We start from the raw sequence: 72,089 nt of genomic DNA on the forward strand, positions 1-72,089 counted from the left end.
ACACCTGAGCCGGGGGTGTTCGGGTCCCTGGGGCGTGGGTTCTGGTCCTTGCCCCTGAGCGCTGGGCCCCGCCAAATCTCCAACCGTGGCCGAGCCTGGTCGGGCCATATTTACAACACCCCTTGTGGGCCCCCTTTTTTTCCCCGGGGTTCCCCCCTCCTGGGTGGGGACGGCGGGCCCCTGCCTTGTTCCTCCCTGGACCAACCGTGGGCCGGGTGGGTGGCTGCCTGGAGTGCGGAGCGGGTCTCCCTTGGGGGGTCCTGGGTCGTACCTGGGGTTGGGGCGGGGGAGGCCCGGAACTCCTGGGTGGTGATGGGGTGCTCGTCTGGGGCTTTGGGCGTCCTTATCCGGTGGGGCCCTGCGTTGGGCTCTCCCGGCGCGGCGGGGGGGGGCTGCTCTCCTGGTTGGGCTGGGGCGGCGCTCCCTTTCCCTCCGTGCTTCCCTGCTCTCTGGCTCTGGGGGCGGCCTCGCGGCGGTCCTGCTGGCCCTGGCCTGGGTGGCGGTCTTGGTCGCCCGGGGGGCGGTTGTTCCCTGCCTGTTCCCGTGTGGTGTTGGGGGGATTCCGGCTGCCGCTGCTGCTGCGGCGGGGGTCTTGGGGTGGGGATGGCTGGGCACTCTCCCTCCTTCTTTTCACGTTCCACCATCCATTTTAGAAGAACATAAACACTCACCTGAGCACAGGTGTTAGCTCACCTTTGCACTAACAGTTTGTATGATTAAATGACTGAAATAGTTCACACTAGTTGGTTTTAAGGCATAAGTATGCGTGTGAACACTAACTGTTTTGTGCACATGTCGACATGTGGACATTTTTGCGGCTAACAGGTGTGTTGATAACATTTGAGTGTGTGTGTGGACAGGCCCCGCCCTTTTTGTACTACATTTGAACCTTACCGTAATGATAAACAACCATTAAACTTGTTGCTTTATGCTGCTTCATGGTCTTATCCCCCCTCCCCTCCTATTATCACCCTCCTACCCCCCTCTCTCTCTAACTTCCCTCCCTCTTCTTCCCTTCTTTCCTTTTCCGTCCGGTCCAACACCCAAGATTTTCAAACATGGTTGAAATGAATAAAGTTTGGCCTCAATTACAAAAGGGGTTTATCCAGACATACTTCTGGTTTGTATGAAGATTAATAACCCCTATTGTTAAAGTAAAATATGTCCAACACAAGAGGCCCTCAGCTCTCATCTGCCTGCTCAGCTGTTGGACAGGACAAGTTTAAAAATAAATAAATAAATAAATAAATAAATTGGCAGTTGACGATGTTTACAGTAAAGAATCGGGATGGGGGGTTATTTATAATTTTTCATCATTATATAATTATTGTTCGCTATTTTACTTTATTTATTTTATTTCCCAACTAATGCCTCATCCGCGATGAAAAAATAATGTCCAGTATAAACTGAGGGAAGTGAATTTAACAAAAAAAATAACAAACAAAATAGAAAAAAAGTAGTCCTCTCCTGCACCTGATTAGTCAAGTGAACCGGTGGATCGAGCGACCGTGTCTCTGAACAGAGCAGCCGGACTTATAGCTTTGTGTTTGAGGGTATGGGAGGATGCTTTGTTATGCGTGCGCTATGTGTGGGAGACTTTGGACTGTGATCCGTCCCGCAGCTCTAGGTGAACGAGCTACCGAACTCAGGAGAACCGGGCTTCCCTGTAAGAGTGTGTGTCCGAGCAGAGCTCGGACCGCCAGAGCACACACAGCGGCTTTTGGGGCGGTGTGTCAGCTTTTCTAAGCAGAAATGTCGCTTAGTCCTTAAAAATCGTTCAAACAATCACGTGGATTTGTGTTTCCAGTCATGTCCCGACAAAATAAAGGCTGATGTTATTCCCAGATTTTTACGTACAGCCAAGATGCACGTTGTGGCATTTCCCGCATGGATTTTATGTTCATCCTAAGCTAATGTTGTTAGCCTGTGTTAGCCTTCTCCTAACTCTGGCTTCTTCTGGCTCCGTTCTTCCACAAAAAAACACTGACCACACAGATTAAAATTAAAATGATGAGCGAACAGGCGCTTCATAATAACCATAACAATAATGAAAGCACGACTAGAAGATCATCTCGTATATTACCGAGCTGCCAGATATCTATGTAAGTGGCACCTCGACTTGTTTACAGCGGAACTCATCTCCTCTTCTGGTACTTCAAACACTACTGCGCAAATGATTTATTCCGACCGAAAGTATGACCCATGTGAACATTTGTTATAATTGGAAAAGGTTTTTCTGGGCCTATGTACACGGTTGAATTCTAATCCGACCATTGATCTGATCAAGATATTTTGCACATGTAACCGCGGCTTATGGTATCGACCTACAGCGTATCTCTCCATCACAATGGATGATGATATTGTTCATCGGCACAACCCTAATTTGACAAGTGTTAAATGTAAAGCAAATTCCATTGCCATTGGAATTGAACCAGGACCTTCTAAGGTGCTCTGGCACCAAAGACTCTGCAGATCTATCTCCCTGACTTAACACTAAAAAATTACAGCTTCAGCAACACATTGTGTGCTTGGTCACACAAAGGCACAGTGCCATAGATAAAAAAAAAAGGTGGAAATCACATCTGTAGTTTTTATCATTCTCTATTTACCAATAAACAAATGTATTCAATTAGAAAAAAATGGAGGACAATTTAGAGAAACTGTCCGCTTGGATAAAAAAAAATGAATCAAATCGCCCTGTTTTTTTTAATCAAAAAGTGTCTCAAAGACTCTGTTAGACCTCTAAAGGACACATCAGGCAGACGAAAGAAAAAGTCATTTTTTTCAGGGTTTTCTTTCCGAACAGTGCCTTTTACACGACTGGTAACTCTTTTGCTCCTTCCTGCTCTAGAGCCCCAAACATAGTTGGATTGTACAGGGGAAGCTTCTGTTTCAGGGCTGAAGCTAACATTAGCTCAGAGGATCTGACTATCTCACAGGGGCATCTTTATTATCAACACAAAAATACACTAACAATATTTCAACAGCTCCTGTTTAACCAACTTGTACTTCAACATAACAGTGCTCCTGTATTTTGCGTTTGCTTGGCCCATACAAATATGGATGGATGGATGGATGGATGGATGGATGGATGGATGGATGGATGGATCGATCGATCGATCGATGGATCGATGGATGGATGTGATTGTGATCAATTCACCTTTCATTTTAACGGTTCTAGTGAGAGGCTTGTCAATCTTCAGGGGTACCTCCTCCACATTTATGATGTCTATGGAATACTCTGTGATCTTTTTTCTCGTGGTCGGGAGGGAGTTGCTGGCACTATATTGTCAGTCCTCTGTTAGACAGGCCTTTATATCTCATAAATCTGAGGTGCCATGATGGTTCCCCTTTAAAATCTTCAATCATCATTTAGAGGGCGATTGCTTTGATTTTAGGTCTGATGTGGATCTGTTGGATCAGCCAGCCGAGGTGGAAACCTCAGCAGAGGCTCCACCAGTGCATGAATATAAAACACTTCTGGCCTTCGAGGAAGATAGAAAAGTGCTATACAAGTATATGCCATTTACCATTTACCATCAATTCATTGGTCCCAAGCTCACGAGCAACCGCTCTACTTCCTCCTTTGATTCCCAGATCATCGCTTTTAACTTAAAAGTTGCATCATATGCTTTTCTTGGGGTTTTTTCCATTATCCGTGTGTGTACATGAAGTACAATATGACTGATCTGAAGAATTTAGGGTTAGTGTTTTGGATTTAATTCAAGCTGTTTCATTGGTCCACTATGAAGTGGGTCTGACGTGAGGAAGCCAAATCTTTTGGTGGTATGAATTTCCTTAACCCGTAAAAATCTATAAATTAGCTGCATGATTATTGAAGATGCAGGGTTCAAAGTGGTGGCTTTTAGTCAGAGATTTACAGTATTTTGTTATAGTTGTATTTCTTCTTATTGTGACAATAAAGGCGATTCATTAATTCACTTAAAAAAAATAAAATAAAAATGAGCACAATTGAACCATCAGCTATCAGTGGCAGTGCTTGCTTGTGCAGGTGCTGATCTTATCATGGCTGGTGAGCATCCTGGAGGATCATACAGGCTTCTTCTGGGTGCCCTTATTTGTTCCTAGGATCAGTGGAAGAGGTGGTCTTGACTCCTTGGCAGTGACCATCTTGTTTGGGGCTGGTGGGTGGGGCTCATTTAAATGAGTTGCTGTGTGTCATTGTCATGGTTGCTTCCTTCCTGCTCTGTTTACATCCCATACTGCCCAACTATGGTGGCTGTTTTGATTTAGTTGATCCACTCACAGCACGTGGCCTATTCAGACTGAGAAAACTCAGAGCAAACACAAGCTCAGTCCGATTGGAAACAAACCGAGACCACCTGCAAAGATGGGTTAAAGAGTGTTTCCTTCTCCGCTTGGGAGTTTTCAGACTGAACATTTGTTCTGGATAATCAGGGGAAACTAACTCTGGTTCACTTTAAACAAATCAAATGTGTCCAGTCTGAATACACTCCATATGTGTGGGTTTGCTTAGACATGAGCATGAAGGTGTGTGCAGTTATCAGCTAAATCAGTGAGTGGAAATGTGGGCTACTGCACAAAATTTTTAGCCTCATGTAAAATATTTCCATGTTTGAGTACATTCATGAACCTGTTTGCCTTTTCGGTCAGCTTTTTCTGTCCCCAACCTTTGCTTTACTTTGTCTTATGTCTCTCTATGACCATTTTATCCCATTCTTTCCATCTTACTCACACTCTCCCTACATCTCATTAAACATCCTCTTAATTCTCCTTCTCTCATTTGTCCTTTCAGTAACCTAAAAGGAAAGTACAGTTTACTAAAATGATGAATCAAAATAACATTTAGCACTATCTAAAAAAAGGGTTTAAACTATTTGAAACAGTTGAAACAGTTTTTGGTATAGACACTGATCAGAGAAAAATGAGGTGAAAAGTTGCTGTTCTTTCATGGGGCTTTCAGTCTGAGACTTTGGCAGCTCATAGCAGGTTAGATTGAAAAGAGAGATTGGAATTTGCCCTCGAGCTTTTTGTGTTTTAGTCGTTCATTCTCAGCAAATCTATGAAGGCAAACACAACAAGCTGCAAGAACAAACCAGTTCTGAGAGACATGCTTTAGATTTAATGTGATTTAAGAAAATCTTTTTTACAAATAATGAATCAGAGTCAGTCAAAAGCTGTTACTGTTACCTAAATTGTGTCAATGACCTTGACTGTATTGGGTTGTAAAACACTTTGCTACATAACAGCTCCTTCCTGTTCCGTGAAATCTCATGTTATGTATTAAAACATGTATCTTGAGCCAGCTTCTCAAATGTTTTGATAGCTAATTGAAACTTAAAGTTAATGTGTTAAAGCATTTACTGAAACAGGAGCGTGTGAACATGGGTTCAAACTGTAGGGATTCTGTTGGTTTATTTACATTAAACAGCATGTCTAGTATTGGGTTTCACAATATGTTACATTATAAGTTACAAGAGTGTTGTGACCTCTGAATGCAGTCCAATCAGTTTTTTAAAAAGGGTAAGCTCATCACAAATGTTGGCATTTGAAAATTAAACAGCTCGACCAAACAAATAGAACAATATTTTGGACTGATCAGCCTTTTTCTATTTCTTCTCTCTAGGTAAGTTTGGAGTTTTTTAAAATGATGCAACTATTTACAGATCAATGATTTGCCCCCTCCAAATGCCAACAATTTTGAGGTCCTGAGAATGTAATTATACACTACCTACTCATAATTTCCTTTTATATTGTTAAAATGGTTTGCATTAGTATTAAAGAAAAGTCACATTTCCAGTCTGCTAAACAGGTGTTACTTTGCAATTACACAACACATGTTTTGGCATGTGATGTGAAATTAAGGGGTAATGCTCCTCCCTTGCTAAAGTCGAATCTTCGAATTACTGTTCTGTATATATAGCCTCTCAATGCTGGCTTCTCACACTCTTTTACGAGCCATCCTACCTTCAGCTCCAGTTATCTGTGAGAGAATGGGAAAAGTTCATCAGGAGGATAGCAATGTCAAAGAAAAGAACAGCGAGTTTAGCTTAGTAAGGGTCAAAGGTACATGGAAAAGCAAATTGGGCATGAAGATCAAGGACACTTTTGATTGTGTCTCTGCTGCTAAAATGTAAGTGTGACCATATTTATTTTTTACAAACAGATAAGACTATTGTTTGAAAAAAACACAAGTAAGTTGCTAGTGCTGCAAGTCATTCATGGGTTTATACATTTTTTATCGATACAGATTTTTTTTCTTCATGCAAAAAGAGTTTTGTCAGAGACTAGAAAAAATAATGTGGTCTAATGGTTGCGCGTTTTATACAAGAGCTTTAAACCTCAGACTAACTATAAAAATCTGTCAGAGTTTAGTGTCTTAAATTAAAAAATATGTCTGCATTATTTTTTAACAGCAAACAAAACACTGACTAATTGTGAAATATGACAAAGCATGATTGTGACAAGAAAAAAAAACAAAATAAATAAAACTAAGGATCTTACTTGACCCACATCTCTTCAGGCGTGAATCTTAAAAAAAAAAAAATACACTGATTATTTTCCTGTTTTACCTGTTTCCCTTTTTCATAACTGTGAAATGAAATCTAGTTGCGTAAAAGAAGTCTGTCACAGAGGTTGGCATTTCAACTTTTAGATAGTAAATACCTACATTTATTTTGACTGTTCACACAATATTGCACACAAATGTTTCATAAATGTGTCCTAAATAATAATGACTCTACTGCCACAAACTGGTGGAAATTAAAATATATGGTACAAGTAAACTCATGCTTTACTAGTTAATCCTGCTGTTTTTTATGTAAAAAAAGTATAAAGTAATTAATTACTACTGCTATTACTATTACTATTGCTACTCTTCAATTTTTCTAGTGCAGGTTTTTGAATACCTTTAAGGCCTTTTCTTATTTTTTTTAATACATTTAATAAATTCAATCAAAAATGTTGCATAGCGTAGAAAATTATGTTTTATAAAATTCAAAATAGTGTAGAAGTATTTTGTCCTTATCTAATATATTATTCCCACTCTCTGTTGTCCTTTAAATTAGCTGTTCATTTCAGTAATAAGTAGAATTACTATGGTAACAATGCATTTTAGTAATACTTCCTAAAAATCAAATTTTTTGCGTTTCTTCTCAAGTTTGCTCAACTTTAGGTTGCAGCCTTTTCAGAATATATTTTAATATATATTTTAGAAGATTTTTTTTGAAAATATACATTTTAACTGTGATATTTATAACTCAAGGTTTCCAATTATTAAAAACAAGAAGATGCAGCTGACCTCAAAATAACTTAAATTACCACAAAAAAAAAAAAAACAGAAGAACAAACTGTACCTTCCACTTTGAATACACCTACATACTCGCCTGGTCTGAGGGTCAATTGCTATCAATGTTTAAGCAAACATACATGTTCAAAGTCACAAATCCATCTCCCGTGTTCAAAGCGGTGAATGGGATTGATATTGCCAAGATTACTAAAATACTTGTTTGTTGACACAGTCAAGTCACAGTCTACAGAAAATAACGCACGACAACATGTTGAACAGCAATCTTATTTACTCATTCCACATCTTTACATCATTATTTTGGTCTTTAAAATTTAGAAAAGATTTAATGTCTCATTTGTTAACACACTGAACTATTGACTGTAAAACACATTTTTCAATTTTCCCCCTTTTTGACAGATATGAAAGCATCACAGAGAAAGGCACTTCTTGGACAGTGGTCAGCCCAATCACCTTTACTTACAAGGTCACTGAGACTCATGGTTTGCTGGACTCAAGTAATGACACTCTTCTTCTTGGCCATATCACCGACCCACAGCAAATAGAGGACATTAAAAGATCAAACAAGCCAATTAGGCGATTTGTGGTCATTGATCAGGAAGTCTACAAAATCTATGGCCCCAAGCTGACTGAATACTTAGAAGCTAATGATGTGGTTTATAAAATCTTGGCTCTTTCCACCACAGAGGAGAATAAATCAATGGAAACTGCATTGAAAATCCTTGAAGAAGTTAACAACTTTGCCCTGGACCGCCGCACGGAGCCCATCATTGCTATTGGTGGAGGTGTTTGTTTAGACATAGTCGGTTTGGCTGCTTCACTGTACAGGAGGCGCACTCCTTACATCAGGGTCCCAACCACTCTTCTTTCCTACATTGATGCCAGCGTAGGGGCAAAGACTGGTGTTAATTTTGCAAACTGCAAGAACAAGTTGGGTGCTTACATTCCACCTGCTGCTGCTTTTCTTGACCTGTCATTCATGCAAAGTGTTCCAAGGAGACACATCTCCAATGGTTTGGCTGAAATGTTGAAGGTATGAAAGTGCTGATATTTGGAGATACCTGTGTTCTTCTCTGTGTTTTTAACAACATTTATATAACATTTGCAATAGGAACCATACATAAAATAGAACCTATGTGGGCTTTTTATTTATGTTTAAACAGATGTTGCTTCCTTCCAGATGGCTTTGATGAAGCACAAGGGCCTTTTTGAGCTTCTTGAGGAACATGGCTGTATGCTCTTAGACACCAAATTTCAGGCTGGCAACAATGTATATGGACACAACAGCGTAAAGGTTGCATCTCAGACAACCCAAATAGCAATTATAACTATGCTGGAAGAGCTTGCTCCAAATCTTTGGGAGGACGACCTTAACAGACTTGTTGACTTTGGTCATCTTATAAGTCCAGCATTAGAAATGGTAACAATTCCTTTACAAGAAATATTTACTACATTTGTTTATTCTTTGTTTTAACATTCTTCTTTTCTAATTTAAACACAGAAAGTACTCCCGTCCCTGCTGCATGGTGAGGCAGTCAATATCGATATGTCTTACATGGCTTATGTGTCTCATGAGAGTGGCCTATTGACTGAGGAAGAGAAGCAAAGGATCATCAACTGCATGGTGGGACTTGAGCTTCCTGTCTGGCATGAAGAGTTTACAATGGAGCTGATACAGAAGTCCCTGCAGGACAGACTGAAACATTCGGGTGGCCTTGTCAGAATGCCTCTACCTATCGGTCTTGGACAAGCAGGTATCATTCTAAACATGTCATAAAAGGGAATATAAATTATTGATATCATGAATCTGAAATGTAGACACTGCAGCTAAAGACTTTTTTCTTTCCTCTTCTTTTTTTACTGCAGAAATCTTTAACAACATATCATGTGACACCCTACAGAAAGCTTATATCAAGTGGTGTGAAGAGCTGAGTGTCTCCTCTGATAGCACCTGTGATGCTTGATCTTCACATTCCTCTGCTCCAGTAATATGTTTATATTTAGACAATTATATTTGGTGTTTGGTAGGGTAATGTTGTTCAAATTATCCTGGTGAAGCAATGTGCTGTAGTTAAAGGATGACATAAAACAAATATAAAGGCACAAAATTATAACGTTATACTTGATAATGAGTATTTGTAGGCTCGAGACTGTAAATATCATTTTCTGAAAAAATAAAACACATCAGCACACATAGCAGCTATTTCCTCTGTAAGTGTTAATGACGAATGGTTACAGCATTTCTTGACTTTATTTTACATATTTTCAAAATAAGTTTAATGGAATCATCAAATTGTGTTTTTGAGTGGTTTAACTCTAATGTAAATTACACATTTGAACTTGTTATTTCGGGGAAGCAGATTTAAATAATGCTGTAAGAAGTTGGTTTGGTATAATCTTGTTTGTGGCTAAAAATGGGAAACATACTCCATTAAAAGATTTCATTCATTCATATTGTTTATGTATTAATTCTTATTGTTTCCTTACTTCCATAGACTTTCAATCAGAAACCCACATCTCCAGTACACAGGTGGAAATACATATTGCGATTTATTGATTTGTAATTGATAAAAAATTGATTCATAGTTGTAAAGTAGATAGATAGAAACAAATAAACGTACACAAACCCCCTAGAACATCTGTTAGTGAGCAGAAAAAATAATCATTATACACAAGACAATCATAATTGGTTCCTTTTCCTGCTCCTGTCACACAGGACACTGGAATGAAAGGGGGAATAGGGATAGCGGGTCCAAAGGAGCTCAGGTGAACTTTTTTTTTTTTAACTTGTCCTGTGCAATAGCTGAGCAAACAGATCAGAGCTGAAAGCCTATTGTGTTGGACAGATTTTACCGTTACAATAGGGGATTATGGATTTTCAGACAAACTTAGTGTATACTTGTATAAACCCCTTCTATATTTGAGGCTAAGCTTTATTTATAATAATTATATTTGTATGCATTCCTTGTTGAACCGGACGGAAAAGTAAAAGAGAGGGAGAGAGTGGGATGTTAGAGATAGGTGATTGGGGAGACGGGGGAGTCTTTACAGAGTCATAACATTAGAGCGTCATAAGTTAACTGCATGACTTAGTTGTCACATACACAGCTTAGTTGTCACATACACACAGGTTACAGGCAGTATATTAATACATAAATAATGGAAGATTTATCTCACAAGACTTATGAACACAGACAACTGGACAACTTCAAGAGGGACTACAAAAATTTTATTGATACAGGGATTCCAGAATTTCAACAGAGAACTTTTTGGTGTAACCAAACCTACAAGCCAATCTCTTTTGGTCATACATCCAACCTTTACCTAACTCAGTTCAATGCAGAGTTTTGTGTCCAGTTTTGCATCCAGTGGATACATTTAAGCTTATATCCAAGTATTTTACCTCTGGACCATTGACCAATAAAGACAATCTGGCAATCCGACAGACACATAATCCCCTAAACCCATGTATAGGGCATCCTGTAAACATGGGTTTAGGGGATGCCAAAAGAGTTGTATTTTTTTCTAAATGCCTTTTGCAAAATGTACAATTTGATGTTAAGAGATTCTGGGCTTATTTTTGGAGCTAGACTTTAACATTACCATTTAACATTACTGCACAGAAGCAAGGTATAGACATGTATGAACCATATTAGTGTGCAAGAACTTAATTAGTTTGCACAAAAAAAAAACCTATCAGACCACAGCTGGGACAGATCCTTATAGTAGTAATGGTTGAGCGGAATGCATCCCTGGCATGGACTACTATACGGAGACCCCGGAAAAGACCCAGAACATGTCAACCTCCTTTGACTGGACTGCAAATGCCTCGGGATTACCTTAGAGGGGTTGGAGGAAGTGGACAAGGAGAGGGATGGATGGATGGATGGATGGATGGATGGATGGATGGATGGATGGATGGATGGATGGATGGATGGATGGATGGATGGATGGATGGATGGATGGATGGATGGATGGATGGATGGATGGATGGATGGAAGGAAAGCGCCTTTGGAATAAATTAGACATTTTTTTAAGTGAATGATTCTTGCAATGGAAGATCAGAGGTTGAAACGGTTTGAAATAAATGAATGCAACATTAATTATTTTTAAAAGTGTTGTGAAATCACTAAAACTTGAAATAAATGAATACATCTTTCACTAAATGTGTCAATATGTAGTTGAAATACCAAATTATTTTATGTACGAAATACATGCAGTTATTTCACTCTTTATTTAATTATTGAATGGTCTGATCTTGCAGCATTTCACGAATTAATTAATTTAAGTTACAATGCTGCACTTTAAATTTTAAATTGTAATAACTGTAAGGTGTATTGTTTTATTTTGTAGCTATATTTATGTAACGTGTGCTGCTGGCCAAATCACGCTGTTACGAATATTCAACAGAGGTTAACCTAGGAGCAGGAAGACTCAACCAGACTGGATGAGTTCAAGGTTTCCAATCATAACCACACAACAATCAAGTACAGAAGACACTTCGACAACAAACACAGTGAGGAGCTTCCTTAAATAATGAAACCAAGTGAGATAATTGCAGGCAGCTGTGACCAATCATGAAGGCCACAGACAACCAGCAATGAAAAACCAAAAAAATCATCAGGGGGTGACCATAACATGACCCCTTTCACAATGTCCAACTTCCAGGCAAATGATGAGGTTGATTTGGATGGTTCCAGTGGAAGTGGTTAATTAGGCACTGGGGTGTCTGGGGTGTGACGTTCGGGGACCCACTGACGATGCGCTGGACCACAACCCTCCCAGTCTACCAGGTATTGGATGCCCCGACCAACTCTCTTAGAGGCCAGAAGACGATGAACTATATAGGCTGGACCCCCATCTACGAAACGGGGTGCTGGCGGTGCTGTAGTTGGGTGAAGAGGACAGTCTGAACAATGAACAATAACTTTGTCTGAGTGGTATAAGACGGTTCTGAAGTGCTGCACGTGCCTCGAGATCTGGAGAGAACATTAAGATATCATCGAGGTACACAAACGCGAATGAATGAAACACTGAAACACAGCAGGAGAATTTTTTAGACCGAAATGTATAACTAGGTATTCAACATGACTGGTAGGTGTGATGCAACAGACAAAAACAAAGTCTTGTTTTAAGCTCAATAAGCTCCCAGCTCATGTAAGAGAGGCCAACACAGTTTCTACATTTAAAGTCAGGCTTAAGACATTCCTGTTTGGACAGGCTTATTGCCAGTCTAGCTAGCAATCAGAGAATATTTAGCTTACTATTAACATGTTTGAATTAAACACATTAAAATAATTAGTTGGTAGTGGGCTGCTCCAGATCCTGCCTGCATCTTAATCCATCTTCGACCTGACCCGACCTGACCCGACCTGACTCTCGCACTACACACACTGGTCCTGGTCCATGGTTTGTAATTATGTTTTTCCCCTGTGTAGTGCATTTCAAGTTTTCGAGTTTCGAGTTTTGGTTAGCCTGCTTAGCTGTGGTTTTTGTTTGTAGTTTGTGAACTTTATTAAAGATCCTGAATGCCTGCAACCTCCTGCCTCCTCTCCTCTCTGCACCTGGGTACTTCCCACCTCTCCCGTAACATTATGGACCAGCCACACTTGGACCCAGCAGAGAGGGACATAAGGCTTTTTGGAGGTTTATGCCGGGAGGCAGTTGTACCACAGCTGGACGCACCCCAACTAGTCCCTGCCTCCTGGGGGGTCCCGGATGCACCCCAACCTGTTCCTGCGTCCAGAAGGGTTTCGGACGCATCACGCCCCGTCCCTGCTCCCAGGAAGGTCCCGAATAGGGGGATGCCGGAAAGGAAGGTGCCGAACGCACCCCAACCCCTTCAGAGCCCCCCGCACCAGACGCCTGGCCAGAGTCCCAGACGCCTGGCCCGAGCCCCCCGCAACAGACGCCTGGCCCGAGTCCCCCGCAGCAGACGCCTGGCCCGAGCCCCCCTCAACAGACGCCTGGCCCGAGCCCCCCGCACCAGACGCCTGGCCCGAGCCCCCCGCTCCAGACGCCTGGCCCGAGCCGCCTGGCCCGAGCCCCCCGCAACAGACGCCTGGCCCGAGTCCCCCGCGCCAGACGCCTGGCACGAGCCCCCCCGCCCCAAACGCTTGGCCCGAGCCTCCCCTCCCGTTTTACCTTTCCTCATCAGTTCTGAATGTTTTCCCCTGTGTCTCGTTGCCTTGCATGTATTTATTTTCTCTCTGCTCTTTGCACATTTGTTGTCCTGTTGGCTTCATCAAGCCAAGACCTCCAGCGTGCATTGGGGCGGTATGCGGCCCACTGTGAAGCGGCTAGAATGAGGGTCAGCACAGCTAAAACTGAGGCCATGGTTCTCGACCAGAGAAAGGTAGTTTGCCATCACTCTGTGGGTGGAGTGTCCCTGCCCCAGGTGGAGGAGATTTAAATATCTTGCAGTCTTGTTCACGGATGAGGGAGGACCGGAGCGTGAGATTGACAGGCGGATCGGAGCAGCATTCGTAGATATGCAGTTGCTGTATTGGTCCATTGTGGTGAAGAGTGAGCTGAGCAAAACAGCAAAGCTCTTAATTTGCCGGTCGATCTCCATTCCAATACTCACTGATGGTCATAGCACTGGGTCATGACCGAAAGAACAAGGACCCGAATACAAGCAGCTGAAATGAGTTTCCTCTGTAGGGTGGCTGGGCGCTCCCTTAAAGATAGTGTGAGAAGCTCGGTCACCCGTAAAGATCTCGGAGTAAAATTGCTTATCCTCCATATCGAAAGGAGCCAGTTAAGGGTGGCTCGGGCATCTAGTCAGGATGCCTCCTGGATGGAGACCCCAGGGAAGACCCAGGAGATGCTGGAGAGACTATGTCTTTCGGCTGACTGAGGAACACCTCTGGGTCCCCCCAGAGGAGCTGGACGAAGTGGCCGGGGCGAGGGAACTCTGGGCATCTTTGCTTAGACTGCTGCCCCGCGACCCGGTCCCAGATAAGTGGAGGAAGATGGATGAATGAATTGAATTGAATTGTATTAAAGGCGGAATTCAATTCATCCCCTAGAATATGGGAACCAGATGGTTGGCACTCCGGAGGTCCAACTTAGAGATGATCTGGGCTTCTTTGACCAGATCGAAGGCAGTCTGCAACAGAGGAAGGGGATAAAAGTTTTAGGCAGTAATGTTATGAGAATCAGAATCAGCTTTATTGGCCAAGTACAGCGCATGTACAGGGAATTTGTCTTCAGTTACTTGTGCTCTCGTGCAAACTAGCAAGGTATAGAAAGTGTGAGGGGTAAGACAAACCAAAGGATAAATAATACAAAGAAGGTAGAAATAAGGTAGCTGTAAAAATAAATAAACATAACTAAATAACGAAATAAAAATAAAATAAAATAAGTCAAAAATGCAGCAGCAGTAGCTCCAGTTGGACAGTTTCTGTAGTTGTTCAGTGTCCTTGAGTGGTCCAGAGTCAGGACTTCATCAGAGTGACAGCTTGGGGGAGAAAGCTGTCTTTGTGGCGAGTGGTTTTGGTGCCTATTGTCCTAAAGCACCGCCCTGACGGCAGGAGGCTGAAAAGGCAGTGACCAGGATGCGAGGAGTCTTTTACGATCCTGCCAGCCCGCTTCCTGGCTCTGGATCGGTACAGATCCTGAATGGGGGGAAGGCTGGAAGCAATAATCCACTCAGCAGATCTAATGATTCTCTGTAGTCTGTTCCTGTCGTGTCTGGTAGCTGAACCAAACCAGACCGTGATGGATGTGGTCAGGACAGACTGGATTATTGCCGTGTAGAAGACGGTCAGCAGCTCCTGAGGCAGGTTGAACTTCTTGAGTTGTCGCAGGAAGCACAACCTCTGCTGAGTCTTTTTCCGGAGTGAGTCAATGTGAGAGGCCACTTAAGGTCCCCTGAGATGGTGGACCCCAGGAACCTGTGTGAGTCTGTTGAGGGGACAGTGCTGTTGAGAATTGTGAGTGGGGGGTGGTAGGGGGGTTCCTTCTGAAGTCCACTGTCATCTCCAATGTTTTAATTGGGTTCAGCTCCAGGTGGTTCTGGCTGCTCCAGCGGACTAGCCGCTCCACTTCTCCTCTATATGCAGTCTCATCAACGTCCTGGATGAGCCCAATGACTGTGGTGTCATCTGCAAACTTAAAGAGTTTCACAGAGGAGGCTCCTGATCTGCAGTCGTTTGGGTAGAGGGAGAAGAGCAGAGGGGAGAGAACACACCCCTGGGGGGCGCCAGTGTTCAGGATCTGGGTGCTGGATGTGAGGCATCCCAGTTTCACCTGCTGCCTCCTGTCGGTGAGGAAACTGATGATCCACTGACAGGTGGGGAGAGGCACGGTGAGCTGGAACAGCTTGTGGTGGAGGAGCTCTGGGACGATGGTGTTAAATGCGGAGCAAAAGTCCACAAATAGAACCCGTGCGTACGTGTCTGCACAGTCGAGGTGGTGCAGGATGTAGTGGAGAGCCATGTTGACTGCGTCGTCCCCTGACCTGTTTGCTCTGTAGGAAAACTGCAGGGGGTCTAGCAGAGGCTCTGTGATGACCTTCAGGTGGTTCAGCACCAGTCGTTCAAAGGATTTCATGACTACCGAGGTCAGGGTGACTGGTCTATAGTCGTTTAGTCCTGAGACTGGGGACTTTATAAGGGACTGGAATGATGGTGGAGAGTTTGAGACAATTAAATTCAATTTTATTTGTATAGCCCAAAATCACAACATTAACAACAGCTTTGGAATGAAACATGAGCTCAAAAGGATCATGAATACAAAGAGTTCAATAGGAAAATACTAAATTGAACTAACAAACTGACTAAGCTATACTGGCATCCCTGCCCTTAGACCCCCCCTTCGCGGTAAGGAAAAACTCCTAAAAAAACGGAAAGAAACGAAGAAACCTCAGGGGTGCCCACATGAAGGAGGGATCCTCCCCCAGGACGGACAGGCGATTTACCAGAACTCTTAGAGAAGAATTAACTCATCTAACCCTTCAACTACATATTTAAAGTCCAGCAGATGAGCTTCATCCAGCCGTGGTTCGGGGGACAGTCAAGGGCACGAGTCGAGCCTGAGACAGGAACCACAGCCAGGTGTCAGAGCAGGAGCAGAGACGAGGTACACGGTCAGGAACAGGAGCACGGATGAGCCAACTGGAATCTGGAAGCACTCCCACTCCCCAGGAGGGGAGAGGGAAAGAGGGACAATACATGAATTGCACTGCACCAAACAGAGGCATGGAGAACTAAATGATGAATAATGATCAAGAATAGAGAAGAGAGGAAGGGTAGAAGTAGATGGGAAAAGAGGACAGAACCCCAGTGCACCATAGTTACCCCAGCTTCAACTTCTAGCAGCCTTTTAAAAGAAATAGTCATTGTTATTAAGTTTAATTTAAACACATTAACATTAAGTTAAAAAATCTCTGAATACTATCTAGTCTGATAATAAGCCTGCCCAAAGAGGAAAGTTTTTTAGTCTAACTTTGAATGTAGAAACTGAGTCGGCCTCTCTTACATGAGCTGGGAGTTTATTCCATAAAACAGGGGCTTGGTGGCTAAACGCTCTACCTCCAACCGTACTTTTACCAATTCTAGGAACCACTAGCAGTCCTGCATTTTTCGAGCGAAGTGTTCTTATTGGATGGTAAGGGACTATGAGGTCCTTAATATAGGACGGGGCCATTCCATATAAGGCCTTATAGGTTAACAGGAGGATCTTGAACTCTTCCAGGGTTTTTGCAATGAACTTGGGACATCCATGTTGTCTGTGCTGTAGGTCTTGACAGAAACTACAAGGAATCTTTTCCTTTCCTTTAACTGGCCCCTGCCTTTTAATGTCAGCCTCAGATTGAGTACTCATCACATTTGCTTTATTTCTTTTAGTTTCTCTATTGTTTTGTTTTGCAGCATTAGATTCTGTGCTGTGGAGGGCAAAGGCTGAGGTAATCGGATTGCAAGCAATCTCTGCCTCCATTGCAACAAATGCAGCAAAATCTTTGAAGCTGGGAAACTCTTTGGTCCTTTTCAAGTGTTCTGTGGCCTTCCTGTTCCACTGAGATGCTGTCCATTCTGGTAGTGTCTGAATTAGCCTTTTTATTCTCTTCACAGTTGTTTAATATCTCGAGGCTCTTTACATGTGCCATTGCACCGTGACAGCGATTTAAGAAAAGGATTTTTGGCCAGACTGCTAGCTTGTCTCTGAAGGCTCTCTGTGTGGTGAAGGGTTGTCCATATCTGTCATTCAGCTTGTTCCATGCATCCCTGTAAGCCTCATTGTCATTTCTATAGAAAGTTATTTCTAGTGTTTTACGGTACGGGCCGCCTACATACTTTCTTAGATAAAACAGCGTGTCCGCTGAAGAGAAGGGCTGTACGCTACCTTCCTGCGACAAACCTTGGTCGTAGACATGCAGCCTAGCTCGAGCAGCCTTCAGATCCTTTTCTGCTTGGATACTTTCTAGCCTGCGCTTTTCTACTTCTATTCGTCTTTGTTGCTCTTCTATTTTTTATTGTTGTTTCTCTTCCTCCATGAGCACTTCAAACTCAGCTTCCCTTGCCGCGAGCTCTGCTGCAGCTTCAACCTGTTTAACCATTAAGGTGGTCCCTTCTTGACTGTGGACTGACCTTGTCACTCGGGAGACAGTGGATCCATATCTGGAACGTACATATCTGCTTTTCAGTGTTTCTTTGAGACGTTGTTGCACTTGCTGTGCATCATAATCTCCGTTTTTGACATACCGTAAATCTTTACATTCTCATTGTGAATAAGATGATTCTGAGGCGTAGAAAAGCTGTTTTTCTGCAGCAGTATCTGCTAACAAATGTTGATTAAACACTTTACAACTGCACAGTGCTGCACATCAGCTAATGGGTGATTTTCTCCACTTCAGAATCCTCTGGAATTTAAAAACATATGTTAACGGTTGAAAAGTTAGAGTAGATGAAAGAATTCAAACAGAGGAGCTAAAGCTCAGATGTTAAAGAATTTTAACAGTTTTTTTTAATTCACTTCAACTGTCGGGTGTGTGCACATGGACCCACACTGAACAACTCAGATGTACATTCTCATAAACAAAAAAAAAAACATTCTTATTTGAAGTGTGTTACACCTGCACACATATCTAGGAATGACAACTTCAGGGTGTATTCAGACAGGACACATTTGATCCGCTTACAGTGAACCAGAATTCGTTTTCCCCGATAATCCAGTCGGAATACACCGCTCTCCATTTTTAAAGGTGTTCGTTTCCAATCAGACAGTTTCAGTTCACTCTGAGATTCTTAAGTCTGAATACAATCTGTCCTTGGAGCGGAACAACTGGACCAAAACAGCCACCATAGCGAACGTAAACAGAGCAGGAATGAAGCAACAGAGCCATGGACAAATCTAAAGCAACGATTGTCGTGTTATCAAAGAGGAAAAAAAGTCATACTGTTTGTTTGTTAGAATGCGGAAAACAAGTCTTACATGCCTTTCTGCGTCTTGTTTTGGGCATACGTCCAGCACTGCTGTAACATCATTTAAAAAGCTACCTTGTAGTTCCTTAACATAAATTCTCTTGAAAAACGTCATAACACCAACAATTAGACACAGTAACTCATTGAAATGTGGTCGGATGAATGAAGGCTCATTAAAACAACTTTTAACCCTAACTCCGAATACCGATCCGTGTGCTACTTGGTAGCAAGCCACAGACAGAAAAAAATACATGCACTAACTTAGATTTTTTCCAGTTAGTTTATTTTCTGATACTGACAGAAGTTTTATTTTAGAAAACTGTTGGTTCTGAATTTGCGGGGGGAAATTGCTTTAGGCAGGCTGACTTAATTTGGGCGGGTTTGGGGTCGGTTTGACGGTTTTATTCCTCATCAAAATACTTTTCAAACAGGGGCGTGCAGTTAGGGGAGGCATGTGAGGCAGAAACATACACTTTGTCGTTCTCACCATCATGAGGAACTAATAATAATCTAATCTGTATACATGCAGTTTATTTGTATCATTTTAGTCCTAATTTTCCCAAAACTCTGTGTATTTTGCCTATTTCTTGTTCAGTTACAGTGCAGACTGTGAGGTGAAGCAGCCTCAAACCAGATCTTGCAATATCATGTCAACTGGGTTGAATGGGTTCCTTTAGTTTACTCACCATATGCTGACAATGGATGGCATTATTATTTTTTAATACATTGTTGGCAATTTTCTATGACATGTCTTCACTTTCCATTTAATACTTAATTTATTTCACGTTTGTCTAATGTTAATTTAGTGTTCAGGTCTGACATAAAGCTTCACTGAAAAGACATGAAGTGAGGAAAACAGCTGAGCTTTTTGGGATAGAAAGAAATTGATCATTTGTTTATAAATGTGTGAAGGTTTTTGGGAGGATTTTAACTGTTGGTGTTGTATAAAATTAGGAAAAACTAAATGTTTTCTGCTGATATTTGGTTTAGTTCTGAATGTTTTATCAATACTACTTTTAAAAAATTTTATTCAGAAGAACAGGTTTTTAAAAAAAATCCAACAGCTCTTTAATGTTTTTCAGAAGGATATTCGCTTTCATTTTACTTCATTTAAATTCACAAAAAGTAAAAATGCAGGAAACATTTCTACATGTGATCATGATAATAAGTTATCAATACGTTTGTGTTTTTTTCCCTTTTCTTCTGTTTATGTTTAAGAAAAGTAAATGGAAGGGGGGGGATATGCAAACTGACCTTTGATCTGCTGTGGTCATTAATGAAGCTCAATAGGAGTCCAGTATTTTATGTTTTGCTCTGATCAGCAGCAGCATATGGAAGCATTTGTGTCTCATGATTCAAAATAAAAGTCTATACCGGAAATGCTTTTTATTTTCACAATAAAGCAGCATTCGCTGACTCAAAAAGTGAAATTTAAAAAAACGACTTTTTCTTTTTCTTCTTTAACACCGTCCCTTACTTAATTAAAATGACAAAGAATATGGTATTTGACATTTTCAAAAACGTTCTCTGGTAAATGTGTAGCAAATATAAAATTAAAAATCAATTCTCCGGACTTCCGGTGTGATGACGTAGGGGACAGGACGCGTCCGACAGCTGCTCCGCAAAAACATCAGAAAAACTCACTTAAAGTTAGTAAGTAACAACTACTTATAAACTCGAATGCACAATAAGTGAGGGGATAATTATAAAAGAGGCCGATAAAACGAAAAAATGCCGAGACCGCAGGATAAAAACAACTCGACGGCAAAAGCTAATAGCTTAGCCGAGCAGCAAGCTAACGCCGGAGCAAACGTAAGTCCGAGCGATCTATTGAAAGCCATCACATCGCTTAAGACTGAAATGAAAGAGGACAACGAAGGAATACGACAGGACATTAATGCTTCACGTCAAGAGATGAGAAGCAAACTCGACAGTCTAAGCGAAGAAATGCACGGCATATCAGAGAGACTTGACGAGGCAGAGACGCGCGTGGGACATGTTGAGGACATGACGGTGGAGTTAACCCACGCGCTCACTCACTGCATCAAACAACAAAGAACCATGCAGTCTAAGGTGACGGATCTGGAATCTAGATCCAGAAGGAATAATATCAGACTGTTTGGAGTGGAAGAGGGAGCAGAGGGGCAGTCTATGCATCAGTTCATCACAAACCTCCTCAGAAAGGAGCTCTCCCTGCCAGCGGACTTTGCTTTTAAAATCCAACGTGCCCACCGAGCCCCCACATCCAGGTCAAGCCCCAACGCACCTCCAAGACCTATAATCATTAACTTCCAGGAATTCACAACCAAAGAGCAAATTTTGAAAGATGCGTGGAAAAAAGGAAGGATCAAGCTGAATGACAACATCATTTATTTTGATCATGACTATGCCACTGAGGTTGTCATGAAGCGCAGGGAGTACCAAGCAATAAAGAAGGCTCTGAAGGAAAAAGGAATACGCTTCCAAACTCCCTACACCAGCATACGGATTCATTGGCAGGACGGCGTTCGAACCTACAGCAGTGCACGTGCAGCGGGGCTCGAGCTGCACAAACGAGGGATTGAAGTGGAACTATCGGGAACGACAACGGAGGACACGGCGGAGCTTCGCCTGCAGGAGATCTTGGGATGGCAGCAGCAGAGTCGACGCCAGCAGGACAACAGACCCTCCACGTCACAAAGAGCGAAGAAAAAGTTGAAGGAATTCGAAAGGAACGACGGAAAGTGATCACGGAATCGTCAGAAGGCTGGCCTCTTCAATTCATTAGAATATAGGAGCGGCACCGGAAGCAGACGTAAGGACGTATACGCTGGACAATGTGGACAGGAGCGATCTTGTCGCTCTCAAAGTCCTTCTTAGGGCCCCTTCCCAACAGGAGGGACAACCCTGGACCTCCCAGCGGGGTCGAGGAGGGAAAGACACTCCCTCCAATGTGTGGAAGTTACGGGTACCGGTTGGTACCGTTGGAAGGTTCTTTGTTCTTAAGTTTAAAACCTTTTTTTTTTTCTTGTTTTGTCCTATTGTGGGGTTCACAAATATTATCAACAAAATAAATGAGTGGACTGGGTAACTATAGAATAATCTCAGTAAATGTGAACGGTCTTGGCAACCCTGTAAAAAGAAGCAGAGTGCTAACAAAACTGAAAAAGGAAAAAGCACAGGTGATCTTCATGCAAGAAACACATCTGCCAAAAAGTGAACATGAAAAATTTAGTAAATTTGGGTACGAAAATTGTTTTTTCAGCTCTTACAAAAACAGCAGAAGGAGAGGTGTACTCACGTTAATATCAAATTCGGTCAACTTCGAAAAAGTTCAACAAGAGAGTGACAAAGACGGGAGATATGTCATTGTTAAAGGAAAGATCAATAATAACCTGGTTACACTAGTCAATGTGTACGCCCCCCCAGAAGGGAATCAGAAATTCTTTAAATTATTATTTGAGAAAGTAACTACTCTAAGTGAAGGAATTTTGATTTGGGGAGGAGATTGGAACACAGTTCTAGACCATTCAAAGGACACAACAAGCCTTAAGAAGCATAAGAGCATTAAATCAAGAAATCTCAACATCCCTATAAAAGACACCGAACTGTGTGACGTGTGGAGGGAACTACACCCATCAGAGAAAGATTACACTCACTACTCAGCAGCTCATAAAGTACATTCAAGAATAGATTTTTTTTTAGTGAATAAAATAGACAGATACAGAGTCCTGAACTGTAATATAGGAACAGCGGATATATCTGACCACAATTTCATATACCTAACTATGCATCTGGATAACCAACAAAGAACAACATTGTGGAAAATGAATGTTGGCATCCTTAATAATGAAAACGTAGTGCAAGAGATTAAAACGGAAATTAAGGAGTGTATATTGATCAATAAGGATGACCAAATAGAACCAACAATAATTTGGGATACAGTAAAAGCTGTTATGAGGGGGAACATTATATCAAGGATGTCCCATTTAAATAAAAAAAAACGGTTAACACAAACTAAATTAGAACAGACACTCAGGAGCCTCGAGAAGCAACAACATTGGGACAAAAGTGAAGAGCTGGCAAAAAATATTAAAGAGATAAAAAACAAATTATCAGACTTAACAGTAGGAGAAATTGAAAAGAAATTAAGGTTCACAAAGCAAACCTTTTATGAATCAGGCCCCAAGGCAACCAAAATACTAGCAAAACGCTTAAGATCAATGAAGATGAAAAATCAAATTCACAAAATCAGAGACCCATACACCAATATCATACATTATGAACCAGACAAAATTCAAAAAACGTTTCTTGACTATTACAAAACCCTGTATAGCCAATCTAAACCAGTAGATGAAGAAGAAATCACCGACTTCCTGGCCAACTTAGATCTACCGTCTATTGGAACCATTCAAAATAAAACTTTAACCTCACCTATTACCAGAGAAGAACTCGACAAAGCTATAGGGAGACTGAAAAGTAATAAAAGCCCCGGAGGCGATGGTTATCCAAATGAATGGTACAAAATATTCAAAGAGGAACTCGCTCCTATATTATTAGAATCCTTCAATTGGACACTGAAAAATGCCAAAACCCCCCCATCATGGAAAGAAGCAATCATCTCTGTTCTACCAAAAGAAGGGAAAAATAAGGAGTACTGTGAGAGCTATCGCCCAATATCTATCTTAAATGTTGATTATAAAATATTTACATCAATAATTAGTAAAAGACTTGAACAATTCCTCCCTGATCTGATTGACGAGGACCAGACTGGTTTCATAAAGGGAAGACAGACACAAGACAATATTCGACGCACTATCCATGTAATAAACGAGGTCAATAAACTCAACATCCCAGCAGCTTTAATAAGCCTAGATGCTGAGAAGGCCTTCGACAGGGTCTGCTGGGACTTCCTCTTTGCAGTTCTGAGGAGAATGGGCTTTAACAATACATGTATCATGTATTTACAAGCTCTATACCATAAGCCAGTGGGTAGAATTAAAATCAATGGAAATTTAACAGATAGCTTTGAACTGTTTAGAGGAACGAGACAGGGATGCTGTTTGAGCCCATCCCTTTTTGCTTTATTTATTGAGCCTTTGGCTCAGTATATGAGACAGAGTGAAGATCTAAAAGGGGTGACAATAGCAAAGCAAGAACAAAAGATAGGACTTTTTGCAGATGACATTATTGTATATTTACAGAATCCAGATACCGCATTGCCAAAACTATTGGACATCTTAAAAGATTACGGACGTAAATCAGGATATAAATTAAATATCTCCAAGACTCAAATACTAACCATAAACTACAAACCAGCTGAACCACTCAGACAAAAATTTAAACTGCAATGGGACTCTGAAAATATAAAATACTTAGGAGTCTACTTGACAACAAAACTGAACACATTGAAAGACATTAATTACAGTAGAATCAGCGATACAATAAGAAGGGACTTAACAAAATGGACCACCTTAACCATGGATCTCAGCTCAAGAATAGAGGTTGTAAAAATGAATGTGCTGCCCAGACTGCTGTATTTATTTCTCGCATTACCGGTACATATCCCAGATGAACAATTTGTTAAATGGAACAAACAATTAATTAGATTTATTTGGAATGGGAAAAAACCTAGGGTAAGGCTGAAAACACTTCAGTTAGAAAAAGCAAAGGGGGGACTAGCGTTACCAAGTCTCCAAGAATATTATCTGGCAGCCCAGTTAAGAAGCATAATATATTGGTGTTCAGCAGATTACCATTCTAAATGGAAACAAATTGAGCTTGACTATGGTTCTTGCCCGCCCCAGGCAAGACTGGGGGAAAAAATACAAGTAGTAACTACAGAACAGAACCCCATAGTGGAGTTTGTAATCAAAACCTGGTGGGAGGTGGTTAATAAATATAAATTGGGTAACAACCACAAAATACTTATATGGCCTTCACACTCTACTGGATTCAAAGCCGGACAGCTAGACAATACATTTAAGAAATGGAGAGTTAGAGGATTGACTGCAATATGTACATTAACAGAGGGGAACATTTTTAAAACATTTGAAAAGCTCAAAGAAGAGTTCGAACTGGAAAACACAGACTTATTTAGGTACTTTCAACTAAGAAACTTTTACAGTGAAGAGGTAAAACGCTCAATTACACAGGAAGGCAGTGATGTGATAGAAATGGTGTCAGGAGCTTATAAGAAACTGCCTTCAAAGATGGTTTCCAAAATGTATAAATGTCTGTTGAAATGTAATGGTTTTGATTCATTGTACTTAAAACAGAAGTGGGAGTTAGAATTGCAGATCAACTTATCAGAGGATGACTGGTATTCAATTTGTCAGCTACAACACAATTCAACAAGTTCCAGACAATGGAGAGAATTCGGGTGGAAAAATATAACAAGGTTCTTTATCAGCCCTCACCTAAAAAGCAAACAGCTGAGGACCCCACAACAATGCTGGAGGCTCTGTGGAGGCGTGAACGCCAATCACTCACACATCTTCTGGTCATGCAGTAAAGTTGTTCCCTTCTGGCAAAGCATCATTAAAGCTTTGCAGGAAATACTAGGGTATGGAATACCCACTGACCCACGGATACTATTCCTAGGACTGTTCCCAACAGGAGTGATTCAAACAGGGGACGAGTACCTTTTGAAAGTCATGATCATGGCCTGCAAAAAAGCCATAACAAGAAATTGGCTTAAAAGTGAACCACCAAGACTGGATCAATGGACAGGCATTATGGAAGAGATCTGTTCTATGGAAAAAATGACATTTCACTTACGCTTGAAAGCTGATAAATTTCAACTCCACTGGAGGAAATGGAGGCAATATGCACCCCGCTCAGATCTTCAAACTCAAAACTAACTTTTGTTTTACCCCACCTGTTCGACTTTGCTTGTTTACTTTATTTTTTTATTTTTTTTTTATTCTATTATATTTCTTTATTTGATTATGTTCTCCTATTTTGATTTGATTGTAATCTAAAAGTGCAAAACGAAAAATAAAAAGTTATAAAAAATAAAAAAAAAAAACGTCAAAAAAAAAAAAAAAAAAAATCAATTCTCCAAAATGCTTTTTCATTTTCTATATTAACAGTGCTCATAAAGCAAAAATGCAAAGTGGGGAATGTCAAATACTAATTTCTTTATAGTTTTAATTAATTGACAGAATGAGCGGAGTTGAAGAAGAAAAAGAAAAAGAAAAAGCGGTTTGGCGGATTGGTTTTTCATTTTTATTTGGGGTCAACGAACGCGCTTTATTGTGAAATTGAAAAAGCTTATAGACTTTTATTTTGAATAATAAGACACATATGCGTCCATAGAAAAAATATGAAAGTAATATCATTAAAAATGTCTCAAAATTAGACTTTCAATCAAAATGGGAAGTAATAAAAGAAGAATGATTGATTACTGCTAAATAATCATTGATTTTTTGGGGGCATTTTTTGTAGGGTCTCGTAGTTTTTAGAGGACTTTTAGGGCTGTAAAACTCTACCTGGCAACACTGACCGGATTCTGTTCACCACATCTGTCTTGACACGTCAGGTGACTTTAAGCAGCTGCTTAGACCACTAAGTTAGTAGCTCAATGCATGAAAGCAAACAAAAACCAAACAATAAAAGATATTTGGAAAGTTTCTTCGGTGAGAAAAGAGTCAGTCAGGACACTGAAGAAGAGCCGTTGACTTTTAAGAAACACAAAGCTGCTGTTTACAGACAAAACCAGGACTTTTCCTCCAAATACGGATTTATTGAGACAATTGTTTCCACATACCAGAAGCTGCTCTGCCTGATATGCAGTGACTTACTTTCAAATGTTTCACATACACAGATAATAAAGTTGCAGATGCGGTGGACTCGTGTTTATAATTATATTTAAAAAATACCAGTTTTATGACGGTTGTGTCATTTTATTTTGCTTTATTTATCCATCATTAAAAGTTGAATGTGGCTGAAGTTAGCATTCGGTTTTCCACTTTGTTGTTAAAGGGAAAATTTTCATCACAAAGTTCAATAAGTTTAAATCAGCCACAAACATTTTACAGAGAAGGAAGACTATGTACAATTCAATAAAGTTCTCCTGGGGGTTTACCAGAGCCCTCCGGGTTCCTCCTACACTTTATTAACATGTTCTGTGGGCTAATTAATTACTCTAAATTGTCCCAAAGTGTGTCTGTGAGTGTGTAATTGTGTGTGATTATGTGTCCTGCAACAGAATAGCTACCTGTCCAGGTTGAACATTACCTTCGTCCAACAGTAGCCAGGTCAGGCTCTGGTGACCCCAAAAAGGATAGAGTGGGTTAAGAAAATGGATGGATGGATTTATATAAGAACAACATAATAAACAAGGACAAAGAGAGAATTACAAGTATTTTGATTAAAGGGACCACTAATTTTAACATTAACTTGAAACTTTCGCAATAATGCAACTTAAATAATAATGGTGATAGGTTTCATTATTAAGGGGTAATTTATGTATTCAGCAAATAAACAATGTTCCTGACACAAAAACTTTGTTAGCAATTTTGTGTAAATCATTTTCTGGAGGGTAAAATATGTTAGTAAAATCTGAGGATAATACAAGGGTTAAATTACATGAAATCCAGGGCCTGTTTATGGAAGTGTCAGTGACATTTATTGCATTTAGTTAACAGCCATTCTCTTTTTCCTCCATGCTTGCATTGGAGCTACAGTGGTTACTGCTGTTGTTAGAAACATCTGGTGGTATTGAAGACAACAAAGGTTTACTTGGTGAAAGTGGCCCAAAACTTTTGTCCCTTACCATCTCCTTCATTTTACAGATTCTGGAGATTCCATAAGAGCTAGAATCCCCAGGTTCTGCAGGAATGGTGTCAAAAGTAATGATGCCATTGTTTAAGTCCATTGTTGTTGAAGGAGACATGTCAGGAGCCGAGCAGTGCTGGTATATCTCTGGTGGGCATTCGCCAAGAATAGGCTCCTGTTTAATGGCTCGTGCCAAAAGCTCTGATGTGCAGATAGATGGGGCGGCTGCCACTGTCAAACCATGAGCCCGTGCCTGGATCTCAAGTTCCTAGAAATAACAGAGAAAGGAAATCAAAAACATATGATGTTTAAAAATGTCATTTTTTTAATAAAGTTATCTTGTCTGAGCAACAGGTCTCAGAGAGATATGCAAAATTACGCACACAAAAAAATCGGTGAATCAGTGAGAGCGCAGATATAGTAAGGGACAATCGTAGAATGTAGAGGATGAAGCAGATCTGCAAGAGCTTGATGAGGGGCTTAGTTTTTGTTACTCTCAGGACAAGCCTTCACATACTCCCTCACAAAAAGGGAGGATAGCACCTGGCAGTAGCTCAAAAGCGCAGTTGTAAGATCTGTGAGGAGGAATTAAGGGGGCTCTAGATTTACTAAACACTTTCCTTAAATCACTGTAAACTCAAGAAACTTGTCAGGGAAATACTATTGGGTTTCCGCCTTAAATTAGTTAGGCAGAGCAGCAAGCAGACATCAACTTGAACAACTTGCACTCCAACTGTCTTCCAATTTATGTTGAGACTGGCAACACAAAGCCAAAACAGGCCAAATGTTACAGGGGTAGAGCAAGATTGTATGACATTGACTTTGATTGGTTGTAAACAGACTGTATTATACTGCGACACAGTCATCCATAGCCAGTACCTAGACGGGGATTTTAAGCTTCTTAATACCATAATTTCCGGATTTTAACCGCTACTTTTGTCACACGCTTTCAACCCTGCGACTTATTCAAGGATACGGTTTATTTATACATTTTTTTAATGCATTTTTTCTAACAGCCACCAGGGGTGCTCGAGCAGAAAAAGTAAGAGTATATGTTGAGGAAGACGGAAGTTTAATGTAAATTCCCGCTTTGTGAATAAATAGCACGAACAGACCCTCATCATGGAAAATGCAAGAAGAAATGCATATGAAGCAGCTTTCAAGTTAAAAGCGATCGAGCTGGCGGATAAAGAAGGAAACAGAGCTGCTGCACGTGTACTTGGCATATATGAATCAATGGTGAGACGCTAGAAACAGCAGCGGGAAGGACTGGAGCAATGTTAAAAGAGGAAAAAAGCTTCCAGAGCTACTAAAAGCAGGTGGTCCGAACTGGAAAACATTCTTGAAGATTGGGTGAACACACAGAGAGCAGATGGCCGAGGTGTTTCCACTGTGCAGATCAGACTGAAAGCAAAAACAATCGCCACCGAAAAGAAAATTCAGGATTTAAAAGGAGGACCGTCGTGGTGTCTTAGATTTATGAAACGTAAAGGCCTGTCCATCAGGACACGGACAACTCTGTGTCAGCAAGTCCCTCGCGACTACAAGGAAAAAGTCACAAATTTCCACAGATTCCTTCAAACAAAGATAGCAGAGAATCCCATCGGACCCGATGACATCATAAATATGAATGAGGTACGTTTGACCTGCCCCTCACCAGGACCGTCAACAAGAAAGTGAAATGAAAGTGAAGCATCTGTCACACTGAAAACAACCGGCCACGAGAGGATGCATTTCATCTGTGTTATGGGCTGCACTGCATCTGGACTTAAACTGCCGCCAATGGTAATTTTAAGAGGATTACTATGCCAAAAGAAAACCTCCCGAAAGACATTGTTGTGAAATGGTAGAGAGCCTAATGAAAGAATGTTTGACCGAGTGTTATGGCAAGGGAGGATTTTTTCATAGAAAAAAAGCATTACTCGTTTTGGACAGCATGAGGGCCAATAATAAAGATGTGATTCCTGGGGGCACAACTAAGTATTTGCAGCCACTTGACATTAGTGTGAATTGTGCATTTAAATTGGCCCTACAAGTTGAATGGGAGGCTTGGATGACCAGCGGCGAGAAATCATTTACCAAAACTGGCCGCATGCGAATAGCAACTTTTGCACAAGTCTGCCAGTGGATCCTGACACCGTGGAGCAGTGTGAAAAAATCCACCATCGCCAACGGGTTTCGAAAAGCCGGTCTGCTGCGTGACGAAGAACGCAAGCTCAGGAGTGAGTTGGCCTCAGGATGAGAGTGACACTGACAGCGACAACGAAAGAGAGACAGAGAGAGTGTGTGGCGAAGAATATCTGACGCTATTCCAATCCGACACTGAGAAGGAAGACTTCCATGGTTTCAGTGCACAGGAGGAAGATGAAGACGGCTCTCAGTGACTTTTACCGGTACGTTTTTTCTCAGACCCGTCTTTGAAAGTGGTCTCGGTTCTATTCCAATCGGACTGAGCTTCAGTGCAATCTGAGATTCCTTTGTCTGAATAAAATCCGTCCTCAAAGTGAAACAATTGAACCAAAATGGCCGCCGTAGCCGGTCATCACGTGATGTTAACACAGTAGGAAAGAAGCAACAAATGAGCCGCTGACAAATGTAAAGCAACGATTATCATTTTATCCCAAAAAAAGGGTCCATCTGTTTACTTGATAGAACGTTTATTTTAACACAGCTGAAAACACTTCTTACATGCTTTTCTGTCTCCCATTACTCAGCAAGCGCTGCTGTGATGTCATCCTAAAAGCTACCTTGTAGTTTCCTTAACAGAATTCTATGAAAAATTATACCATAACACCACAATGATGAGACACAGCAATTCATGGAAATGTGGTTGGATGAATGCAGGCTCATTAAAACTACTTTTAAAGGGATACACATTGCTTCTCACTATACTTACCACTGATACTACAAATTTCACAATGCTTTTCTAGTATTTTGGCACGCAGTCAAAACCGTCAAGTGCTCCTGTTTTCTGTTGGCAGTCATTGACAACTACATCGGACAAATTAATTTCACCCTCCACAAAAATAGCCAAACGAAAGATGGACAACAGGAGCTTTTAAGACAGGAGGGAGGAAGAATATAAAGGTTCACGAATATAAAGGACAGACCTGTTTGTCTTGTGTGCGGAGCTTATGTGACTGTAATGAAATAATATAACATAAGAAGACACTATGAAACAAAAAATGATGAAAAGTACAAGGACCTGGGTGTAAAGCAGAAGTTGCAGAAGTGGGAGGAGATGAAATCCTGGTTTGATGGCAGACTTTGTTCATGAAAGCAAAATCAAAAAATGAAGCTGCTGTAAAATGCCAGCTTTATTGTTGCAGCAGAAATAGCTTAATCAGCCCAACACTTTGATGAGGGAGAGTTTGTCAAAAAGTGCATGGTCAAAGTTTGCGTCATCGTGTGCCCAGATAAAAGGCAAGAATTTTTAAATGTGAGCCTTTGCAGAAACACTCTGCCTGGGCGTGTGTGTGAGTTTCCACTAATCTACATGGACAACTAATAGAAAAAGGGAAAAGATTTTATTCCATGCTCCCTTTCTGTGGATGAGAGCAGCGACACGTTTGATACACCCCGGCTGTCAATCTTCATCCGTGGAGTAGACTCGAGCCTGTGCGTCACAGAGGAACTTTTAGGATTAAAACCAATATGGACTACACCACAGGAAAAGAGATCTTTGAAGAGGTATCCAAATGTATAACTGAAATGAGCCTGCCCTGGGAAAAACTTGTGGGACTGGCGACAGATGGTGTGTCAAAAGAGTGGATTGGTTGGCAGGATTCAGGAAAAGATATTGGAGTAAGATGCAGGTGAACTGACAGTTTATCACTGTATCATACATCAGGAAGCGCTCTGTGGCAAAGATCTGCAAATGGAACATTTTATGAGCTCTATAAAACTAGTAGTCAACTTCATAAGAGCCAAGTGTTTGGATCATCGGCAGTTCAAGTCTTTTCTGGAGGAGTTGGATTCAGAATTCAGAGATGTGCCCTATCACACAGGTGAGATGGCTAAGCAGAGGAAAGGTACTGAACAGATGTTTTGAGCAACGTGAGGAAATCTGTCAGTTTATGGAAAACAAAGGGAAGGACACAACACAGCTGAGAGATAAAAAGTTTTTGTATGAGCTTGCATTTCTGTCTGATCGATCTGAGTATCAATAGTATCGATATCAAGGGGAAGTAGTGATACTAGCATAATGAGATCTATACTTTCGATACTTTTGTTGCAGTTTTTCTTTAATACATACAGTAACTTTAGAGCTTGAATTTACTTAAGGAGTTCATGCGAGTTCTGTGCCTTTCTTTCGGCAGTGTTGCTAAATTTGGCGAAAAACAGCCAAATTTAAGTAATTTGAGATATGAGTGGAAAACTGCCCAATCTGGCAACACTATCCGTCTGTGTAATAAGACTATTTTCCCCTAGACCCTGAAGTTTGCAGAGTAGATGGATGACTTTTCCAGTGTTTTTTGGTCATGCAGTGGGTCTTGACTGTCATTTGCACATTGCATGTACCTTTTATTAGTTTAATCTACCCAACTGGAAAAGAGCCTGGAGGGATTCTCCTAGTAGACTTATAGTTGTATCAGCAAGGGATCAAGATGCTTACATAGACAACACGGTTAAATAAGGTGATTGGGTTCAGATCAGGAAACTCCTCTGAAACCAATTAGATGTTAGATTGACACGAGACAGAATATTTGTGAGTGTCCACTAAAGTGGATCAAAGCTAAGTCCGTTCAATAACACCTCTAAAGGCCAAATATAAAACTTGAACTGGTCCAGATGAGACTGTTCTGCGTTAGTATGAGCTCTTTCTGGCAGATGAAACTGCCCTCTGTTCATTTAACAGATCCAGTCCAAAACTTAGGAAGGGTCTGTATCCATCCAGCCCAGAAGATTTTGGACAAGTGGAATATTGGAGTTCACATTTTGCCTCCATCTTCAGTGTCCATCAGTCTCAAGACAAATAAATAACACAAAAAGAAGATGATTACCTAGAAATTTGTATTCTTGTAAAACAAGAAAAAATACCTATAACAAAAAACGGGTCTAATTATAATTAGACAACATTTAAATAAAGTAATCATCTTGCTATAACTGCAGTGCTTTTTTGCTGAAATAATTAGACAGAGCTTTTGAAATTATGTTTTCCAATGCACAAAGACTAGAAGAAAATTTATGGCATTAAGGAAGGCAAGTATCCTTTGAACTTTTCCCACTTTCACCACATAGTGATCCACCTGTATTCGAAGCATAAGATGACTGTTTGCATGCTCCAGCTTCTTATGCCTGCACTCCAGCTCCTTAGTTCTCTGTTGCTCCTGTTGCAGTTTTCTGATATAGTCTACTGAAGCTTTGAGAATCGTGCCCTTGTTCCAGCGCATATCTCTGGGGGTATACAGAAGACAAAAGTACACAGTTTCAGTTAGATGACCAGCTGACTCGAACAATACAATATTGCTCACGGTTAATCTGAAAGAGTACATCATGCAAAGATATACATAGGTAAGACATGTTGAAATTTAATTATTGACTAAGTATTAAAATAGGAACAAAGGATTCAAAGTACTGCAAATAAAAAGACAGCTAAGATCATTTTAGATTTTTAATCTCTCTGCATCACTACATTCATTTCATGTTTTAGGATATTTGTAATAAATTTCCCAAATCATACATTAAAAAAACTATTAAGAAAAACTATATTTTTAAGTTAATGTAGCTAGAAATCCCACTACAAGGTTTAGTTTGTTAAGAAAGAATGTCTTAAGTTTATGACTTAGCTTATCTATCAAACTTTCAGATAAAACTATTTAGAGATAATTATGGCCAGCATCAGCAGTCACTGACTGCAAGGACCATATTGTTTTCGCAGTTGAAAAAATTTCTGCAGCTTTGAGCGAAAATTTGACCCCCGCCACATACTCGAAAAGTCACCAAAAAAATCACACCTAGGATAACTTAAAAATGAAGACGAGGACATCACGGACATCCCGTAAAAAAAACACGTTTTTAGCTAACGTCTCGAAACTCCTTGGACATCAATGGCAAGCTACTGTGGAAAAAATTTTGTAATTACATGTTGTAGAATTTGAACAGCGTCCGAGTGGCAAGCTAGCAAATGTGGCGCACATTTATATATCTTCTGTTTTTCAATAACATTTTTTGAAAATTAAATGCATGCATCCATGGCTGAAACTGAACATATTGAAAAACACTGCATATGGACACATAAGGAATGTGGGCGTGGTTAGCAAAAAAACGTCCGTTGCTAACGACATCCAAAGGTTTACTTTTTCTGATTAATGGTTGCTATGAAGATAAAATCAACAGAAAAGCCGCCATTTTGAAAAAAGTGGATTTTCTATCAATTTACGACATGTAGCTCTTACCAATGTAGCAATGTGTTTTTCTGAGTGATTTGATGATGCTGATCGCTAAGCTAGCACTTTTAGCAAATTTAGTATAACTAGCATAGCTAGCATAATTAGCACTTTAAGTGATTTGTTTTCGAGTGAGTTTATGATGCTGATCGCAATGCTAGCACTTATAGCCACATTAGCATAACTAGCATAGTTAGCTAAATTAGCATCTTGAACAATGTGTTTCTCTGAGTGAATTGATGATGCTGATCGCGATGCTAGCACTTTTAGCCACATTAGCATAACTAACATAGTTAGCATAACTTGCATCTTAAGCAACATGCTTTCCTTAGACTAGCCTTAATCAAAGGTGGCCAGTGAGGGCGGCCGTGCTGCATAGAGGTGGGCAGCGATAGCGGAGGTGCTGCGTAGAGGCGGGCAGGCGGGCGGGGGGTTGAGGTGCGGCTGTGGGCGCCCGCTTGTGGCTTTAATTATTTTTATTATTAAATGATTTAATACTTTTTTTTTTTTTATCATTGTAATCTGCTTACAATTTTGAATAAGGAATTTAATCAGTCCCACCCAAACAAGTTTTGCTTACAAGGTCAATTCTTCTGTTATTTCAAATGTTAAATCCTGTATTAAACTTGACCTGCTGTCTTTTTTTCTTTATAATAGCATCTTATATATGGACAGAACCAGGCCTTGATGCGTAAAGCATCTCACTGCACTCCATAAGCACCTGGCAGCACAAATGAACCCGCTGCTAAGCGATGGGACTCACCCTGAATGGCTAACGGAAGGGTGAACGATCCTGATCAAGATGGATCCCTAAAAAGATGCAGTACCATCGAACTGCCGGCCAATACCCTGTCTCTCCACAACATGGAAGCTCATAAAAGGCATCATTGCATCCAAGATAAATAGGCACATGGATCAATACATGAACAACGCACAGAAGGGCATTAGTAGAGATTCCAGAGGAGCCAAACACTACTTCTGGTAGAAAGAACAGTTTCTATAGACTGTAGGTCACAACACACCACCCTGTGCACAGCCTGGATTGATTATAAGAAAGCCTACGACTCAATTCCACACACGTGGATCACTGAATGCTTGGAGGTGTACAACAAAAACAGGACTGTAAGAGCCTTCATAGGAACTTCGATGAAGCTGTGAAAAACCACCCTTGAAGCCAATGACAAGCCACTTGCACAATTTTACATCAAGGCGATGCTCTGTCCTCACTGCTGTTCTGCATGGGTCTAAACCCCCTTAGCCAAATAACCATCAACACTGGCAATGGATGATGATTACAAATGGGACCACCATCAGTAACCCTATCAAGCTACTTTATACACTGAGATCTACATTACTTACACTGGGGTATCCTTCTGGCTCTAGAAATGCTGGCAGATGGTGACAATAGCTGCATTTACATGGACAAAAGTAATCGGAAAGAACTGATCGGAAGAAAAATGCGTCATGTAAACACGCCGTTCGGAATACTCTGCCCAGATCGGACTCGTTCAGATCAAAATTTCTTTCCAATCGAGATAGGTGGGTTATGCTGATTGTTTATCCGATCGTGTTGCATGTAAACAGTTCATTCCGATTGTGTGTCACTACTGCTCTGGTTCACGTCACGCATAGAAGGTGCTGTACTTGCACCTGCTGTTGGCTGGAGTTCAGCCAACAGCAGGTGCAGGAGCTCGCAGCGGAGAACCAGGCCCTCAGAGAGACCGTGAAGATCTTGGGCAATGACACCGCCCGTCTCTCTGAGGAAAACCGATCCATCAAGGAAACCCTCCTGGATCTTCAGGCGAGGAGCATGAGGGACAATCTAGTGTTCGCAGGGATTCCAGAAGAGGCAGGGGAAGTCCCGGAGAACATTGTTAAGTCCTTTATAGAGGTCCACCTGAAACTCCCCAAGGAAGAAGTCCAGAAGATCTCCTTCCACAGGGTTCACCGGCTCGGAGGAAAGAGGCCGGACAATCAGCGTCCCCGTCCTATTGTTGCTAAATTTGAACATTATAAACAAAAGATGCAGGTAAAAAGCAGAGGGCGCGAGCTGAAAGACACACAATACAGCATGAATGATCAGTTTCCAGGCGAGATCCTCCGCCGTCGGAAAATCCTCTTCCCGCTGAGGAGGAAGCACCTGTCTGCTGGAGCACGCGCGGTGGTTGCTGTTGATAAACTTTTTGTGAATGGCAAGCTGTTCCGGGACCCAGAGGTAACACCCTGGCTGTGCTGAAGGCTTTCAGAGGCGCACTGACATCTGCGCTGCCCAGAAGAAACCCGCAAACTTATTTAACTAGGAAATAATCGGATCATCAATAATCCACACCTCTCAGGAAAAGTGTTTTTTCTTTCTCTCACATTCATGTTTCTGTTGTTGTTTCGTTGTTTTTGTTTTTTGTTCTTTCTCTTTCCCTCTCTCTTTTCTCTTGTCCCCCCCCCTTCCCATGTCCTCATATGTGAATCAGGTAAAGTCAACGCAACCACGGTGAGTATTTATTTATGCACGGAACGGGCGCGCGCGCATACTAGCGCGCATAAGAGCATGCACACGCGATCCCGCACACACACGTTGATAAACTGCAAAAACCTCACTTAGGCTCACACAGGACGCACATAACATGCAGCTCATAGCCAAGACACGTTCACCCACAACGCATAGCGCTTGTCAGTGTAGCAGGTACGCACAGCGGGCACGCGCACACGGACGGGCACACGCACTATTTAGCCTTGCACTCTCCCGGTTAGAACAGCTATGAACAGTCTTAACATCGTTAGCTGGAATGTGCGTGGACTTGGTTCTGGGCCAAAGAGATTGAAAGTGTTAAATCACCTGAATGATCTTAAAGCAGATATAGCTCTGCTGCAGGAGACCCATTTATCTTTATCAGCTGGTCATCTCCTGTGCTGTTCCCAGTATCCAGTTATGTATTCTGCCAGTTTCAACTCCAAACAAAGAGGGGTTGCAGTTTTGATTAATAAAAATGTTACATTTACTCATAAGGATACAGTTACTGACCCAGAAGGCAGATTTGTAATCATTAATATATCCATTCAGAATAAAGACTTTTGCATCGCCAGCATCTATGGTCCTAATGTTGACGACTCTTCCTTCTTTCACAGATTCTTCACCTCACTCTCAGTTCACTCTGACTCCACAATCATTATAGGAGGAGACGTCAACCTTGTTTTGGACCCTGAACTTGACAGACTCAGCACAGCAGCAAACCAGCGTACATGGCAGTCTGCAAGTATTCTAAAGCAGTACATGAATGATCTGGGTCTCTGCGACGCTTGGCGCTCATGTCATCCAAGCACTAAGGGGTTCACCTTTTTTTCTCCAGTTCACCATTCACAATCTCGTTTAGATTATTTATTAGTCAGTAACTCCCTTTTGAAAGAAATTAAAAGTTCCAACATTCATCCAATTATTATCAGTGACCATGCACCAGTTTCTGTTACTATTTCAAGGGAAGTACCCACACCCTCGGGTTCAACCTGGAGGTTTAATACGTCTCTGTTAAAAGACCAGGAATTTATTGAATTCTTTAAAAAAGAGTGGGCAACCTTCTTAGAATTCAACGATACTTCTGAAATATCACCAAGTATTCTTTGGGAAGCAGCAAAAGCAGTCATGAGGGGGAAAATCATCTCTTATTCAACGCATAAAAAACGCAAGGAGAAAGCAGATTTATTAGAATTAGGAAATAAAATAAAAACTCTGGAGACTGCTTATGCTGCTTCTGCACAGGAACACATACTGGGGGACCTGAAAAATTTAAAGCTGCAGTTAAATGACATCATCAATAAACAAACACAATTCCAGATACAAAGGCTTCGATTGGAAAGATATGAAAACTCAAATAAATCTGGCAAATTTCTAGCTAATCAGCTTAAAATTAATAAAGAAAAATCAACAATCACTTCGATTATGGACCAAACAGGGAATGTCACCCATGACCCGGTAAAAATTAATAATGCGTTTAAAGACTTTTATCAAAACTTATACACTCCACAGATCAATCCATCAGAACAAAGCATCAACTCATTTCTCAACAATATAAACCTGCCCAAGTTAAACGAAGATCAAATCACAAATTTAGACTCTCCGCTCTCGTTGTCTGAGCTTCATGAAGCTCTGTTACTTATGCCTAATGGTAAAGCACCAGGGCCTGACGGCTTTCCTGCAGAGTTTTATAAGGAATTCTGGGAACAACTGGCACCAACGTTTTATAAAACGGTAAAATTTATCAATGAAAGCCAATCTCTACCACCTAACATGAACTCTGCCAACATTATCCTTCTTCTAAAACCAGACAAAGACCCCACGAGTCCTTCAAGCTATCGCCCCATTTCTTTAATTAATGCAGATGTAAAAATTATCTGCAAAGCACTAGCACAGAGAATAGAAAAAGTCACTCCTCACATAATTGACTTTGATCAAACTGGATTCATCAAAGGCAGACACTCGGATGACAATGTCCGCAGATTCGTTAACATAATAGACTTTGCCACCATCAAAAACCAGGAAATGACTATACTATCACTGGATGCTGAAAAAGCCTTTGATAGAGTAAATTGGAAGTTCCTCATTGCTGCCCTCCATAAGTTTGGGTTTGGAGAATCATTCATCAATTGGATCAAAATATTATATCACAACCCCAATGCATCAGTTAGAACTAATAAACAGACTTCCAACAGGTTTTTTCTTGGAAGAGGAACTAGACAGGGTTGCCCACTCTCCCCCTCGCTTTTTGCAATATTTATCGAGCCTCTAGCTGCAGCAATAAGACAGAATGAGAGTATTAAAGGAATTAAAACCAAACACAGCCATCATAAAATTAGTCTCTATGCAGATGACATATTACTGTTTTTAAGTAATATACATTCTGTAAATGAAACGGCAACAATCATTAATGAATTCTCTTCTATATCAGACTATTCCATTAATTGGAATAAATCTGTTTTATTACCACTGAACAGTAATGCGGAGCAAGGACTCACAATACCAGTTAAATCAGGCAATATAAAATATCTAGGTATTTATTTTTCCCCCAAAATATCAGAACTGGTGCTGCTAAACTACACCCCATTACTGAAAAACATACAGGACGACCTAACACGCTGGACCAACCTGCCTTTGTCCCTTATGGGCAAGGTAGCCACGGTTAAAATGAAAATCTTACCCAAAGTTAATTATCTCTTCTCAATGATTCCCACACAACCGCCATTAAAATGGTTCAAAACATTAGACTCATCCATATCAAGCTTTCTATGGAACAATAAACCTGCAAGAATTAGTCTAAAAACTTTAAAATCTGCAAAAAGCTGTGGAGGATTAGAATTACCTAACTTCCACAATTACTTTCTTGCAAATAGATTACAATACATCTTAAAATGGTTAAAAAATAATCCAGAAACCAACTCATGGTTAGACTTGGAACAGGCGTTATGTGGAAAGATCAACCTGTCAGATCTTCCATTTATTAGTCAAATAGTTAAAAAACAGGATTGTTTCAAAAGTATTAATATAAATGCCACTTTAACAGCCTGGTGGGAATTTCTCAAAATATCAAAATCATCAATTCAACCGTGCAAAATGACACCCATCTGGAACAACCCAGACATCCTCATAAACAAAAAAATTATCCACTTCCCAGCTTGGCAAGCAGGGGGCATAAAACAACTAGAGCACATAATTATTGATAGAAGATTCATAACTCCCCAGGAACTTCAAGACAAACATGGAATATATAACTTCTTGGAATATCAGCAACTTAAATCAATTATTACTAAAAAGTTTAAATACAGAGACAACGATTTAAAGCTACCAGATGTAGTTACCACTCTGATCAATTTCTCAATGAATAAAACTCTCTCCAAAATATACAAACTTTTATGTAATTTAGATAACAATATTTCACTTCCGACAACAAAATGGGATGCGGATTTGAGCATCAGCACAGATGAAAGTTTTTGGTCAGAACTTTGTCTAAACACCTTTAAAATGACAAAAAATCCAAATCTGCAGCTAATCCATTTCAAAACTCTTCACAGAATTTACTACACTGGACAGAGGATGTTCAAGATGGGTCTCAGTAACTCAGACATTTGTCAGCACTGTGACAGTAATCTACCCGACAATTACATGCATGCACTATGGTTCTGCACGCCTGTCCAGGCTCTCTGGCAGCAGGTATGTGCCGATCTATCAGTCTGGCTTAAGGTTTCAATCACAGCTTCACCGTCACTTTGTGTGCTTGGTGACATGAGTGCCATCGATGTAGAAGGAGGATTAGGCTCTATCATTTTCATAACTCTTTGCATTGCTAAAAAAACTATTTTAATAAATTGGAAAAGCAAAAAAAATATTAATATAAGTCAACACAGAAATCTGCTGCTTGATCATATCAGCTTGGAAAAAATGTCAGCCCAAAGTTCAAGTAACTTTGAAAGAATTCGGTCTCTCTGGTCTCCCATAGCTAACTCCGTGACTTAGGGGGTGGGGGGGGCATGGTCGTCGCTGCTCCTTGCCCTTCTGCCGTGGGCCGGGGTGGGGGTCGGGGCCTCCGGTGCCTGGCCGGGGGTGGTGGGGGCTCCGTTGGTCGGGGGGTCGGGTCCGGCGCCTGGGTGGGGCGGCCTGGGGCGCTGCGTGGTCCTCTGGGCTTGGGTGTGGGGGTGCGTGGTGGGGGGGGTGGGGTGGTGGTCTGGCTTGGCTTGGGGGGGTGGTCCCTTTGCCTGTGCTGGGGGGGGTTGGCGGGGGGCGCTGCTCGGGGGGGGGGGCCCAGCGGCGCTGGATGGGCTTCCCGTCTACACCTGGGGCTGGGATCGGCCCTTCCCTGGCTCTGGGGCGGGACGGGACAACCCTCTTGGGGCCCCCGGTCGCTCTGGGTGTCATCCGCTTCGGCTGCGGGGTCTGGGGGTGGGGTGGGGTGGGGGTCTTGTCGGCCCTGTCCTGTGGGGGGGCATTCTGGGGGAGGGGGGGGGCCACTATTGGTACGGGGCAGGGGGGGCTGACGGGTCGGGGTCTCCGCTGAGGCCATCGGCGGTTTCCCCGGCCGGTTGGCTGCCTCGGTCCCGTCGAGGCCTGACCAGAGCTCTTCTAGGGCCGGCGTTTGGGGGTGGGGGCCTGGGCTTGCTCCGGGGGGGGCCGGCGCTTTCTGGCTCCCCTCTCTCTGTGTGGGGGTGGTGGTGCTGGGCCTGGGGTGTCTGCGCCTCCGGGGGTGGGGCCCCGGGGCTGGGTGGGCCTGGCCCCCTTGCTGGGGGGGGGGGGCGGGGGACGGCTGTTTGACCACCGGGGGACAGTCTATCATCTGTCCCCAACTTACCCCCTTCCTCATATAACCTCATAATAGGGTGAGGGGGTGGGGGGCTTAGCCTGCGATGAGCCTTGGGGGGGGGGGTTTACTAGGCAGTGACCCCCCTCCTGTGGTTGCCGTATGGAGTGGGCCCCCCCTCTTTCGGTTTTATTTGCACCTTAGACATGTAGGGCCCTTGGTAGGGGGGGTGCTTGGACATCACTGCCAACAAGCAGCGGATGTCCTCCTAGCACCCTACCCGCCAATTTTAACCGCACCTTAGACATTTAGGGCCCCTTGGTGGGGAGGGTGAGGGGACGTCACTGTGAGTAATCAGGAGACGTCCCCTTAGTGCCCTACCCGCCAATTTTAACCGCACCCCCCTTAGTACACACACCCCTCCCCCCTCAATATATACATCCCAACATAAACACACACACATGCACACACACACTCTCTCAAACACACATACACGCACACACATTTTGCAAGGAAGGTGGGACCTAGGACCATCTGTCCCCTGCCTCTTCCCTGGTGGGGGGTACGGGCCCCTTTGCAACGGCGGCTGTGTCCCCGGGGTGCTGGCTTCCTGGGCCCGGCGGTGCTCTCTCCGCGCGGTGGGGGGGTTCACATTACATCTGAGCCGGGGGTGTTCGTGTCCCTGGGGGGTGGGTTCTGGTCCTTGCTCCTGAGTGCTGGGCCCCGCCAAATCTCCAACTGTGGCCGAGCCTGGTCGGGCCATATTTACAACACCCCTTGTGGGCCCTCTTTTTTCCCCGGGGTTCCCCCCTCCTGGGCGGGCGGCGGGCCCCTGCCTCGCTCCTCCCTGGACCAACCGTTGGCCGGGCGGATGGCTGCCTGGAGTGCGGAGTGGGTCTCCCTTGGGGGGTCCTGGCCCGTACCTGGGGTTGGGGCGGGGGGATGCCCGGAACTCCTGGGTGGTGGTGGGGTGCTCGTCTGGGGCTGTGGGCGTCCTTCTCCGGTGGGGCCCTGCGTTGGGTTCTCCCGGCGCGGCGGGGGGGCTGCTCTCCTGGTTGGGCTGGGGCGGCGCCCTCTTTCCCTCCGTGCCTCCCTGCTCTCTGGCTCTGGGGGCCTTGCGGCGGCCCTGCTGGCCCTGGCCTGGGTGGCGGGCTTGGTCGCCCGGGCGGCGGTTGTTCCCTGCCGGTTCCCGTGTGGTGTTGGGGGGAATCCGGCTGCCGCTGCTGGTGCGGTGGGGGTCTTGGGGTGGGGATGGCTGGGCACTCTCCCTCCTTCTTTTCACGTTCCACCATCCATTTTAGAAGAACATAAACACTCACCTGAGCACAGGTGTCAGCTCAACAGACTGAATGACTGAAATATTTCACACTAGTTGGTTTTAAGGCATAAGTATGCGTGTGAACACTATCTGTTTTGTGTACATGTCGACAGGTGGACATTTTTGCAACTAACAGGTGTGTTTATAACATTTGAGTGTGTGTGTGGACAGGCTCCGCCCTTTTTTTTGTTTTGTTTTTTTTTTACATTTGAACCTTACCATAATGATTAACAACCAGTAAACTTGTTGCTTTATGCTGCTTCATGGTCTTATCCCCCTTCCCCTCCTATTATCACCCCCTACCCCCCCTCTCTCTAACGTCCCTCTTTCTTCTTCCCCTCTTTCCTTTTCCGTCCGGTCCAACACCAAAGATTTTCAGACATGTTTGAAATTAATAAAGTTTGGCCTCAATTACAAAAGGGGTTTATTCAGACATACCTTTGGTTTGTCTGAAGATTAATAACCCCTCTTGTTAAAGTAAAATATGTCCAACCCAAGAGGCCCTCAGCTCTCATCTGTCTGCCTAGCTGTTGGACAGGACAAGTTAAAAAAAAAAAAAAAAAAAAAAAATAGAAGGTGCTGTACTTCAGAGAAAGCTTTGGAGCGTATACAGGACCGACCTGCTGCTCCACGCGAGTGAACCGTGTCTGTGAGCAGAGCAACCGGATTTATGGCTTTGTGTTTGTGGACAGGGCGGTGGTGCTTTGTTACGTGTGCGCTCCGGGGGGAGGGGCGTCCGTCCCGCCACTCTGGGTTAGTGGCTGCCGGACACAGGAGAACTGTGTGTCCGAGCAGAGCTCGGGCTGCCAGCTCAAACACCGCCCCAAAGCCGGTGTGTGAGCTTTTCAAAGCACAAATGCCGCTCAGTCCTTAGAAACCATTCAAACAATCACGTGGATTTGTGTTTCCATTTGTGTCCTGACAAAATAAAGGTTGATATCATTCCCAGATATTTACGTTCAGCCAAGATGCAGATTGCGGCATTTCCCGCATTGATTTTGTGTTCATCAAACAAGGCTAATGTTGTTAGCTCCAATCCTGGCTTCTTCAAGTTCCGTTCTTCCACAAAAAAAGCTCTGACCACACGGATTAAAAATAAAATGATGAGCGAACAGGCGCTTCATAATATTCATAACATTGATAAAAGCACATTTAGAAGATCGTCTCATATATTACTGAGCTGCTGTATAAGTGTATATGGCAGCTCACTTTGTTTACAGCGGGACTCATTTCCTCTTCCGGTATTTTGTCCGGTGAACGTTTGTTCTAATCAGAAAAAGTTTTTCTGGGCCCATGTACACGGTTGAATTTTAATCCGACCACTGATCCGATCAAGATTATTTTGCGCATGTAACCGCGGCTACTGAGAGGCAAGTAAGTCCAAAAAGAAAGATGTCTCACTCCCAGAAGGAACAATAGCAGACATCGAGGACCGTTACAAGTACCTTGGACTTCCACAGGAAAATGGCAACCTGAAAAAGGCAACAAGGAAGGCTGCCAAATACCTCCATTGAGTAAAGTAAGTCCTGAGAAGCTAGCTCAATGGCAAGAACAAGACCCGGCAAATAAACAGCTACGCACTGCCAGTTATCAGATACCCTGCAGGAATAATAAGATGGCCAAAGGAAGAGATACAGACCATGGATGTTAAGACTCCATCCCAAATCCAGCATCCTGAGACTGTATGCTAGCCGCAAGGAAGGAGGCCGAGGACTAGTGACCGTGGAAGCCACTATCCAGGATGAAACATCCAAGCTGCATGAATACATCAAGCTCAAGGGCCAATTGACAGTGTGCTCAGTGAATGTCTCAGGCAATGGAGAGCAGAGGATGCAGTGCTGGAGGACAGATCATCATGGGAGGACAAACCCTTGCATGGGATGTTCCACTTGACCGTAACTGAAGTGGCTGATATCAAGAAGTCCTACCAATGGCTAGAAAGGGCTGGCCTACAGGACAGCACTGAAGCACTCATCCTGGCAGCTCAGGAACAAGCCCTGAGCACCAGACCCATGGAGGCTCAGATCTACCACACCAGACAAGACCCAAGGTGTAGGCTGTGCAAAGAGGCACCTGAAACGATCCAACACATAACTGCGGGGCATAACATGCTGGTAGGGAAAGCATACATGAAGCGCCACAACCAAGTGGCTCGAATAATATACAGGAACATGTGTGCAGAATATGGACTGGAAACCCCAAAGTCAAAGATATTTAATTGGTGGATATAGAACAAAGGAAAGCCGTTGTGGTGGATGTGGCAGTACCAAGCGATGGAAGCATTAAAAAGAAGTACCATGAGAAACTGGAGAAATACCAGGGACTCAGAGAAGAACTGGAGAAAGCATAGAAGGGGAAGATAACAGTGGTTCCCATGGTAATTGGAGCACTCGGAGCAGTAACCCCGAAGCTGGAGGAGTGGCTACAGAGGACCCGGGATTGGAGGAGAGACCACCAGGGTGAGAAAGGAATTTTAAAAATCTATTTCAATGTGATTTTTAAAAAATTAACAATTACTATTTTGTTAGGTTTAAATGTCATTCAGTTTGTTTCATGATTTTATACATTTTGTCTGCTTTAAGCATGGTGCAAGTTAACTATGATAAGCAACATTCTCAAACATGATTTTACTGCCTGTGAAATGACAAAAAAAATCTCTAAATTGATTTAGCTAGCTTACTGGCAAAACAAGTAATACATTTTAGTGAATTGAAAAATATGTGCCATCTAAAAGGTTTGTGCTGCCAGATGCTTATGGAGTGCAGTGAGATTCTTTACGCAGAAGTATCATGACTGAATTTGTCAGCAGTTTAGTCTACCTTTAGAACTTAAGCAATGTATAAAATACTTATAACTATGATTGCAGATGATTTGCCCATCTTGATTGAGAATATTCCAATGTGTAGTATTGCCATTATGCTCATAAGACTGCTGATTATGTAGAGTAATTAAAAAACTTACGGATCATTGGATTTTGGTATTAAGGTTCCTAGTTCCTTAATGCGGTCATTAATGTTGAACCTTCGCCTTCGTTCAACTAAAAGTTCAGAAGAAAATAAAAGAGAGGTCATAGTAAACACAACATTTGACTACATGATGAAAAACACTATATTTAAATTAAAAACATTATCATTTGTTGAAACATACGGCATACAGTTAATTGACAATTTTGATGAACTCACTCAAGTTGTGGTTGTCTTTCTTTTGTCTCTCTTTGGCAAGAGCTCTAACCTCAGTCTCTAAGGAGGAAAGAGTATCAAATGACTAGTAAACACACAGGCAAATCTAAAATTAGTGATACATTAATCCCTTGAGGTTTTGATACATCTGGCTAACAACCATTGTGATGTGATGGTTGATGTAACAGCTTGTGCAATATTAGCAGGTTTTTATTGTGTGCAATTCAGTCATACACAAAATACTAACAAGCAGTAACTGATGACCAAATAAAAAACATTTTCTTTAGCTTACCTACTGGAAACTCCTCTGGCCTTTGATAGCTTTCATACTGGCCACAGGATTCAGGCTTGTTCAACACTTGCTTCATGCCAGGAGCTAGAGTAATTATTCAGTAAATAATTGACTTTATATTATCTCATGCATTTCCAAATTGCACACAATGTGAGTTTTTCCTCACACAAATGACATTTTTTATAAACATCTAAAAGGCAGGTACTCTGTCATTTACAGATTCATCACCATCCAAAACTGTGAACACATTTTTCATTTAAAATATGTGGGTAACTGGTAGAGTTTGATTAAAAACTTTGCAGTAAAAATATAAACTAATTTCCTTCAATGTCAAATGGTTTGAGGTCAAATAATAAACTGTTTTTTCAGTAGATCCAACAATGTATCGCGACATTTCATTTGTCGATATTTGCATCAATTTAAATGCTGTCAGGACGATATCTATTTATTTATTGGGGTCCTTCAGCGTCTGACCCTTATTTTCTTTTTACTTAAACCTCCGACTGCTAGTACAGCACAATGAGCCTCTTTGAGAAGCTCAACACCGCACCAAAACAACTACAAGATCTCAGCGAGAACCAGCTTGTTATGTTGTTATGAGACATGCACTACTAGTTTCTACTTGGGATGGGTACCAAAACTCTGTGCCATGCCATTTTTTGCTGCCAGTTTAATATAGAAATGCGGATTGCAGTGATTTGTAGCAGGCTCAGATAATAATGTGAAGCAGTGCAGCGGCTAATGCACGGATTTCCTCAATCATACTTTTAGAACCATATTAGTTAAGGCTGATTCATTCTATTTTGTCTTATACTGAAAAATATTAGTTGTAAAAATCTGACAATGTTGACTGTTCCCTTTAAGAACAAATGTATTTTAAGTTACCAAAATAAAAGCACTGTGAATTTGCTTTGGTAAAAGTGCCTAACATTGTGATCATTAAATAAATAAATTTTACCATTTTATATACAATGAAAGGCGTATTAACATTCAGGTCAAATCTTTTCTGAGTCATACCCTTAAAAAAAAAAAAAGTGTTCCGGTACACAATCGTGATATGTATTGCATTGTGGAACGCGTGTCGGGATGCGTACTGTATCACCAGACTCTTGTGTATACACACCCTAGTAGAATGTATAACACAAAATCTACTCAAATCTACTTGAATGCTCTCACAAAACCATCAACAAAACAAGGTAAGACCAACAATATAAACCAATTTATGTTACAGGAGTTGGAACAGTTTACCTGTTAATTCTCTTTTAATGCCAGATGCACAGGAGCTGCTGGTAGGCAGGTTGGACAGCGTTAGTCCTTGATTGTTGTACACATCTATTAAACTACTGGACACTGGGAGCTATCGTGTTTCAGGCAAAACGTATATTTCAAGTTTTGTAGAAAAAGTAAAACCACAAGAGAAAAGGTGTTAGATGATGATGTTTACCCCTTTAGGGTCAGATGTTGGATAAGTTACCTGGTTGTTGATTTGAAGTCCTGATTCCATTAGTCCAAGAACGTCGTCATTGTAACTTGACTCCAAGCTAATAATATCATCAATGACATCATTCATCTGCATAAACAAAATAATATTATGTTAAATAGACCAATACTCTTATAACCCCAAAAATAATATAAAAGGTTAATTCTATAAAAAAAATTCAAATAAGGATTTTAACTGATGCACCTCTTTCTCACAATTAGAACTGAGGGTGAGCAAAGCCATTGGGCTGTTGGGCATGCTGCCCTCGGATCCTGGTGGTAAGCTATGCTCTGAAGGCTGGATGGCACATTGGCCCCCAGCTTTACCTACCAAAGTAGTTGACAGATACTGCCTCACTTGCTGTCTATGAGCCTGCTGGAAGTGGTGCTTGTTTTCATTTTCTAAATTAGATTGTACCTGCAAATACAAAGGAAACACATTTAGTCTTTCTTTTCCATGGGCTTTAAAATGAAAGATAAAAAGCCTTATCCATTTGCTGTAAACATTGGCTACAATAGAAGGCAGAAGCGACAATATTTTATTTTTTTCTTGTGAGGATATCCAACTTTACAATAATACAAAATGATTGCCAACTGCTTTCGCTGATCATATTCCTTTACATTACATCTTTATTGTGTTTGTGTGTGTGCGGGTGGGTGGGTGTGTGTGCCTGTGGGGGTGTGGAGGAAAAGTGAGGTATGAGTCTTACCCGCTGATGTTGTTTTAAATCATTTAAACAGAACTGGCCAACAGTCAAAAACACCTATATTAACAACTTCACATAGAACTCATTCATACTTTACAGAAAAAAGAGGATGCTATATTGGAAATTGCATTAAGAGCCAGCTAATTCTGGGTTTCAGCTGAATATGTTTAGTCGGTTATAAGTATCAGTTAACAAAAATATTAATTAAAAGGGATAAAAGCTTAAAAGTGTAACTTAAAATCTGGTCTTCAACTGTGGAGAGAGTTGATGACCTACTTGTTTTGTTTCTGTCTCTGCCCTACTTACTAAAAAAGATCAGAATCGGGTGTGGTCAGACAATCAGAATCTGGAAGCTACTTTTCTTGTTGAGATTTAAACATAGGCCGAAAAATATTGTTGTCATTCCCATTCCAAAGAGCTAAGTGTTAATATGCACATATGTATATATGATCATAAAACATTAATAATATATAATAGAAGAAAAGGAAAAACATCTCACCTGGTAATTGCTGTATTCCAACATCTCCAACATTCTGAACTGCTAAATATCGGATGTGTTTTGTTCATGTAATCCCTTTGAATGGGTTTCAAAGTTAAGAGCAAGCTTCTGCAAACCTCAGAGAAGGCTAAAGCACTGCTTCATTTATCCACAGCATAAGCCTCGTTAGTTATGCACCTTACAAAACTGAGAAAGACATCAGGCTTCCCCTTGCTGTAGTGCTCCAAATCAAACTATGACTTTAGGTCTTTATGGAGCCCCTTTGACGTCAAAACCTCTACATTACAAAGGAGTCTTTCTACTGCTTTTCCAACAGTCCGCAAACAGAAGTTTGCTTTAGGCCAACCAACATTTAATCTTTAGTTATGCTCATCTAGTATAAAACATCGTTTGTTCAAAACAACAGACACACAATTGTCAACATTGTTTTAGCCTAAACTAGCTATATGTAGGTTCAATTAAAAACTTTGTCTACAAGCCTTGCTTTTTTTTCTTCTTCAGGGTAAATACGTTTAACCATTGTTATGGGGACACATTCAGAAGGTAAATATATATGAATGCACAAACACACGCATTTCTGGTTAAAAAAAAGACTTTGTTAGAAACGTTTTATCAAAATGTATTGCTTTTCCTGTAGTTATTGTAACCTATTTGAAAATGTAATGATTAGAGGACCTAGACACAGCCAGAAACTGAAATAAGATCCTGGAAGAGGGCAGTTGACTTTTTAACATGACTGTGTATATGTTAATTTTCTTTAAATGTTAGCGTATATTAAACAATAATAAAAACAATGACAACCCAAACAGCAATAAAGAAATCCTCCAGATCAAGTATTGAACCTTGCGTTTGGTCTGTATTCAGACTGCCATCAGCTGCCTTTCCTGATTCGAACCAAAACTTGTAAACAAAACAACGTGAATGAAAATCTCTTTACTCATTGCTTAGGAATTACGAGGGCGGAGCAAAGCAACTAGAGACAGAAATTATAGAAGTCCTGCACTTTGCAATCCTTCTCGGAATAGTTCACTAATCCCAACACTTTTTACTTTTGAACAGTGGAGGCATGCTACAAGGCGGTTAATGAGTAGATGTTGGGTATGAAGGTACGCAGATGAGTGTTTATGACAAATAAATTGTTGGGAAAAAAGTGAGAAGCAATGTACTGTATATCTGTGAAAAGTTTTTTTTAATTAGTCCGAATTCATCCAAACACATTTCAAGGAGTTGCTGTGTCTCACGGTTGTGGTGCTATGGCAATAATTTAGAAGAATTCTGTTAAAGAACTACAAGGTAGCGTTTAGGAAGACACCACAGTAGAGCCAGGCACGTAACACAGAGAAGTATGTAAAACCCGTTTTCAGCTGTGTTAAAACAAATGTAACAAGTAAAACATTTTTTTTCTTGTTTGATGACACGACAATCATTGCTTTACATTTGTCAGTGCCTCTTAGGCTGAAACATTCTGACCGTGTTTAGATCACGTGACCACCGACTATGGTGGTCGTGTTGGTCGTTGGTCCCGTCGTTCCGCTCAGAGGACGGATTGTATTCAGACTGAGGAAACTCGAAGCGAATCTGTCCAAACGAACCAAGACCACCTCAAAAGATGAGTCACAGAGCGGTTCCTGGTCCCGGACTTGGGTCTGCTTGGGTGTATTCAGACTGAAAATTCGTTCCGGATTATCGGGGGAAAAAACTCTGATTCACTTTAAGCTGACCAAATGTGTCCAGTGTTAAACTTCCTTGGTTCATGCTTAAAATAGTTTTCCAAGGAAGTATTGAGTATTTGATGTCATAAGTGGAGATGTGGCCTAAGGCCAAGTCACCACACATTTACCACCCTTTGTAACTTTTCTCAGTAGTGAGGCAATGTTAACATTTTTTCTTTGAGACATACAAATGTTTAATTCTTTTTCAGCTTTTCTCTCTCACATACAGTCATATGAACGAAACACTTCCACTCTTCGCCCTTTGATGCTAAAGCACGATCGGTACATTCCTATAATTGTGACGTACAAAACACTGAGGAACTAGACCTGCTGGGGATTAAGTTTTACCAGTGTACAAGAAGAAAAGACATTTTAAAAATAATATATATAATACAGTTGCATTCTGCGACATCTTTTTTTTTTTACAAAGAGTCCCACAGTGTATTTGGGAGGTTTCATTACTTAACTGATGCAATAATACTACTACTGCAATACCACGACTGCTTGGTAAACCTAGTAGGATGCACATCCATTACAACTATAATTCTGCCACCAGTAATTAAAATAAAATAAGTTACCACTGATGGCAAAGTAAAGAAAAACCAGTAGAACTGGTTTTCTTATGTGTATACACAGGTCAGAGCTAAAACAGTACAATTAATCCTAGATGGATAAAATTTAAAGCAACCCCAAAAGAGAATAGTTTAAAGCAAAAACAAGGCACAATGATGTTAAACCTCCAGAGCACAATATATCACAGTTGCAGGTATGTACAATGAAGAATTAGCAGAGTTGAGCTTAAAGCAGTTTGGGTTGGATGTGGCAGGAGGCCATTTTGAAGACCTTTGCAAAGTAGAAACTTTAAAGAAATGTTTGTTTTTTTACAGTAAGAGGAATTTATGAGGGCATTTTGAAAATAAAAAAATCAATTTTTTATTTTTAAGTCATTTGTGTCATAATTCTCAGGCAAGACAGACCCAGACGCTGAAACCCAGAATGATCACACAGGTGAGTGGCTTGGTAAGTAGTATTTAATCTCAATGGAGATAACAGGATTGTTTTTGGCAGGCTGGCGATCCGGACTGGAGCGAGGCTCGTGACGTGGCTGGAGGTAAAACCACAGCAGATCGGTCCCAAAGTTCTCAGACGTAGCAGGTGAGTAGCAGATGACGTCTTTTGATGAATCCTGAGACAGGCAGGGAGGGGCAAGATTAGTTCAAGGCAAGGCAAGGATAAACAAGACATGGATGGACTGGACCAGCCATAGTCACCATAAGGGGTAACGAACTGGCGTTGAATACTGGAGCTGGGTCTCCTTTTGAGCAGCAGGGTTGATGAAGGTGAATTGGTCACAGCGGTGGAGTGAGGAGCAGAGCAGAGCAGAGGGGGCGGGGCTGACAGAGGCACCATGACAATTTGTGTTTGAAAAGACTAATAAGAGCATTCTTAGTCTATAACAGTAAAATTTAACAATTGAAAAAGCGTTTTTTTCAACAGAAAAAAACGTTTTACATTTTTTTCAAATAATAAAATTATGTGTATTTTACAACAAACCATTTTTCTATTATATTGATGTCAACGTGGGTTCTTATGGGTTAAAATTCTGTATTGTAGGTGAACTGTCATATTGATATCAAGCGTTCCTATTATCCGTTAGAAATTCTTGATAAAAATGGATTATGATTATTAATGAAAATCCTTCTTAGTTTTTTTTTAAAATACATTTTGTGATTTTAACCAGCTTTTACAAGCACAACAGAGAACAACTACGGTTGTGACATGACAACTTTGGTCATGTTTTGTTTAAAGTTTTCCCTCTGTCAGTCATACTAGAGGGCTATTTCAGGTAGCATGTTTAAACTAGCCTGACTTTAAGCCTGAACTCTGGCTGAAATCCGCCTGAACTTGCTTACTCTGGGTATGTCGGTTCCAAAAGACCGGATATGATTTAGCGTAATTACGCTCGACTTGCTAACCCTGGATTAATGCTGGTGCTAACCCTAACCCTTCAAGTACATAAAGATATTCTCAATGGATCGCCGATATCCGGAGTCACCATTAAAACGCATGGAGAAAAAAAGAAAGCACTATACTTCAGTGAGACGGAGTCTGAGATTTTAATGACGGCGTATGAAGATTATACGTCCATCAAAAAAGTAATACAGCTGCATAATCAAAAGAAAGAGTTTCTGCCTGTAGTAGAAAAACAGACAAAGTAAACGCACAAGTTTCTGATCTTATTTCCATTTTCATGTGACGCATATATATATATATATATATATATATATATATATATATATATATATATATATATATATATATATATATATATATATATATATATATATAGATAGATAGATAGATAGATATAGATATATAGATATATATATATAGATATATAGATATATATATATAACTTATCCAATTTTGCCAACTTAAATGAATTACTTCTATTGGTAACAAGTAGTTAAGTTAGATTTATTAAACCTAATTTCTTATTTCTATAAAACTCAAAAATTGTTAATTAAACTCAAATTTACATATTTACTTAACTAAATGTCATATTACTCCAAGTCAAGTAATCTTTTTTCCATCGTAATGAATTAAAATTCTTGAACTCTCATATGTCTAAGTTTGAGCCGGCAGATCCTCATTTTTATAACAATAAAAAGAACAAAACAGTGTAAATGAAATGCATTCATTCCTCAAGGAATTTTCCAAAATTGTCAATATACTAATTATTAGTAGGTCTGCTATATAAACTCATCATCCTCTCCCTCCCTCTCCCTCATGGTGCGGAGACTTGCGCAAAGTAGGACAAAATTACTCGGCAAAACACGGTAAAACACAGTAAAACAGCTAAACAACTAAACACATTTGGTCAAAAACCCACACTTAAACCCAAATCCGTCCAGAAAGGCAAAGGGAATGATATCCCACAATCCCTTGCGGTGCCGATCTAACAGCAGCACCAAAGTTACACCTACTCAATTGAATTAATTTGAATGAAAGCAAAATAACTTTTTGAAAACTGTGTTATTTTTAAACTGACTTAACAAAAACATGATTTATCTTAACTGAAGCAAATAATTAAGTTAGATCAAAGTAAAAAAGTTTATTTTCCCAACATCCATATGTGGTTTTATCACCCTCTCATGGTGGAAAAAGTATTATCTGAGCTTCTTCATCCACTAAATCATCTTCAAATGGACACGCCATGCTGCTTACCCTCTCTGAAAATAAACTAACCTTCAACTAAACCTGCTCCAGACCAGGTTATGTTCAGAGCATGAGTTGCTATGGCAACTTGACCTACCCTGAAACATACCTCCATTTTTGGAACCGAAAGCTGAGGTTATCAACTTCCTTAGCCTCAAACTTACTGTGGGAGCTAGCATAACCTGCTTTCTGGAATACCCCCCAGGTTCATGTTCATAATCATCCACGACTGATCTAATTTCTACTAATAACTCTGTGTTTTTAAGTGTCTTGTTTTATGGTCATCTGCTTTGTCACCTTTTTGTTTTCTTTTGTCATGTTTATGTTTCTTTATTAAATGTTTCTGCCACCAAGCCTGGTCTCCTGCAAATTGCTAAATTAGTTTAAAGTACAAAAGAGTTCAAATGAGCTGAAAAACATGAGTGGCAAGAGAATCGCAACTTTAAAAACATGCATACAGAGGGAAAATATAAGTTTTTGACCCATCTCTGATTTTGTGGATTTACCCACCTAAAAAGTAACTGAGAGTCAATCAACCAGTGTCGTGCGAATACATCGTAAATATACATAAATGAAATGAATATACTTTTTCCTTACTAAACATAAAAAAAATGTATTCTATAATTACTTTTTTGTGTGTGGATTTTCATTATTTAAAAAAGTAGCACATTTACAAATTTCCTGTTCAAAAAACATGAAAAGCGGCAGATTAGGCACCTAGTCTGTGCCGGACACACTGACTAAGCTGCAGCTGACAGATGCACTTTACTGCTTCAGTCTCTCTATCGTAATAAAAGATGGGTTTTTTTATATCTTAATTTTACTATTTTTCTGCAACTGCCTGGTGCCAGTTTGTGATCCATTTACCGGTAGTCTTTTCTATCCACTAAAAATGTTTTTTAGAAACTAGGGGTGTGTATCTGCAAAAGTCTGGCGATACTATACATGTCCCGAGACAAGTCCCACGATTTCGCGATTTTGTGCCGGAACACATTTTCTTGTCTTTTTTTTCAACAGTACGATATAGAAAAAGCTCTACCTGAATATTAATGTCTTATTTTAATAAAATGGTCAAATTGATTTCATTTACTTGTTACAACATTAGGCACTGCAACTGTATCTCACATGCTTTTACCCAACCAAATGTACGGTGCTTTTATTTTGGTGACTTCAAATACAGTGTTCTTAAAGGGAACAGTCAACATTGTCTGATTTTTACAAAAAATATTTTTCAGTATAAGAAAATAGAATGAATGTGCCTTAACCAAAATGATTCTAAAAGTTTAATTGAGGAAATAAAGTGCTGTTTATTTCCAATTATGCTTAATGTAGCGTCTCCAATACTGTTAAACGGTTCAGGAGCCTGAATGGTGCTTCCAAAATAAAGGAAACAATAAAGTGTGATGAGGCAGCATGACAGAGTAAAGGAAACTTTAATGTGGCTAAGATGCTTTATTACATGACAGTCTGCAGCTCCACTTTCTCACACGCGGAAGTAAACACTGATTTCACTGATTTCACTGCTCGTCGCCACAGCGTTGGCCTGTCTTCAGAGTGTTGGACACATCACTCTGATCCATCAGTACACTGAACTAGAATCTATTGCTGTGAGGTTCTGCAGAACTTTGGCTCACTTTGCCGACAGCATTTTGGCTGATGGTCTGTACATGAGCCGCTGCACAGCTGCACTTTCACTCGTTCTTGAGTCCTGATTTCACCGCAATCCGTGTTTTTATATGTTGCTGGCAGTAACATGGCACAGAGTTTTGGTTTGGTACTCATCCAAGGTAAAAACTAAGTAGTGCATGTCTCATAACAGCAAAGCAAGCTGCTTCTCACTGAGATCTTGTAGTTGTCTTGTGTGGTGTTGAGCTGCTCAAAAAGGCTCAGTGGGCAGTGCTGCCAACTAGGGCTCTGGGGTTTAAGTGGAAAACAAGTCTCAGACGCTGAAGGACGGCCATAAAATTTTAAATAAATATCATCCTGACAGCATTTTAAATCGATACAAATATCGCTAAATATAACATCCCAATACATCGGCGAATCAGTTTTTTTTCTACACCGCTATTAGAAACACACTGGGTGAGGCAGTCCATCTGCCTCAAGGCAGAGGGCACTGAACCCAGACAATGTGACACCGCGGCTAAAGAATAGAATTAGGGGTAGCAAGTCAAGAACATCTGTCCAGTGATTCTTTTATGCTGTTTAGCATCATTTTCTAAATGAAGGATTACGTGTCTAAACTCAGAAATTCGTTGAGACATGTTACTGGCAGTGATCTCTATTGAGACACAGAGGCTTTTAAAACTAAAGAAAGAAAACACTTTTACAAACAGGTTTTCCAGATGTTTCTTCAGAGAGAGCAGCGTACAGACTTCATTTATAAGTCAAAGTGAGTCAATAAAAACAATTTGTCTTTTTTTTTCTTTGCTACCATTTGTACATGGTTGAAAAATATTGAAACGAAAAATTTTTACAACACACTTTAACTTTTACTCTGTAGGGGTGTTACGCCCCCAATCCGTCTAGTGGCCTAAAAATGACACAATACAAAAATGAAGCCCCATCTCCTTCCAGTCTTAAATGCCGGCACACTTAAAGCAGGTCAAGAGATTTTATTATGATTGAACCATGAGAGCTAGAGTATTTACTTCAGTGTGGACCCAGGCCAAAATAACAAACAAAAATTGGCCTACCTAACAAGAACCCAAATCTTACCTAGTAAAACGACATAACCCAAAAGACAAAAACTTACCTCCCTAACATAACAAAAACAAAAGAAAACATAATTCAATTCGCCGTCCGGCGAGGCAGGTCCGGCGTGGGGTCGTCAGGCATGGGGTCGTCAGGCATGGGGGGGGGGGGGGGGGGGGGGGGGGGGTCGGGCATGGGGTCGGGCCAGCAGTCGAGCTCCGGCGGGTCGGGCCAGCAGTCGAGCTCCGGCGGGTCGGGCCAGCAGTCGAGCTCCGGCGGGTCGGGCATGCCCTTGGAAGCGGGGACCTGTCGGGGTTCAGGGGGCAGCCCCCCTGGGAGCCGAGACGGGTCGGGGCGCAGGCGGCGCCCCCCTGGGAGCCGAGACGGGTCGGGGCGCAGGCGGCGCCCCCCTGGGAGCCGAGACGGGTCGGGGCGCAGGCGGCGACCCCCTGGGAGCCGAGACGGGTCGGGGCGCAGGCGGCGACCCCCTGGGAGCCGAGACGGGTCGGGGTGCGTCCGGGACCACCACTGGACGAGGCTGTGGTGCGTCCGGGACCACCACTGGACGAGGCTGTGGTGCGTCCGGGACCACCACTGGACGAGGCTGTGGTGCGTCCGGGACCACCACTGGACGAGGCTGTGGTGCGTCCGGGACCACCACTGGACGAGGCTGTGGTGCGTCCGGGACCACCACTGGACGAGGCTGTGGTGCGTCCGGGACCACCACTGGACGAGGCTGTGGTGCGTCCGGGACCACCACTGGACGAGGACGGTGGCGGCGACGACGACCCCCCCCCCTCAGGGCAAGAAGGCTCCCTGTAAAGACCAGGTGGCTCCCACTCCAGGCATACGAGGCAAACTGGGTCTGGTCAAAAACCCAGTAAGACCTCGTACGCTCGGCTTCCTGGCAGTAGGCCTCTAGCAGCCGCATGTCCCGCTCTGCTGGGTCCAGAAAATATGGCTGGTCCATTCTGTCACGATGAGGGGTTGGCTCGAGAGCTGGTAGGACCCAGATGCAGAGGCGGAGGCACGGAGTTCAGGGACTAGAGGGTTTAATGAACAAAAAGCGCTGCAGAGCAGGATTTCAGAACAAACAAACAAAAACTTACTGTGGCGTGGCGAGGGACATGGAAACATGAGCGTGGCAAAAAGAGACATGAACACCATGACAAAAGGTAATGGACCAGCACAGGAGGAAGGCAGAGACAAGACTTAAATACAGACAGGGTAGACAAGACACAGGTGAACACGATCAGGGCAGATGGGGACCAAAGGAAGTAAAACTCAAGAAACAAGACAAGACAGGAAACCTTTCAAAATAAAACAGGAAACAGAACCAACCAAGACAGAACAAGAACTAAAACGAAAAATAAGACACAACAAACTCAAACCATGACAGTATAGCTGGTTTTGGGAGGGGTGGGAGATGTCAAATGAGCCTCCTTTGGTCTTCTTCCTGGTTCTTTTTACAGCAGGTGTGATTCCAGGTGTGACTTCCGGCTGCCAATCCACTCCTGGTGCTGGAGCACCACACCAATCGCAGCCCAGCACCTGCACACTGACATTTGCAAAGAGACACAAAAAGAAAACCACACAAAGAAAAACGTCCTGGGACGTAACAAGGGGTCATATCTTAATCTGACTGGTGATGTCAGTGCGTCACCAACTGTGAATCTCACCGCAAGTCACTACTGTCATCCTAATGGTGGGTTCATTTGAAAACTATGATAGAAAATCAGAAAGAAAACCTAGAAATCCACTTTAAAGAATTTGCATACATTTATTTACATTTATTAAAGGAAATAAGTAATGGATCCCCTAACTACCAGTGGAACAACATGTCACAAAACTTACGGTTTGGACTGTTTCACGTTTGAGAGTCAAGGTTTAGATCATTCTTCGGATCACTTAAAAGGAAAAACTAACAGGAAAAATAAAAAGATAAAAGGTTACAGTTTATTTATTGAAATGCTTCAAAATATATACATTTAATATAATGTAACATATATAAGGTACTTTATAAATATTTATAGATACACGTACACAAATATATGTTGCATCAAAACATCTGCTCATTGAGGCCTTTTTTTAAAAACAAAACATTAATGACATGTTTTAATTCAAGATATACTGGATGCATATATATATATATATATTCCTGTTAGGAATTTGTGGTTTAGGACCCAAAATGCAGGAGGCCAGGCTTGGTGATTTAAAAACACATTTAATGAATCAACTTAAACATGAGAAAAACAACATAAATGAAGCAAAGCAGAACAGAGCAGATGTCCTGACAACCTGACACTGAGGACCTGAACACCAGACACCTAAATAAACTTAACTAACAAAATGAAGCTGGATGATCAACCTGAGACTGGCGAGAGTAACAAGGAAAGCAGAACATGACAAAACACCACAATACCCAAGCACAGAATCCTCACCAGACCTGCACAAGTTCAGAATGGACTTCAAAACCATCAGCAAGAAGCTGGGGTTTGAGGCTAAACTTTATTTTAATTTTTTTTTTTTTTGTATAATTCTTTCAGAACTGGATTGCAGAGAGAGGAAAAAAGGGTGGAAGAGATGAATGAAGTTAAAGTGGTTTGATGATTTTTAAAGAAATGCATAGAAGGGGGTAAGATTACAAACACGGAAAGGCAACATTTTGCTGGCGGTTTATCATTATTACTTTCACACGTAGATGTTTATTAAAGGACTGAGCCTGTTCGACTATTGGAGGTTAACTAAAACCCAAGGCAAAGCTCTAGCTTGGCTGAGGTTTGTACGATAGAAATCCAAGAAAGCTTTCATTGTAAACTCATAGTAGAGAGTTTCTTTGTCTATATCTGACAGGCTGGCCTTTTCTTTCTGCCAAAACCGTGGTTTAAAGGGAAACTAACAACAAGGGATGCTTTGCATCTATCCCTACAGCAAACCCAACCCTACTTATTCATAGACTCCTTTTGAGATAGAAGTTTATTACCTTCTTAGGAAAAGCACATGGGTCTGTGTTCGGCACTTATGCCTTTAGGACCCTTCACATTTCCAGAGAGTCATCACTCTTTGACCCCTGAAGAGAAACAAGTCCATTCATAGCTCTCAATCAGATGAAATCTGCTTCCCCCTTTCTTGGCAACCAGTCTCTTTGTAAATTTTTTGTTGGTTTTGTCAAAAATGACCTTTTTTTTTAAAGTCGCTTCCCATGTTATAATTTTTGTCCTCAACAGCTGAGCAATCATATCAGAGCGAAAGGCTTCTTGTGTTGTTACAATAGAGGGATATGAATCTTCAGACACACCAGGTGTATAGTAGCATAAACCACTTTTCTATTATTGAGGCTAAGCTGTATTTATATTCATCATGATAGTATACTTTTTTCTCTGTTTTTATTGTTGGACCAGATGAAAAAGAAGACGAGAGAAGAAGAAAATGGGATGTTAGAGATTGGGGTAAGAGTACTAAAGAAACTGATGCAACAGGATGCCAGAGGTTTATCATTTCTACTGTCAGGTGTAGAAAAGGGATGGGGCCTTATTGACACTGTTTTATGACCTTCATCATTATAATATATTGGCTTTGCTTTTCACTCTAACCTAGATCATTAAACGAATGACCTTTTGAACTCTGTGAGATCATAGTTGGTGCTATGCGTGTCTATACACACACTCTAAAATTTTACAAATACACCTATTGGCTCCAAAAATCTTCACACACAAGCATGTTTGCTTGTACACAATACAACTAAAGTTCACATGTACATACTTATGTATACAAACAGACACGTGTAAAGCAAGCTGACACCTGTGTTCAGGTGAGTGTTTATGTTCCACTGCGGTGGATGATGGAATGTAAAAAGAGGTCATCCCCACACCAAGACCCCTGTCGAAGCAGCAACGATAGCCGGGGCCCCTCGACACCCGTTCAGGACAGCAGATAGAGGAAAGCCGCTCACCAGGATATCATGTGAGCCACCCAGTCCAGGGCCAGCAGGAGAGCCACAGGGGCCCCCTTCGTCAGAGAGCAGGGTTGCGCAAGAGCTTGGAGAGCGCAAGCTCCAGCCCAGCCAGAAGAACAGCCCTTCCCCCATGCCAGGGCACCCAGTATGGGCCTGCACTGACCCCAACCCCGAAGAGCATCTCCCCACCCTAACCCACGCACAAACCACGGCCCTCCAAGGGAGACCCGTCCCCATGCTCAAGGCAACCACTCGCCCACCCCCATGGAGGTCCAGCATCAAGCAAAGCAGGGGCCGCCCAGAGTAGGAAGACGCCTAAGCACAAAGAGCATTGTAAACATGGACCGACCAGGTGTACCCACTATAAAATGTATTATTGTTAATACGTCAATGATGCAAATACAGGCATTTAGACAAGTAAGAAGTACCCATGACAATAATTAACATGTTATCTGACCGCGGTCCTTAAAAGCTCCTGCAGTGCTTGTTTTCTGAGCGAAGCAAGTTTATTTGTATGGCACACTTCGTGTAAATGTTTTTTTATATAGAAAATTAAAACAAATGTTTAACAGAAATATTAAAGAAGTGATCTTTAAAAAAAATCAAAGAAATTTCAATAGAATTAATTTAAAGTAAGCTTAAAGTAAGAGCATACTGTAAACCCTTGATGTAAAATTACAGTGACAAATCCACAATATTAACAGTGTTCTGCTGTGTTCTTTCTGCAAAGTATCATACTGTAAACTGCAATGCAAACTTGGAGAAAATCTTACAGCATTTAGCTGTTTTTATGTAGTACAGTACTATACTGTAAATTGCAACGCAATGGGAAAATAAGAAAAAGGAAAGAAAATTGTGTGATTTACAGGAACTTACTGTTAACAACTGAGCATTATAGGAAACTAATGAAGTGCGTGATGTTATTCAAAAATCAGCTGCTCTAGAACATTCAGGAAATGTTTCATTTGTATCCCAGCCAGTTTGTGTAAGTTTGGCAGCTACAAACTCTATATTGTTAAGTTTCTTCAGATATAGCAGAATGCATTACTTAAGTTAAAGTTTGAACTTGTTAGTGTTTGTTGCACCATAAGTAAGTTGTTTATGTCCAGGCATCAGATTGCAATGCTGAGTCAATTAAATTGTGTAAAAATACAATACAAAGGTGTAATGAAAGGCTTTGCTAAGGTTGACAAGATCACTACGGTCTTCCATATCTGAGGATTCTGAACATAAGACCACTATGAGTCCTATAGTATGTGAGACACAGATAATATTGTGTGCCTACTGTTGTGATGAAGGCAACATCACAGTTACTCACACCTTGGTGTTCTTAAAGGTGTTCATTCTCTGAGGCACCGCCTTTTACCCTTTATGGGTGCCGCCCCTTTCATGACATCAACCTAGAGCGCGGCCAATATTAGAGATCGACCTCTAAAGTAAACAATTGTTTGACCTAGTGGCTATCGGAGACGGGACACAATTGGAAGATAAACGGTATAGTGCATAGAAAATGAAAGCGTTTAGCCAATAACTGCTAGCTCCATGGAGAAAGTGGGTGTGTTGGGACCCAACTATCTAATTTCATAGAGGTATACGGCCACATTAACCCCCCCCACACACACACACAGATAGACATAAATGCACATAATAAAATGTCCCATCAACCCTTCCTAAGGCTATCGAAACACCCACACAACACTTCTACTGTTTAAATGTATAACTCCCATTGTTTCTTATCTGATCTTTGAATATCAGAATATTTTAGTGAGCTATTTTCAACCGGGTATTGCCTCAATGATTTCCCAAATTTGTGTGGTGAAGGCCATTCAGGAGGATCTTCTGAGTAATGCCTTGCCCCAACCCTCTCCTCTGTACCTCTCTGTTCTTCTCCCTCTTCTGTTACTGTTTGAGTTTCTTTGCTTTTGTATTTTGGTTCTGTCATGTTTTGAGTTCAGTTTCCTGTTTTATTTTGAAAGTTTTCCTGTTTTGTTGTAGTATTGAGTTTTACTCTTGGTCCCTATCTGCCCTTATCGTTATCACCTGTGTCTCGTTTGTCAGTAAGTATTTAAGTCCTGTCTTTCCCTTCTTCCTGTGCTTGTCCATAGTTTGCAATTTACCCATTCAAGTGTTTTCAAGTTTCTCTCGCCAGCTCAAGCAGTGGATTTTGGTTTTTAGTTCGTTTTCAAGTTATTAAAGATCTTGTTCCCCTTGAACCTCCTGTCTCCTCCTCTCTGCACCTGGGTACTAGGGCTGTGGTGACAAATTACTTTCCTGTTGCGGGATCAATAAAGTTTTATTCTATTCTCGTAAGTAATGTCTACGAATGTATACGGTCAGTCTGCCGTACATTGGGTTATTGATCACTTGGAATGTTTACAACACCTCAGTCATGTCTGCCTCTGAAGTCTGCCCTCCGCAATGCAACCTTGAGGAGTTCCAAGGCCAAATTTGCTTTTCTTCTTCACGCAACACAAATCGCTGTGTATGCTCACTCTTTCAGAAGGATTTTGTGTCCATTCCCTATGTAGTTCCTTATTGGAATAATTTAGTTTATCAATTAGAATGGAAAAAGATCTGGGGCCTCATTTATCAAACTTTGCGTAGGATTTGCGTCAGAAGTGGCGTACGGATGAAACATAGGACGTGCGTACGCACAGAAATATTCGGAGTTATAAAACCGTGCGCACGCACATCCTACGCATCTTTCCCTTAATAAATCACAACCAATTCTAAATGCTGCGCAGCTTTTGCGGCCTCATGACACGCCCATAGTTGCCCATAAATAGTCCGTGAAACGCCCACAAATGAATATTCATTGATTGCGAAACCATGCCAAACACGGAGAGAAAATCAAAAAAACGTAACTTCACTCAATGTGAAGTAGAAGTTATCGTTGGCGAGGTGGAAAAGAGGAGAATAGTGTTGTTTGGAGGGCACAGTGTGGGCATTACTAATGCCAAAAAGGCACGTGAGTGGCAAACGGCGGCAGATGCTGTTAATGCTGCAGCCTCACAACCTCGGACCGTGGCCGGAATAAAAAAGAAAAGGTCGGACATCAAAGTCAAGGCAAAAAAACGTCTAGCGCTGACCACCCCCCCCCCACACACACACACACCCGTGTCTGCCACGGCTGTGGGGGGGGGACACCGGAGCTGACCCCTCCTGATGAGAGACTGGCGGCAATAATTGGGGAATCCCTTTTAAGTGGAGTGGTGACTGAGGTGCAGGGGGACACCGACGAGCCAGATGAACCGGGTGACACACCCCCAAAAGCCCGCAGAGGAAGTCGGAACCGGCTCATAAGCCACTCGTCCTCGTTTGCCAACAAGTCTCCTTGCTGTCTAAAGATGTGTTCACTCCGAATTCTTCCAATTGCCACATCTTCTAATAGCGCAAGATCAGCCATTGTGCGTCATTACGCGTTGTGATGGGGCATTTTATTTCCCTCCATTTAATTACATCTGACAAGCTACAGATGTCGGTAATAATCGACGTGGAAATGGGAAATTGATCAGCGCAAATGTAATTTCTTGTAACTTTCTGAATGGTCGAGACATACGCCATACATTGTTTTATCAAAAATAAAACAAACTAAAGGCATATGCATGAATACCATAATTCCGTACCTTATGAAGAAATGTTTTACTATGAAAACAACTTTCCCTAGTGGACAATTAATGCATCTCTCTCTATCTATCCATCTGTCTGTCTAATTGCACCTATATCTGCTCCACCAGACGGACACATTGACGGGAATATCAGTTTTGTACATTATTTCGTTCTGTTAACTATATTATTTATGAGGATGAATTGCACAACATGCCAATATTGCAGAACATATGTCACTTTTCTTTTTGCAAATATGTGTTCATTTGAATTTCTGTTGTAATTTTCGTTTGATTTTTTTGTTTGTTTCACTGCTGATCGATCAAACGGGTGTTCGTGTAGGCTGTTAATTGTAAGTCTTGCTTTGTGAAGTCCTCATGTTAATTATGAGAGGCATTATTGTCATTTTCACTTTCACGTGTTTCTTCCATCCACCCGTTTTTGTGCGTACGCCTTGTAACATCCGGTGTTGTTCCACGCACCGACGTAAGTTGATGACGTATGTGACGTGTGAAGGAAGTAAAATAAAGGAAAAGAGTTGTCTGACGAAGAAGCCTCTTGTAGTCCCTGAATACCCTAAATAATACGGAAGTATTACATGGTGTCATAAGTGGGATTCTAATCATGACGTTGCTTTTCAGCGTGTAAAAGACCTGCTGACACAGGAACCAGGTCCTGTACTAGCGTACTTTGACTGTACCAAGGATGTGAAATTGCAGGTGGATGCATCCCAATGTGGCCTAGGAGCGGTTTTGCTGCAGGACGAAAGGCCAATAGCATACGCATCCAAAGCACTGAATGACACTGAGAAAAACTATGCCCAAATAGAGAAAGAACTGTTTGCAGTGCTCTTTGGGTGTAAGCGTTTCCACCAGTACCTGTATGGGAGGCAGGTAGTTGTCGAGTCAGACCACAAGCCTTTGGAATCCATAATGCGCAAACCACTTGTCGCCGCACCACCTCGACTCCAGCGCATGATATTGCAGCTTCAAAGGTATAACATTGACATCCAACACAAGCCAGGAAAACACATCCCCGTCGCCGACACGCTGTCCAGGAAACCTATTGAGTGTGACAGCCAGACATTGTGTGAAGGAATGGACTTTCAGATTCACAGTGTGATCTGTAATGCTCCTGTGAGTGACAGAAAAATGGCAGAAATAAGAGCAGCCACCGCACAGGATGAGCAGCTGTCAAGATTGAAGCAGATGATCCAATCAGGTTGGCCAGATTCGCGCAAAAGGTGCCCAACCACCGTCGCTGAATACTGGAACCACAGACATGAGATATCTGAGGTAGATGGTATCTTGCTGAAGGGCGAAAAGATAATCATCCCTCACTCGCTCAGGACAGACATGTTGTCACGCATACATACCGGACACCTTGGGATTGAAAAATCCAAGCAGAGAGCGAGAGATGTTCTGTTCTGGCCCGGGATGGGAAAACAAATAGAAACGCTGGTTGGATCTTGCAGCATCTGTCTAGAGAGGCGTCACTCACACCAGAGAGAACCAATGATATCCCATCCTATCCCAGAGAGACCTTGGCAAGTAATAGCCACAGATCTGTTCACGTGGAACAGCCGTGACTACATAGTAGCCGTTGACTACTACAGTAGATACTTTGAAGTAGAGAAAATTGTCAGTCTTACATCAGCTGCAGTGATTACAAAGCTCAAAGCTATGTTTGCCAGGTTTGGTGTGCCCCAGACTGTCATCAGTGATAACGGACCCTGTTACAGCTCACAGGAGTTCAAAAACTTTGCACATTCATGGGACTTTGAACACATCACCAGCAGCCCATTGTACCCACAGAGCAATGGACTTGCTGAAAAGACAGTGCAGACTGCCAAAGCTCTCATGGATAAAGCTCATGCTCAAAGAGTTGACCCGTACCTGAGTCTACTGGAGTACAGGAACACACCAGTGGATGGTCTGAAGTCACCAGCCCAGTTATTGATGAGTCGTCGCTTACGCTCTGTGTTACCAGCTACGGAGAAGCAGCTGCAGCCGGTCCTTTCGCCTCGCTGCACATTCCAGAGCAGACGACAATTATGTCAAAGCCGGCAGAAGCAATACTATGACAGAAGTGCCAGAGCGCTGCCTGCTCTGTCCCAAGGATCTACAATTCGATTCCAACTTCCATCTGGGACATGGAAGCCTGCAACTGTCATTGGACCAGCACCCACACAAAGATCTTACAACATTGTCACTGATGAAGGCCAGATGCTGAGGAGAAACCGATGTCACCTTCTACAGACGCAAGAACCTAATCCTGAAAAAAATGCATCTGACCCAATCAAACCTGCGAGCACCGAAACAGAGCGTTTGCAACATCCTGACGCAGACCCGTTAGAACCAGAAGAAACATCACAGCTGGTTTCTACCAGATCAGGTCGCATAGTGAGACCTAGGGTTGTTCTAGATCTGTAATCAAATCAGTCGTATTCTTTAGACTGAAACCTTGTTACCAAATGTGTTATTTTAAACCTTGTAAAAACTAAAAAGAAAAAAAACATTGGTTTAATAGTTCATCCAAACGGGATTTGAATTTGCTCCATAAGTTTTATTGCTAAGTCTGATTGCTTTCTGGTTTAGTATGGTTTACACAGTCTCGTCAGTTTGACAACTATACTGAAGTTTTTTTTTTTTTTAAAAACAAGGGGGATGTAACATCCGGTGTTGTTCCACGCACCGACGTAAGTTGATGACGTATGTGACGTGTGACGGAAGTAAAATAAAGGAAAAGAGTTGTCTGACAAAGAAGCCTCTTGTAGTCCCTGAATACCCTAAATAATACGGAAGTATTACACGCCTGGGTCAGAGCTTGCGTGAAGGACCGCACATTTTCCTGTCAAGTTTGCTTTTTATAAATCTCAACTATTGCGTAGAGAGTGGCGTACGCCTTCTTTTGTGCGTACGCAACGTTTATAAATGAGGCCCCTGGAATCTACCAGCAAAATACTTTTTAACCAATAAAGTGAAAGAAATCTCATTTAAACTAATCCATAAATTTTACCCATCCAAACTATATCTGCAAAGGTTCAAAGAAGATATTGATGTAACCTGCTCTTTTTGTCAAGAACAGCCTGAAGATGCTGTACATTTATTTTGGTCGTGTCCCTTGTCCACTACTCTCTGGTCTAAAGTTTGTAATTTCATTTCCGCCCACATTGACCCAGACTTTCGCCTGTACTTAGAACATGTTATGTTTGACCTCACCCACTGTCCATCTCATAAAAAAGAACAATGCTATATCATTAAAAGTTTATTGTTTTTATGCTTTGATTTACGTTCATAAATCCAGAGTTACAAATTATACCCTCATTTCTCTATCTTTATCAATTAGTTTAAAAAAAACATGAACACAATAAGAACCTCTGACAATAAGTAAGCAATTAAAACATTCGATCAGTGCGTCAGTTTCAATGTCTTTGTGTAAAATGTAATAAAAAAAACCCGGTTTTTTCCTTTTTTGAATAGTTGTGTATTGAATTGTTAAATTCAATAAAGTTTGTAAAAAGAAAAATAGCTTGAGGAGTTCCATTTTCAGTCCGTCAACACGTCAATTTTGTAGTAAATAGCTGGAGAAACAGGAAAGAGGTGCAGATTTCAAAAAACAAACTTCTGTTGTACTTTCAAAATAAAACTTCGTAAAAAAAATATATATATATATTTTGTGGTGACATGCCCACATGATTACGGCAGATAGACACACAGGGAGACAGACAGACAGTTTTCCCCAAAAAAATGTTTATATGTGACAAAGCAGCATCACAGGCTGAAGGAGAACACATGAATGTCATTCTGTTGGGACTGGTACCATCTTGACACTGAGTTTTGGTACGCATCCTTAGTCCAGGTGCAAGAATAGTTCATCTCTTTCACCAGACAAAAAGGCCACAGACACTTTCTAAAGAACAGCACAAAACAGTGTCTCCACCCACACAGCATACCAGTAGGTGGCGGCAATTCACCTAAACGCAGTTCATCTCCTGACCCCCCCAAGGAGTGCAGGCTACCAGTAGCCTGCATTCTGTGGTGTGCGGAATAACTTAAGATTAACTTTCGAGACTTTGACATAAAAGATTTTATTTTGTGGCTAAGGTGTAAGAATAATGTTCTTCCGTTTATTTTGTGGCCTACATTTTGCAGGCTGGTTGAGAATATTCATGTTAAGTTCAAACTGTCTGTGGGTACCTGTTCATATTTCTTGTAGTTGTGTTGTGTTGTGTAGCTAAAAGTATCCCTGAAAAGGAATTTATTTAGGAAAAATGTTTCTTTGTAAATTGTGTGGCTTCCCTGCAAAGAAATCTATATGGTTTACTTTACATGTTAGAAGCCATAAACACATGGCAAATTATAGATTTTCTTGTGAAAATAGAATTGGAATGCTGCTTTCACTACATTCCCTGCCTTCCATTCCCCGACTGCTGTTTCACCTTTTCCATCACACTCGTCACTGCCAAGGAGAACGCCTGCAAACTCTCCCCATCTTGCTGTTTTCTAAAGACAAAGGCCTCCTTCAATGAAACATAGGATTGTGAGCAACCATACAGTTCTAGAAGCACAGAAATCATTTTCTCAGGATCACATCTTTCTGCAGTGGCCCGAAACGTTATCTCTGCACGCGCTTCCCTTTCCAGGAGATCAAACATAAAAAAGGCCTGTCACAGACATTTGTCTGTGTCTGAACTAAACGTGGGGCATCTGCTATCACTGGGAACACAAATGAGTCTCTCCGTTACTGGCCCGAAAGCTGTAGGAGGGAGATCTGCAGGCACATCAGTGCTCAGCCCCGCTGTGGGTTCTGACTATATGTGGACCTGTTCCCGACACAGTCTCTCATTGTCAGCTTTCAGCTGGGCAACTAAACTCTCTGAGTTCCTCCTCCATTCTGTACACTAGTACAATATCCTAGACTCCAAGGACTGAAGAAAAAAAATGCTGCTGCTTTGCCGTAATGAAAACAATAACGTAAAAAACATCGTACACCAGCCTCTGCCTATGATGTTTAAAAGAGCCTGCCAACAACGCCACAATGTGGCAACACAAATTAATAGGTTCACCAACGCCACCTGGGGCTGCTCTGCCCCAGGTAAAGACTAGAGAAAGGCAGGTGTAGGCCCCACTTTGAACTAAGGCAGATGCTGTGGTTTGCTTTAAAATATAATTTAGACTTTAGTTAAAAAACATTAAATATATCAATCAATAATAAAAATAATAAAAATCACAAACCTTAATACAATTAGTAAAAATATTCCAGAGGGGGAGCTTACTGGGGAGGTTAAACAACACGAAAACACAAGCAACCAGCACAATGTTGTGAAGCACTGCACACGTGATGGGGAAAACCACACAGCACACTGGAACCCACCACCAGACAGCAGTCCACCACCTCCGCCTCCCACTTCCTGAAACAGACCAATAAAATGAACACAGTGAAACCCACACAATTACACACTAAAGATAAAAATTGATCAATGGTGTAAGCCGCCCGACTGTCACTGATCAGCTGGTGGGAACCGTCCACAGTTCAGCAAGGCCCCACAGCAAAACGAGGTCTCCTGTGTGCAGCTGGGATTTCCCGCCCAAACTGGTCCCACCACGGCGGGGGTGGGGACCTGTACAGGAATCCCGAATTAAAAACAGCAAAGGCAAAGCAGCAGCTTTAATTCCCTATTTGCAGGGAGACAAGGAAGGCGTGCAGCCAAAACACGTTTCTGCAGAAACAAAATGAATAAGTTGCAGGAGCATTGATTGTTAAGCAGGAAGGCCGGCTTGACAACATACCGGTCACGGAGATGAGGGGCAGATCTAGGTGCAACAGTCCACGTCACGCTTGCAGGCTACTGTGGCCACACCGCAGAAGCGCCAAAACCCGGCTGATTGCTCATGTACAGGGAATTGTGAACCAGTGTCCTCGTAAGTTCCCACTCCTTGTTCAGATCTAAGTACTCAAAGACTGGCTTACCTGCCTGCCAACTCCCGCTCCCACTTCCTGATGACTCGATGTACGGCAACAACAAGAGGTCATGTCAGAAAGGGGGAGGATGAGAGCTTTTAAAGCACCATCTCTTGATTAACCGGGGTGTGTTATATGCAGTCTCATAATTAGTAGGCGTGTCCTACTTACCACAATTGACTCAGACCGACTCGGACCAATCACTGTTGTCTGCCAGCAATTGGCGGCACCAATAGTGCTTTCAATCTTGGGTAAGAGTTATTCTATAAAAAAAATCCTTAACACACATCTTTGAGAATAATTAATTCTGCTTAGAAATAATCCTATGGGTTCCAAACAATGTCAGAGATCAAAAGAGGAGACTGATATATTTTACATGCAACTACAGCATGTAAAATGTCAATATCATAGGTCAATGTACAGACAGGTTGAGAGGTCCTGCAGCGTTTTTCAATTATCAGGCGAGGCACAGCAGTTTAGCAACTTCACATTTCCAGTGTTGGCTTGCGACAAGTCCCAACCCGATGTTTTCAGACTTCAAATATCTGAACTTTAGTGAAGAATTTGCATTGCATCAACCAATCAGGAACTCAGCTTTAGTCAGTGATGTGTCAATGACACAATCAGCGGGTGTCCAAAACCAAAAGGCAGAAGAAGCTGGTTGTTGCCGTTTGTAGTCCTCCTGAATTGAATATTTTTCTTATTTGCATCAAGACTATCATCAAAAGTCCTTTAAATGTATTCTTATTTTGATTTTGTTGCTCCTCTGATCAATTTGGGACAGCATGTCGTCAAACTGGGTCACAAGATGGCTTTAAGTGTCCGTCATTCAGACGCCGCAGGAGTGAAGCTCACTGAACCGGAGAGTCTTTGAATGACTTCATGCACCCAGACATGGAGACGGGATTACCGATGCTTTTCTAGAGCTCTTCAAAATGAATAAAGCTGATCTCTAAACATCCTCATGTTTACAATAATGCAGAGATGAGGTTAAAAACTTAAGACGGTAGTTCCAGTTTACAAACACACTTTTGGAAAACCATCAAGCCTGAATCACGTTTAGTGTGAATCTTAGGCAAACACAATTTGCTCTCTTGTCTAATCCCTTTAACAGTGGTCTGTCTGTATCCAAAGCTGACACACTATCATGAGGAGGCGGAGCTTGAAACAAAGCTGTGTTTTTTGCTAAAAACCCTAAGGCCACTGGATAACATTCACAAAAAAGAAGCATACCGTTCCAAGAATCAGACTGACTTTCAGGCAACGGTGATATTAATAATTGGCCTCAAATACAAAAATAAATTAATGCTTGATCTATTTTATAAACACATTAGCAGGCCTGGTAAAGAGCTTTGCAAACACCAAAATGCTCAAAAAAAAGAATTTTGTTTTTTTTTATCCTGAAAGCAAAAGCAGAAAGTGTACTACTGGATTATTCAATAGCAGTTTTTTTGCCAGTGGAGTGTACATGTTTGCGTTTAAAAATCTTCACCCATCAGCTACTTGAAATTTGGAAACATGAGTCTAGGTTTGACAAATTCAATAAAAGACTGCCTCTTAGTTCAATTTCAGCACAGTTTGAGCTGACCCTGAAAACCCAGAAGAACAAAGGAGCATTATTCAGAGCCGGAAGTTTGCAGTAAAGGTCAGTTAAGTTGCATCTCCCCAAAGGAGTCCAATTCCTTCCAGCAGTACATTAGTTATGCGTCATGTTAAAGTACCATTAACTAAAGAATTCCATTGGAATTCATGTCATCTGTTCCTAGTCTGTTCCAAATTGGAAACAAAAAAAAGACACAGCAAAACAGCAGCAAAAACACTCATCACAGCAGGTAAGACATTTCTGAGAAACAAGCAGCTCCTTTGTCAGATTCTAAAGTTATTCAAATTTTCATGCTCTTGTTCGCACTCTTAATATTATCAAATAAAACTTTATTTATGAAAAATGTACAACTCGGAGCGCTTGACATTTAAAAACAAAAACATACAGAATGTTACAATAAAAACTCAATCCTCCCTTCATAATTCCCACTCCCCTCTGTTAACAAATACGACCCATGACCCCACACACAATCTTTAGGCTTGGCTCAGCTCTGAGGAAACAGTATTTGGAAATCTCTTTAAACCAAGGGCGGCCACAGTAACACCGCCACAGTGCCCAACCAGACTGGGAGAGCAATGGGGTCCACTCCACAGCCGTGAGGCTGCAACGTTAAACTCCAGCCTCCCCAACAAGGGCAAAACTACAGCAACAACTACCCACCAAGCCAGCAAGTCCTGGTAGAATTTAAAAAGGTGGATCTTGAGCTTCTTCTTAAAAAACTC

At 41.6% G+C, this 72,089-nt stretch overlaps 2 protein-coding genes across 3 annotated transcripts; one reads left to right on the forward strand and one right to left on the reverse strand.

The window, feature by feature from the left end:
* Nucleotides 1–5,885: 5,885 nt before the first annotated feature.
* On the forward strand, nucleotides 5,886–9,740 carry eevs (2-epi-5-epi-valiolone synthase). Its single transcript, XM_004068599.5, has 5 exons — nucleotides 5,886–6,115; nucleotides 7,688–8,321; nucleotides 8,469–8,708; nucleotides 8,790–9,042; nucleotides 9,155–9,740. The coding sequence occupies exons 1-5, from the start codon at nucleotides 5,913–5,915 to the stop codon at nucleotides 9,250–9,252; spliced, it is 1,428 nt and encodes a 475-aa protein (XP_004068647.4). The 5' UTR covers nucleotides 5,886–5,912; the 3' UTR covers nucleotides 9,253–9,740.
* Nucleotides 9,741–26,419: 16,679 nt separating this feature from the next.
* On the reverse strand, nucleotides 26,420–52,567 carry mitfa (melanocyte inducing transcription factor a). 2 transcript variants are annotated; one of them, NM_001282288.1, is made up of 9 exons: nucleotides 48,615–48,647; nucleotides 47,614–47,826; nucleotides 47,404–47,499; nucleotides 47,178–47,286; nucleotides 45,930–46,013; nucleotides 45,641–45,697; nucleotides 45,420–45,495; nucleotides 32,724–32,871; nucleotides 27,338–27,742 (listed from the first exon to the last, which is right to left on the reverse strand). In NM_001282288.1, exons 1-9 carry the CDS (start codon nucleotides 48,645–48,647, stop codon nucleotides 27,338–27,340), a joined length of 1,221 nt encoding a protein of 406 aa, NP_001269217.1. The 2 variants fall into 2 exon arrangements, with proteins under 2 accessions (XP_078802829.1, NP_001269217.1); XM_078946703.1 differs by lacking the exon at nucleotides 45,930–46,013 and having other exon boundaries at nucleotides 26,420–27,742; nucleotides 48,615–52,567.
* Between the last annotated feature and the right edge of the window lie 19,522 nt (nucleotides 52,568–72,089).

The sequence above is a fragment of the Oryzias latipes genome, chromosome 5 (assembly GCF_053564925.1).
Source record: "Oryzias latipes strain Hd-rR chromosome 5, Olatipes_Hd-rR_3.1".
Lineage (NCBI taxonomy): Eukaryota > Metazoa > Chordata > Actinopteri > Beloniformes > Adrianichthyidae > Oryzias > Oryzias latipes.

What these genes read in the sequence shown, in the direction of transcription:
- eevs (XM_004068599.5), top strand. Translation starts at nt 5,913, where the DNA reads ATGCTGGCTTCTCACACTCTTTTACGAGCCATCCTACCTTCAGCTCCA. An exon ending in TGTGTCTCTGCTGCTAAAAT is followed by an intron (nt 6,116 to 7,687) that starts GTAAGTGTGACC and finishes CCTTTTTGACAG; the next exon opens with ATATGAAAGCATCACAGAGA. An exon ending in TATCGGTCTTGGACAAGCAG is followed by an intron (nt 9,043 to 9,154) that starts GTATCATTCTAA and finishes TTTTTACTGCAG; the next exon opens with AAATCTTTAACAACATATCA.
- mitfa (NM_001282288.1), bottom strand. Translation starts at nt 48,647, where the DNA reads ATGTTGGAGATGTTGGAATACAGCAATTACCAG. An exon ending in TGGAATACAGCAATTACCAG is followed by an intron (nt 47,827 to 48,614) that starts GTGAGATGTTTT and finishes TTGTATTTGCAG; the next exon opens with GTACAATCTAATTTAGAAAA. An exon ending in GCCAGAGGAGTTTCCAGTAG is followed by an intron (nt 45,698 to 45,929) that starts GTAAGCTAAAGA and finishes TTTCCTCCTTAG; the next exon opens with AGACTGAGGTTAGAGCTCTT.